Source organism: Gopherus evgoodei, chromosome 19 (genome assembly GCF_007399415.2).
Source record: "Gopherus evgoodei ecotype Sinaloan lineage chromosome 19, rGopEvg1_v1.p, whole genome shotgun sequence".
NCBI classification, from domain to species: Eukaryota; Metazoa; Chordata; order Testudines; family Testudinidae; genus Gopherus; species Gopherus evgoodei.
Window position 1 is genome coordinate 326,678 of NC_044340.1, and position 72,089 is coordinate 398,766.

Here is a 72,089-nt window from a genome sequence, read left to right on the forward strand (position 1 = left end):
CTAGAGCAGTGAGACCACCCTGTAACTACAGTTCAGATCATTTCCCTCTTTTTCTCTTGGGCTTACGAACCCTTGACAGGCTGCTCAGTGTGACCTCCTTGTAAGCAGGGCATAGGTCACTTCTTTCTCATTTATGTGGGATTAGGGGGCTGTCTTGGTCCCCCGAGAGCTCCCTGTAACTTAGGGTAGAGACCAAAACCCTTCTTAGCATCTTGTCATTATGCTGCTCTTTCAGGCTAGCCAGAGTGACCATTCTGTAATTTGGGCTCAGGTCACGTCCCTCTCGCTTATGGGGGGAATTCAGGTCTTAATCGCTTGGGCCTTTGAGAGAGACCTCCCTGTAATCAGGGTTATGAGCCTACTCTTTTTGCTGTTGTGGGATTCTGGCCCTGTAGGCTCAGCAGAGGGCCCTCCTCCATGGTTAGGGTGCAAGTCACGTCGGCCCCTCTGACGCTCCTGGGACAGTCCTGGCCCTCTGGAGTGCCTTTCAAGCTCGCCCTAGGTTCTGCAGTGACACCTTCTGGTTTCTGCCTCGCTTTTGATCGTCGGAGTCCAGAGAGTCTGCAACAACTGCTGGTGAATTCAAGGTGCCGTTCAAACCTTTACCTGTTTGTGTTCTGTCTGTAACAAATGTCTGTGATATGTCATTTGTGGAGACACAGATAGTACACGTTGTGTATTATAAAGCATAAATTATAGCAATTGAAGAATTTTGTGATTTTTTTTTTTGTTTATTTGCATCACTAGGTATATGGAACCAATTTTTAGGACTGTGTTAAGGCCTTTGTTTTGTATAGTTGTTTGTTTTGTTTTGTTTTTTTTTAATTACAAAGTAATCATTCCAAGCTACCTCTTAGAAGGAGGAATTTTTAAATACTTATAGCTTTTTGTTTTATTTGAATTGAAAGATAATACTTGAATTTCAGGGGATAGCTTGGTGGTTTGAGCTTTGGCCTGCTAAACCCAAGGTTGTGAGTTCAGTCCTTGAGGGGGCCATTAAGGGATGTGGGGCAAAATCAGTACTTGGTCCTGCTAGTGAAGGCAGTTGACTGGAGTCAATGACCTTTCAGGGTGTCTTCCAGTTTTATGAGATAGGTATATCTCCATATATTATATGGGGAGGGATTGCTTAGTGGTTTGAGCATTGGCCTGCTAAACCCAGGGTTGTGAGCTCAATCTTTGAGGGGGCCATTTAGGGGATGTTCTTCGACATTTGAAGTTCTTTATATACTAAAGAATGTGGAGGGTGTTTTTTAGGTCTCTTAGTTACCATTTTTATATTCCCAGGGGAATTCTTCTGATTGAATGGTTAAAATGTAAGTGTCTCAGCAGGTTCAATTCCATGGTGTAACACCTCCTTCATCGAACAGAGGAAGTTGGATGCTTACCCAGGTGATATGGGGTAATGTAGGTGAAGCAATCCAGCCTGAATTAGCTGAGCTCTTGAGCGTACAGTATTGCCAACTTCAAATGTTGAATAATCATGTCAGGCTCACTAAAAATCATGAGGTTTTGTAACCTTTGTAGCTACCTTCTGCTTTTTGAGCCTTTAGGGTGCACTTAAGGAGTCATTTTGAAGCTTTCTCCATAGTCATGAGGGCTAGAACGTTCTATTTTTCTTTAAGAATGAAGGCAGAAATCGTCATATATCCACTTGACTGCAGGAGCTGGGGCTTTATAGTCTGATAGTCAATATTCTGGAAACTAAGATGAGCAAGTTAGTTCAGTGTGCTCTATCCATTCTACCTGGATGAAGATAAAATAGCTTAAGGAAAAGAATAATGAAGACCTATGTTCATTATTCAAAATAACTTTTTTGTTTTGTTTTTTGTTCGGCTATCGTTTATTCATCCATGAGTCTGGGGGCTGCTTCACGGCATTCCTGCCTAACTGCTGTGAAGGAGGCACCTTTTTCAACATCCTGGAACTTTTCTGCTCCAAACTCCTCAGCTGAGCTGCATTTACTGAAGTCAGAAAGCTAGCTCTTTCCTTCTGCTCATTTCCCTCTCCTCTCCTCCTCCTCCTCTGTTTCCTAGCTCTCACTTACTACTTTTTCCATGGGACAGATCACAGAATAAATTAGCCAGCAAAATGACAAGTAAGTTTGTTATTATCCTGACTAATTTATTTCATGTTCTTGTTTCTGCCTTTTTCTTTCACTGGCTGCCAGCAAGTCCAGACTGTCAGGCTAGGCCTCCAGCTGTGCTTCCAGTACTGAGCACCTTGCATTCTTGTTTGTACTAATTGAACTTGACACAGTTCTATTTGTAAGCTCAGAATTCAGGGGCTCTATGCAAGAGTGTGGCTTTGTACCATGAAGCTCTATTTAGTTGAATGCTGCTGCTGCTGCCACCAGTAAAAGTGCTGCTTTGCAGACTCACATGGCATATGAGTGTTGTCATACAGGAGAGAGTGGGAGCAGTACTGAATTTCAGTGATGCTGCAGACAGTTTATGCCAAGTGGTGTGTATCCAGAGATTAAACACCTTTATGTTATGTAATTGTAGCTGTTTTTATCCCTGGATACTGGAGAGACCAAGGTGGGTGAGGTAATATCTTTTATTTGACCAAATACTGTTGGTGAGCTGAAGGAGAGCTCTGTATGGCTTGAAAGCTTGTCTTTCCAACAGAAGTTGGTCCAGTAAAAGATATTGCCTTATCCACCTTGTTTCTCCAAAAATGGTACTCTTAGTATGAAACTTTTAATCTTTTAGTTATAGAAAAATGGTCTCATCCCTGGATATATACAGGATATTCAAGTTCGTCTTTTAGTGCTTGTTTACATCAGTTCCCATCAGGGGAATTGTGTGCTGTGTGTGGGGTCGCTGGGGAAACTTTTTTCCCTGAGCAGCTCCCTTCGGGTTGGATAGGGACCCCTTGGACCGGCGCCTTCGTAGTGAGCAATATATGATCCTGCCGAACCGACCCGCTCCCCCCTTCAGTTCTTACTGTCTGTGGCAGCTGTTGGAACTGTGACTTGCTTGCTTTGCAAGTACTCCCTTAGCCTAGTTTCCTAGTCTAACAACTACAAAACAAGAAGAATTAGTATAGTTCTAGTTTGTGAGGTGGGATATTTCCCTGTCCCCCTCAAAACCTTGGGCTTGCAGCATGTCCCGGAGCCCAAGAAAGGATAAGTCCTGCAGCGCATGCCATAAGCCCATGCCAAATTGTGACCCCCCCCCGCCCCCCAACTCTTGCCTGAGGTGTCTGGGGAGGCGCATCAGACCCAGTGCTGAAAAATCTGCAGCGCTTTTAAACCTAGGACGAAAAAGAAGCGGGATTTCCATTTGAAGCAGCTGCTCATGGAATCCCAGTTTGTTGAGTGGCTTCAGATTGTCAAGGATCAGGCCTGAGCATTTCAGTGCGGAGTGCTCCGGCATTGGTTTGCGACTCGGGGCCAAGGAAGGGCTCTAGTGTGAGACCCTCAGCATTGGTGATCCTCCTGGCACTGCAACAAGGAGTAGAGTCCCAGCACTGTTCTTTTTCCCTGGTGCCTCACAAGCACCATAAGACAGAGGGCACTCTCCTCAGAAAGAGCTGTCCAAGTACACTGGGAGAATCTGCTTCAGTGCAGTAAAATCCCCACACTGACTGCACACCCTTAATTGTCACCTACCACCCCAGACTGGAACTCAAATGGGATATCATCAGTTGGTAGTTTCTGGTGGTGGTTACCCTCCATCCTGACTTTTCTTCTTTGGGGCTCCATGCCCAAATCTCTGAGATTCAAGCCCTGCAGGTCCTGCTCCAAACCCATGCCAATGGGGGACCCTTATGATTCTTGCCTAAAGTGTCATCTGGGGGAGGCTCACCAAGCCAAGAAGTGCAGGATCTGCAAGGTTTTTCATCCTCAGACTAAAAAGGAGCGGGACTTTTGCTTGAAGCCGCTCCTTATGGAGGCAGCACTTAATCCTCAGCCTCCTTTGGCGCAGCAGGACCCGGCACTGAGCTCTTCAGTGCTCAGGTCCCCGGTGGTGGTTGTGGAGGCAGCACCATGGTTGGACTCTGACAGAGACCCACACCACAATCAGCGACATGGACTCGGCACCACTCCCGCTCCCTGGGACTACAGCGGCACCTACACTGTGACCTGCTTCCCTGGAGTCAGCCACTGGGGTGTGTCCTGGAGGGGAGTGCCCAGGAGAAAAGATCATAGCCGTGGCACTGTCGACTCCAGTCCTGAGAGGGGAACTGTTGAGTTTAGTGCCGTTGGACTCCCCAACCCGCAGTGTGGTGGAAGTTGCCTTCTACCCTGGACACCTTTTGCCGCGGCGAGGGTCTGCCTCACCATGACAGCATCAGGGTCTCCTCTGCTCCATGCCAAAGCCCTGGTGCCCCAGTGGATGGTACTGTCTCAGGGCAAGCCGGTGCCGATCCACTCATTGGCACTAGAGGTTGAGTCTTGGCCCCGTTCCCATTCCTGGCACTGTTTGGAGTCCTGGTGCCACTCTCCATTGTGATGCCGGTCATATTTGCGATACCGTTCTAGTTTGCGTTGGTGCTCCCGATCGCGGCGCCAATGCTCTGCCCGCCAGTTGCAGAGCAGATCCTGGACCTGGCGCCGTTCCAGGTCTCGGCACCGCTCCCTAACTTCACAGCATGGCTCCGCTTCTCCTCCTTGCCACTCACCAGCGCAGGTTTGCTTGGTGCCACCCTGGCCTTCACAATCTGGTTCTCATTCCTCAGGGTCAGAAACAGGATTGAGGTTTTCAGACCGGGACCGCTGCCAGTTGGACCATGGCCACTCTGAAGCTGGGGGCAGGGCCATGGCAGACACATCCTATCTCTCCGGGCCTCCCCCCATAGATATCCATGCTCATCAGGCCTTCCTGCACACGGTTGCACACAACATGATCCTGGAGGAGGTGGTGGAATCGGAGGACCCGGTGGTGGACATTTGGGCCCCAGAAAGTACCTTGAGGGTGGTCCTGCCCCTCATTGGGACCATCCAGACTAATGCCAAGAGCATCTGGCAGACCCCAGCCTCCGTTCCTTCTACGGCCAAAGAGATGGAACACAAATACTTTGTCCACTTGAAGGGATACGATTACCTGTTTACACGTCCACAGCCCTGTTCACTCGTGGTTGCGGCTGTGAATGAAAAGGATCGGCAAGGACAGCTGGCCCCTGCGCCCAAATCGAAGGACGCCAAGCTCCTGGACTTGTTTGGCCGTAAGGTCTACTCTACGGGTGGGCTTCAACTCCGGATCGCCAATCAGTGGGTGCTCGTGGGCTGTTACAGTTGTAACTCCTGGAATTCTGTGCCGAAGTTCAAGGACCTTGTGCGTCCTGAGTCCAGAGGAGTTTGGGGCCCTCGCTGATGAGAACAAGACAGTGGCATGGACCTCTTTGCAGGCCTCACTGGATGCCGCAGACACGGCTGCATGTACCTTGTCCTCTGGGATTGCCATGAGGGGCATCTCCTGGCCGCAAGCCTCTGGCCTGCTCTTGGAGGTTCAGCAGATGCTGAAGGACCTACCCTTTGGCGGGGAGGTTCTGTTCGTGGAGCAGACCGACTCTAAGGCTATGCAGCCTAAAGACTTACAGGCGACCGTGAAGTCCCTGGGTACGCATATCCTGGCAACCCACCAGGAAAATTTCAAGCCGCAGCAGCGCTCCTACCCTCCTCGGCCAAGGCAGGAGTTTTACAGGCGGCAGGGGTGGAATGGCAGAAAGAAGCCTTCCAACCTCCCGTCTGGGCAAGGCCAGGGCCTCACCAAACCATTGTTGGCTTCCCAGCAGGCCTTTTGAAGGGACGCCTGAGGACGGCGTACTAGACTCCCCCAAGGATCCGTCCCCTCCGCTCTTGAATTGTTTTATCCCATTTCTGCCATGCTTGGTCTCAACCTTGGACTGCTGGGTCCTTCATGGTGGAAGTGGGATACTATCTCCAATTTTGTTCCTCCACGCTCTTGCACCCTCCTTCCCCTTCCCTCTTCAGGGACTCCTCTCACGAGGAAGTCCTTATTCAGGAGGTTCAGGTGCTCCTCGCCCTGGGGGTGGAGAGGAGGTTCTGTGGGAAGTAAGGGGCAAGGGGTTTTACTCCCGATTATTTCCTAATCTCCAAGGCCAAAGGGGGCCTCTGGCCCATTCTGACCTGCGTGGACTCAACAAGTTCATGGTCAAGTTGAAGTTCTGCACAGTCTCCCTGGGCACCGTGATTCCTTCTGTGGAGGGAGACTGGTACGCCACCCTTGACATGAAGAACGCGTACTTCCACATGGCGATTTATCTGGCGCACAGGCGCTTCCTACGCTTTGTGGTCATCCACGAACATTACCAGTTTACGGGCCTCCCATTCTGCCTTTCCACGGCCCCGTGGGTGTTCACCAAGCGTATGTCGGTCACGGCTCCCTTCCTCCGTCGATGGCGGGTGCAAGCGTAGCCTTATCTCGACAACTGTTGCTTCAGACCACACCAGAGACCAGGTGCAGTCCCACTTCTGCCTGGTCGTTTGTATGTTCCGATGGCTGGGTCTCCTCCTCAATGTAGTAAAGTCGACCCTCGAACCGACCCAGAGGATATAGTTCACCTGGGTGGTCCTGGATGCCATTCAGGTGTGGGCCCTCCTACCAGACTCTCGTTTCGAAGCTATCGCGGGCCTCATTCGGGGCCTTCACAGCTTCCCGACCTCAACAGCAAGAGGTTGCCCGAGTTTACTTGGCCACGTGGTTTCGTGTACATACGTGACCTGGCATGCCAGGTTCCAGCCGTTACAAGCGTGGCTTGTGTCAGCCTACCACCTGGGGCGCGACAGCCTGAATTCGGTGGTCACCGTCCCAGAGCGGGTCCTCGCCTCCTTCCTCTGGTGGCTAGATCCCTGGGTGGTGTGCGAGGGAGTCCCCTTTCACAGCCCCCAGACTTCCTTGTCCCTAGTCACTGATACATAGCTCTGGGAATGGGGCGCTCATCTGGGAAACCTTCCAACACAGGGCCTGTGGTCTCCATCCGAGCTCTTCCCTCCATATCAACGTCAGGGAGCCGATGGCGGTGCGCCTTGCTTGCTAAGCTTTTCAGCGCACCTGTGTGGTCATTGTGTGGTGGGTCTCATGGATGACACCACAACCATGCTCTATATCAACAAGTGGAGGGGGGCAGGGGCCCATTCCTCCCCCCTCTGCCAGGAAGCCATTTGATTGTGGGAGTTCTTCATAGCCCGCTCCAGTCATCTGGTAGTGTCCTTTCTTCCTGGGATCCAGAACCTCCTGGCGGACCACCTCAGCAGGTCATTCCCTCACATGAGTGGTCCCTGTGGCCGAATGTCGTCCACCCCATTTTCAAAGGTGGGGATTTCCCCAGATTGACTTGTTTGCCACCCGCAGAAACAGGAAGTGCCCAGCATTCTGCTCCTCCTGTAGCCTGATTTAGGGTGTAGTAATAGTACTAATGTTAATTGAATTAATATGATGATTAAATTAAATTGATTATTAGTATGGGTTTTAGGCTTGCCAATCTGTTTGATCAGAAGATAAAAGTTCTTGTCCCGGATCAGGCTCCACAGAATTTATAAAGGACCCTCTGGGGTATGACAGGAAGCTCACAGTGAGACAGATATAGTTGTAAAGACTTCTCATTAAAATCAGTGAAATGGTAAAACACCCAGAGTTACAATTGCATTATTGCTATTCCAAAGAGACATATGGTAATATAGTATTTTATATGCTACAAAGTTTGGTTAATATACTCACACCCTTCCTTGATACTCTGGTGGTAAGAGAGATAGGACTAGCCTTGCAGTTCAGGTTTCTCAATTCTTGAGTGCTTAGCTTTTAGCATTAGATTTTTTTCTGTCAAAATTAACTTTTTAAGTTTGTTAGTCAGGTAAAACTTAAAATCAAAACCTAATAAACAAACTAAGACTAAAACTTAGGGAAACCAAGCTTAGCCTAGTTCCCTTGAAACTTAAAGTTTAAGAAGAACAAGTATAGACTACTACTATTAGTAGGCTATACATCTTAGATAGAGAATAGAAATAGAATGTAAGTGAGAATACTCAGGCACATGCGTTTCCTTGTGATGTCCCTGTTAAGTCTGTGGGTACAAATTGAAAGCCCCCTCCCCCGCATGCTATTCTCCATTGTCTATTGGCCTAGATAAAGGTCGTAGACATAGGCGTGGGTACTCATCTGTTTAGGTAACGATATCGGTAACTGTGCTTTATGGGTAAAAGGTGTTAATACAGATATGCTAACTTTGCATTAGCTTAACATACAGGATACGGTCTATAGGTCTCCTGCATTACAGCCAAATTTACTTAGATTTATAGATTTATATTAAACCAATTACAATAAATACTTTATAATTAAGCAAGCAGGTTAGTCCTATAGGCTACACTTCCAAGGTCGCAGCCTGGGCTCCCTAACGGACGTTTTTCCAGCTTCCCTGGACAGGCTGCCTGTTTCATGCCTTTCCTCAATTTCCCCTCATGCTCAAGATCCGCAGGGACGGGGCGAGGAGGATTCTGGTAGCTCTAGCATGGCCTCGCCAGCATTGGGACACCAAGCTGTTAGAACCGTCGGTGGACGTTCCAGTCCCGTTGCTGCCTCTTCCCGACCTGCTCCCTCAGGACCACTGTCGCCTTTGTCATCCTGACCTGTGATCTCTCCACCTCATGGCTTGGAAGCCTCATGGGTGAACTGTACGGAGCTTCTGTGTTTGGACACCGTAAGGCAGGAAGCCCTCTACTCAGGCCACATATCTGGTAACGTGGAAATGGTTTTCATGTTGATGTGACCAGTGGTGTGCGCACATCTAATTGGAATTGATATAAGCAATGAATCTCGAAGAACAACACTTACAAAGGTAACTGTTTTTTTCCCTCTGATATTCACCCCTTCTTGTGAGCTGTAGGAAATGGGCCACATCCACCCTGATTGAATTGGCCTTGTTAGCACTGACTCCCCTTCCTCCTCCCCCACCCACAACTTGGTAAGGCAACTCCCATCTTTTCATGTGTTTGTATAAATATACCTGCTTACTATATTTTTCCGCTCCATGCATGTGATGAAGTGGGTTATGGCCCACGAAAGCTTTAACTAATTTATTTAGGCATGTCTCCAAGGTGCCACAAGGACTCCTCATTGTTGTTTTTACATAACGAGGTTCTTCATAAAATGCACTGAATGTCTTTCTGATTTAAGTTCATTAGCACAAACAGCTGTTCCAGTGAGAGAATGCAACGTGTGTGTGTGTGTGTGTGTGGCTGGCTGGCTGGCTGGCTGGCTGGCTGGCTGTCAAGGGAGCGTGAGTGAGTTGGAGTGTAAGAACTCTGAAAATGTACCCAGAGACATTTTAGCCTGGCAGAAGATGTGAAATCTCAGATGTGTAGGTTTAACGTTCGGCACCATAAAGAGCAGGGGGCACCCATCAAACTTACGGTGACGGAGGGCTGTTTTGGCCCTTCCTGTGGAGACGAGCGTGTCTCTATAGTAACCAGTGTACATAACTGAATCATCTCACTGCCTGAACACCACCTGCAGCATGTGGTCTTTTTGCACAATGGTGTGCATCAGTTTCGAACACCGCTGCTCTCACTGCCATGCTGGAGACCTTAATGGAAAATGGCTTAGAAAGCGCTCCCGCCTTTAGCAGCCAGCTGGTTTAGCTCCCATTGGGAGCTTGGTGTTGCTTAGACCAAAAAGCATATCTTATTTGGCATTTTATACAGGGAAAGGTCCCATTCTATTAAATTTCTTTGATATTTTTTACCAAACATAAACGAATCAACCACAAATAATAGGTATGGGAATCAATTTCAGTTTGACTATTTAGCATTAATTCCAGAGCCTGCCTTTTTCTAACACTCTTCAGGTAATTCCAGAACTGAAATGGGAGGGCACTAAAGTGAAACAAAAAGACTCCCTTCTATTTTCTTTTGAACTCTGGTTCGCACTATCTGCACGCATTATGCATAAGAAACCGGTATAGGCAATACTATGAGCACATTTGTATGTTTACACTTTTAAAACAAATGGCTAAACAAGCAAAAGGCAATGACTCCTTTTATCCTCCACTTGTCCCTGGCTCTAGCACATCCGGTGCCTTTAAATCTCATCCTCATGCGGCCTGAAACGGCAAATCCTAAATGATGGGCCTGGCACCGGGAAACAAACCACCTGTGTAAGGCCAGTGTTACGGCAGGGGGCGGAATGGGTCCCCAAAGGCAACCCAGGTTAGGATGTTAAACTACAGCAACCAGGAAATCAAACTCTTCCTCTACAAACAAGAATTCTCTATCTTGTATTACTTCCACAAGGGACAGTATGTCGAGCAAGTCTTGATGCACGTGATATCCCAGAATATTGCAATAGAATTTCAGCGTGGTGCCAAGAAGATGTTTCGTCATACACATGTATAACTATATAGTAATGGCCCTGGCTTTGGCATGGAGTTCCATCTCCCGTGATAAACACCCACACTGCGCAGCTCTCTTTTTTGCAAAGGCAAGAGTCGGTGTTCGTTAAACCAAATGTCGCAAAAATAACAGGTTTTGCCAGATACCGTGTCGGTCCTGTACCACTAACGCAATGCAGACGATGGTATTATTTCCTTTAAAGCTATCGTGTCTTATAGTTGCCTAGCATTATTATATAGCAGCTGTTTCCATTTTATGTACCATTTTTCATCGTGAAGGATCCCAAAGCCCTTTGCTCTTATGGATGTGAAATCTTAGGTAGGGATTTCCACATCCACTGCTGACATGCAGGTGCAGCTATATAATGACGTGCAGGATGGGGAAAGACTGATGATAGTGTCCTACAGAATCTGCCGGGGGAACGTAGACCAATGTCACATAAGTTTTTACTCCCTTAGAGCTGATGCCTCCGCTCTTACAAAAAAACATCATGGGGTCTTTAATGATCAGAAGCAGCTAAGAGCAGAGCATTGAGTCTCTTCAGGGAGGTCAGTATGGATTTTGAAAAGGGCAAAAATGGAGCACAGATTTCTGCCAGGACCCGAGTCAGGCCAGAGGGAGTGTTTGAAGGAAAGCGGGAGGTGGCTAAGGTTGTGTGTTTGTGTTTTTGTGGGTTTTTTTGTTTTGGTTTTGTTTTTTTTCCCCTACAGTTTACCCAAGCTCCTCTTGGCTTATACCGGTGTCAGTTAATCTGTACAGTAACAATGGGCACGTCTGTACCAAAATAGCGCCAGACAACCCTAGCCTCTGACAATTCCTCGCAGTTAGTAGAAATGACCGGCTGAATCGGCGTTCTGAATAATGCAATGGTTTGTCTCTCCTGCCACTTACCCTTTTGCTTTGCTCCCGCCAGGCACAAAAAGCAAACAGAGTTCCACAGAGACACGGACGCTCAAAGGGACCGATTTGGCAACCGCAGCATTACGTTTCTCGTATGCACGTCCGCTCTCCGTAAACTCAAGTAGGTTGCACATGTGAATTGATTGGCTCTACTGGAAGGCTGAAGAGCTACTTTGTATGTAAAGAGTGAATAATTATAGTCCTAGGAGAAGAGAATTGAACATATATAGTGGCCAGTAGCGAATTGAAGCTGTGAAACAGTGCTGGGTTGTAAGCAAATCAATTTATTTTTGGCAAGGTTGTGAATTTGTTTTGATAAGTATGGAAGTGAGGCTTACGTTCATGGTGAGAATCACGTATTCCTACCACTGTTAATGTTGTTCTTAATATCCTGTAACGAGAACAGGAAAGGCTACATGATCAGGGAGACTGAATATCATCAAACTTTTTTCAGATTCCAGACTCTGGACAGCTATTTGAAATTAGGTACAAACAATAACTCCTAGATGCAGTTTCTCTTAGCTTGACGTTCATGAGATTTAAAAGGATTAGGAGCCGGAAGGGCTTTTGTCGTCTGCAGCAGTTCTCCCTCAAACTCTGAAGCAGCCTGAGTTCAGGCCTCTGATAACAGAAAAGCATAGTAGGGGAAAACGCCATCATTTCCGGGCTGTAACTCTGAATTTCGACTGTGCTTTTAACAACCTCCATTACCAAGATGTTCATAACTATGAACCAAACATTATGGTTGTTCTTTGACACACATTGCAATGTTCACTTGTAAATCTTTGAAACTGTACTCTGCCGAAGAAAAACGCTGCTTACTCTTTACGGTACTGTGTTAAACCGACTACTTTTTAAAGTAGTGGCGGGGCGGCGTCGGGTCTCCGCTGCAGCCTGATTGCGTAACTCCAGCTCCAAATGAGGCGTGTTGTTGACGGGTCAGTTTGTAATTCTAGAACCTTGGAGTTATGAACATGGCTGTATTGAAAACTTGGTTACAGCTGGGGAAAAGAATGCGTTAGGTTACAGCACCCCAAAAAGGGTATAAATCTGTCTCCTAAAATTGGCTACATTCTCTCCTTTTACGTGTAAAGGAGGCCAATGTTCGTCCATTTAATTACATAATAGGAATGAAATGCGCGGTGCGGTCTTGACAGGGGGTGCTTGTGTGTCTTACTCAATCTTCTGTTGTCTTCTCTTCTACTAAACATGTTGTTGGAAAAGGTTTGAATAAAACCTGGATTTATTAGCAGAATTTAAAATAATTCAATAGCCTTTTACAAACATCCATCACTCAGGTTTTACTGCCTTGATGACTGACCTAAGCCATGGACAGCCGGTGAGCTTGTAGGATTATGACAAGTGGCGGGGCCGGGGGTGGGGAGAAGCTGGACGAAGGCTGAATTTCTAATGTAAAATAACCATAGTTCTACGGCCTGAGCTGAAGCACAAGTGTTTTCCAGTCAGAGGTCCTTTAGTCATTCAAAATAAAATAGCTTGTCAGAGTTTTTGAATCGGAGGGCAGGGAATACGTTGCACACGTCTTACTTCTGGCTGCCGGTAACTCCCCTTAGAATAAAACCCAAGCCATTCTGGAGTTAGGAACGGGCAGTCTAAACTTAGACATGTGTCTGCCTGTCAAGATTGGACTAAGAAGCAAAGTAGCTTGTTCAGTCTCCTGGCTTTACATGTGAGTACACGGGCCCAAATCTGCTGTACGATACCTAACTACTGTCTGTCTTACAGTTGTGTAACTAGGTACGTTTGACGTACTTACGCCAAAGTGCTTAGTTTGATTTTGAAATTAAGGAGAGAAAAAACCCTATAGAGATGACTCTCCTCTTAGTTCCTCCTTGTAAACAGCTGCCTATATGACATCAGCTGACTGTAGAGGGAAGAAGTCTACTAGTGACTGATATCTGAGCACCCTCCATGTAAAGTCAAGAGCAATAGCTGTGTGTGTGGACAAATCATGCTCACTCATAGCTATAGGTATCAACGCACTTGAAGATTGTGGGATTTGTCAGAACTAAAATATAGAAAGACACTCTCCTTGAATCGAAAGACAAATTGGTTATATTTGATTGTTATGCTTGATAGCTGGCAGCAGGGACAGTGAACTGTCTTAAAACTGTGGTGGAATGCAAATGTGCTACCTAGGAACAAAGGATGTTCTTGAAGAACCATGAGACTATAAGATGACTTTGTGTATGTCAAAGGGAAGGGTAACAACGCTCCTGTATACAATACTATAAAATCCCTCCTAGCCAGAGGCACCCAAATGCTTTTCCTATGAAGGGTTAAGAAGCTCGGGTAACCTGGCCGACACCCGACCCAAAGGACCAATAACGGGACAAGAGACTTTCAAATCTTGGGCGAGAGGCTTTTGTTTGCGTGCTCTTAGTTTTTGGGGGCGTTCGCTCTTGGGACTAAGAGGGACCGGACATCAATCCCTGGTCTCCAAATCTTTCGGCTCCAGTCTCGCATATGTCAAACTTGTAAGTAACAGCCAGGCAAGGCTTGATAGTTTTTCGCTGTGTTTTCTCAACTGGTAAGAGTCTATAAGGCGCCACAAGATTAGCTTTTTGCTAGAGGGTTAACCTCTGTTTGCTGTAACTTTGAACCTAAGGCTACAGAGGGGTCCTCTGGGCTCTTAGAAAATAACTTTACAGGGTAATCATATTCAATCCTGATTTTACAGAGAGAAAAGAAATTGTACCATTTCTTTTAATACAATTTTTAAGAACCTGATGGATCTTAAAATGACGAAAAATCAAAGGGTTTGGATCTGTGTTCACTAAGACTAATTGGTGAGGGGATTACCAAGCCTTCCCAGAGTAAGGGGTGTAGGAGCTTAGAAGGCTATTTCTCAAGCCTACCCAGGAAAAGGGGTGTAAGGGCTTGGGGGCGGGGGGGGGATAGCTTAGGGAAAGGACCACTTGGAGTTCCTCCTCCCTCATTTCTTGTTAAAGCACTTGGTGTGACAGAGTATTAAAACCTACCTTAAATTGGGAGAAATAAGCTTAGGGGGTCTTTCATGCAGGTCCGCACATCTGTACCCTAAAGTTAAGAGTTGGGAGGGAACCTTGACAGTGCAGTCTGCTATTCTTGGGCGGGATCTATGGACCCGATCCTCAGCTAGTGTACATCAGCAAAACTGCATTGATGTCCAGGGGCGTCTGTCGATAAATCTGAGCAGTGGTTCTAGCCTGACATTTGTAAAGCAAGTCTGTGAAACGGGCTGTGTGTAAGAGTAGCTGTTACAGGTGGCATGTTGTTGTACCAAAGAGAAATGATCCATGTGTGGCGGGAGAGGAGGTGATTCTACTTTTGAAAAAAACAAAAAAGTCGACGTTTTCTTTGTATTAATTTAATTTAGGAAAGTTTGTAAAATCACACAGTGTTACCTCATGGAGTGACTAGTAGGGATTTCTTTTCTAACACAAGCCTGCCTTTTACTGCTGGTTGGGGAGAAAATTTTCCTTTTTTCAAATACTTTATTTGCTTTGCACAAGTGCTAAGCTTTGTTTCAAGAGGCCTCAAGGATTTAGGGCACAGTATTTTTTTTTTCCATTCTCTCCATTTTGACACATGTATTTTTAGGGGTTCAATGGTGGAATTCACTGACTTTCTAATGGCTACACTTTTTTTTTTGGAATTTTTTTGTATATTAGTCTGCTAGTAATAGACTTCCATTTCAATTCATGTCAGCAATGCAGTTGCGGTTTTTGGTGTAGAACAAGGTAGTTCTTCACACCTGTTCCACCCCACAGAGTTCTGTGGGACTCACTCCTGTACTAGTCTCTTCTTATTAACAATCTCTTCTTTTTAAAAAGTTTGGATCGTTTTCTTCCAGAAAAGAGAAGGGAAGACAGTAATAGACCATTTTTTTTTATTATGAAAGAAGGAGCAAGGACAGGAAACTGTGTAGTAAATGCTGTCTGCTGCAATTTAATGTGAACTAACAGACTTGAGTTTCAATGGACGCGTCCAAGTTTTACTAACTCCCATAAATAAATTACAACGTCTCTGTGTCAAAAAAGCTTACTAAAGCACGACTGACTTAAAGCATTATGGAGTGCAACCTCAGGCAGTAAGTCACAATATAGAAATATGCCAAGTAAATAATTTATCATGTTCACACTCATAACCGTCGAATCATTTTTATGAATATATTATGCCTGGAATACCTAGCATAAAACAGTTACAGTCAGCTCTGTGCGTGTTTTGTTAGTTTATTGTACTTACATGCTTCCTACAGCATAGCGTGAATGGGTTAGTCAGGTAATTGTTGACCAAATCTGCCTTGTACGTACTCCCAAAGTAGTTAGGCATAACATATGAGCGTTATATCTAACTACAGTGGATTTTGAATGTTTCCAGGACACCTCAAATGTGGCTTGGCATCTCCCAAACTAACATGTAAACAATGGTGTTGTCTATGAATGATGCAGCTTTTTGCAGGCCATGCGACTTGCCCAGGTGGATAGAGACCATCGTGTGGCTGTGATGTTGCACAAAAGAGAATATAAAAGGCCCTAGAAACCCCTCCATTTGGTCTTCAGCCGACTCAGAAGATCAGCATCTCTTTGGGGTGCAGAGGCTGAAAGAAACTGGAACATGGGAGAGTAACTACAGGGGTTGCTAGACCCACACTAGGAAGGAGTCAATACTTATTAGTCAACATGTAAGTAATTAAAGCTAAGCGTTTGTTCTGAGGGTGAGATTTACAGTAGGAGACACGATAGTGAAGGCAAGTAAGCTTCTTTAAAAGCAAAATCAGTTACCAAGCTGTTGTAATAAGCTGTGTAGACAAACACACAATTTAACCCAGAGCGTGTAATTGTCTAGCCTCTATATCAACAGCTGTGCCTATTACTTTGATGGAACCAATTTTCTCTATAACACTGCTCCCCCAGGAATGTACACAAATACTCATATAAAAAGAATACTCGGCTTCTTTCAGAAAGATTTAATAGAGGGTTTTAGCTCCCATTGGGGTGTTTAGCTAAAACCCTCCATGGGAGCTAAAACCGAGTGCTAGAGCCAGGAGCACTTTAAGCTGTTTGTAGCTGGTACCCTATCTTGTTGCACCTAACACAGATCCAGGCCTGAACCACCCCTCCCCCCTGCCCAAAAACACAGACTTAATGGAAAACAAAGTCCCAAGCTTCCAAGGAAAATGGGCTCCAAGGTAGTCTCGGCACATGGGGTGGGGAAGGGGAGGTGTTAGTGCTGACAACTGCTTTCCCTTAGACTGTGCAGTTGCAACTGCACAGTCTAAGTAAAATACTGAGACTTGATAATCGTGAACAAAATGTACACACAAAGGTGTGAGTAGTGCAGAGTTGAAGGTATGTTAGATTTCATAGGACACACACAAGCCTATATAAACAATTTTTTTTCCTCTCTCTCCCCTCACTGTAGCCTCTTGGAATTTTCCTGTGGTGGGGGGTGGGGTGGGGAGAGGAGAGGAGCTTTGATCCTGCACAAGACAGTGAGCAAACTCTGTTTTAAGATTGGGGTAGGAAGGCAGGATAGTCTTGCCAGACAGGACTACTATGGAGGTCCACAGTGTGCAGAAAAACTTTGGCTGCTAGGATTACTGACCAACATCTGGTTTCAGTACTTGTATGCTGGTGTAAATAAGTAAAGTCACATGATATTTCTGAGCATTTTCCCTGGCGTGTAGGAGGCTGCCCCCCTTCCCCAACTTGATCATTCTGGTGTTTGTTAGGTAGATGAACTGGAAACCTGTGGGACTGAAGTTGTGAGTGAGTTAGCAGAAGACTCCTTTCCCCCTCCAGGGATGGGTAAGTTAGTTCAACCCTACAGTTGCCTCGTGCGATACTGAGCCAGGGGAACGTCTGGTGCACTTGTTATTGCTTAATGAAAAGTCATTGACCCGTCTGCTCCATGAAAACATGGCGTGTGAAAGAGAGAAATACACACACACCCCCCGCCCAAGACACATGCTTCAGTTATCCCCGCTGTAATCCATTTGTGCTTCCTTCCCCCTCCCGTATCCCGCCTGTATGCAACAGCCCATATCTCAAAGCTCCTTGGGTTGTGGGAGACATGGTTGTATACTAAGGAAGGGCAGAACAATTTGAAGACTGCCCGTCCCGCAAAGTTGTCTTGTAAATGCTAATGCTGTTTTTGGTTTTACGTGTTGAGGAAGACAGTATGTCACACTGAGTGATGTGCCTTCTTTTAATTTATTTTCTGCAAGGCTCAGCAAACCAGGTATGGAGGTGTTTCTTCAGGTGTCTTTTGAAACTCCAATTCAGTGCAACTAGGTCAAGTGCTTTAGCAAAGTCTGTGGAATTCCAATCGTAGACCACTATTTTACAGTCACATGTCACATCCTATCTGATTTAATAGGTGGACTCTAAAAGATTTTTAGATGGGAATAGCTGTAATGAGGCCAAGGTAGTAGATTAATTAACTGTCACGTTGCATTCCTTTAACACTGAAGAAGAGGCAGATTTCGGTGCATTGCTGCTGTTATGCATGCAATTTTCCTGGATCAGTATTCCAAATGTAGTCTGGATTAACAGAAAAAAGTTTCAGCATACTAACTGCCACTTGTACATGTTTCATGAGGTATGCTTGGCAAACACTTCCTTGGAGCAGCTTTGCAACCTTTCCCACGGGCTCCATCAGGCTGCTTTTTTGCTCAGATTTACTTGTACATTTTTCAGGGTAAACTGATATGTAGATTAGTTCATCTGTGTGTGTGTATGACTGACTTGTGCAAAACTAAGATTCCTGCCTCAAAGCTCATGTAAAGTTGGATGGTAAACATGTGAAATCTTACAATGATTAGGTACCTAAGGCCTAAAGATTGATTGATTGTTTAAGATATATGTAGATTATGGTAGACAAGTGTACATACTACATGGTAAATATAATATGTAAATCTATATAAAATGTTGGATAGTAATAGATACATAGCTGTCATGCCTGGATGAAGTAGATGTGTGCTTTTTCTGCATTTATATACTTTCCCTCTGCTTTTGAGAGGCTTAGAGTGGAGTCATACTTACAGAGGATAGCAAGTAAGTCAGTCTTAAATCTAAAGCTTAATATGTTTAAGCCAGTAACTTTAACAAGCTAGCATAGATGGGATTGGGATTGTTACCTACCTCATTGATATCTCGTGCTAATGATCAAAATATCTGACAGTGGATGATGGTAGATGTTGGCTATAACTGAAGTTGACCTGATAAACAGATCTCAGCTGTCACAAACCACAAAACAGTACAAGTCAACCACAGAGGTTTTTTTCCCCTAAACCAAAGAATCATCTTCAGTTTAGGAAGATTATGAACAACGTAGTCAAATATACTCATCCATTCTACAAACTTGGATCCAGTTTAGAAAATCAAGTAGTTAACTAATACAAGATGTAACTTTGACTTCTCAGTAATCTGTGTTTGTAAAATGTTCTTCAAGCAATGTAGCCACATCTATTAGTGTAAATTAATCCAAACAATACTAAATTAAACTCATTCACCTAATCTATACTAGTGTCTTTGATTGTGATTAAATAACTTTACGTTCCCTATTAAGTAGTTAGTTATGATCTTAAGCATAAAATGGTATTAAGATATTACATGATAGGCTTTTCCAACTCACCACCTTGCTTTAATCTAAAACTATTTACTCCACTGTTTGTTAGATGTCTAAACAACTGTGTAATCTATCAAGTTAATACACCCCTACATCTTGACGTTTTTGACTCTCTATTTGTAAAAATTTACTTTTACGACGTGGTTGATGGTAGAGTTGATCGACAGCAAGATACAAACTACACCATCACTTATTCGGTTATGCTGATCAAAGCATGTTTTTCAACAGTTCCAATATCAAGCAGTTGATTGGTGATTGTTTTGAACAATACAACCAATGACCATCTAAATCTTAGTTATCTGTCATTGATCCATAAGTGAACAACAAATGTAAGCAATACTTGTCAACTTCTCAGATTGGTCTGTGTAAAATTTAACAGCTTACACTGCATAATCATGTATTCAAGTTGGTAAGGTAACCATAGGCAAAGCTTTATCTAACTAAGTATATTAAGTTTACAGACATACTGAAGTGTTCACACAGTACTTGATAGCGATAGTCAAGGTCCTGTAACAATCATCTGATCTAGATTTACTATCAGTGTCGCTAAGTATACAGACTGTGTACCTAATTTACAGTTCATCCATTTTGTTACTTTATCAAGATTTTAGAGATACAAATTAACAAAAAGCTGACAGTTTGAGTGCATTATTGCCATCTTTACTTGTGCACTTCAATCAGTGCTGACATAAAGTTTGATTTGGAGTGTCAGTTTATCTATCAAGTAGAAATTTAACAAAATTTACCACTTAGAGGAAATTAGTACACATTCACTCTCTCATTTACTGATAAGGCAACTGAAACATAAATTTAAATTAGACTGCACCTATTTTACATTTACAATCTTTGATAGATTTATCTGAATTTGTTCAGGTCATAACTTGATTATATTTGATAGGATCTAATCTCCCTGAACAGACAAGAACGTTTGTAATCATAAGAATGGCCATACTGGGGCAGACCAAAGGTCCAGTATCGTGTCTGACAGGTCCACTCCCTCTGGGGCACCTGGCATTGGCCACTAATAGGCAATGATCTCTCTCCTGCCATCTATCTCCCTCCTCTGACAAACAGAGGTTAGGGACACCATTCCTTACCTATCCTGGCTAACAGCTGTTAATGGTCTTAACCTCCATGAATTTAACTGTGTTTAAAAGAGAACTCAATATAGTCCTAGCCTTCACAACCTCCTCAGGCAAGGAGTTCCTCAAGTTGACTGTGCTGCATGAAGAACTTCCTTGTAGTTGTGTAATAGGCAGCAGGTTTCAATGTCATTTGGTGACCCCTAGTTGTTTATTTACTTATTCCCATAATACAAGTCTGAGTGATGTGGAAAAAGTGTGTATATATAAGGGGAGATATGATAGAGGTATTCAGTCTCCTCTTTTCCAAGCTGAAGAGTCCTTGCCTCTTTAATCTCACCTCATATGACACCTGTTCCAAACCTCTAGTTGCCCTTTTCTGAACCTCTTCTAATGACAGTCAGTAAACCAAATAATCCAAATCTCCAGCAATATATATCAAATAGGTTATGGTGGTTAACTGACACTCAAACTTGTTCAGTAAAAAGGCACAGCTCTGCAAACAAACACACATCACAGTGAAATATAACATGCAACTTACCTGATCAAATTGACAGTAATCAGGTGTCAGGAAGGTTGTTTACACAGAAGGATACTCAAACCTACAGTAATACTTGGAGGGATAGTCTTTTGTAAGCCATTTGTTAACAATGGAAATTAAACAACCAAGTTCCCCTAGGTAAACTGTTGGCAGAACATAGTCACTAACCTGCTCTTGTCACTGTGATAGTCAAGATCTTTAAATGTCAATTAGGCAATTTTATTTAAACACTTAAGGTTCCTAGGAACCTTTCACAGAAAAGTATTACATAATGACTTATCTATCCATCTATGAACTGAATTTTCACTTGACAAGATGTCATTAATGACATCTATCCAAAAAGTAAATCTGTCCAAGTGTTCACTGATAATCCAACTGACTAGCTAGTAATCCCTGCAATGGAGTTTGGATACTATCTGATAGGTATGTAGTAGGTATCTCAGGTAACAAACAATTGCCTGAGGTATTTACCAACTGAGATTGCCTACCTATCCACTGCAATATTTTTACCCAGAAGTGATATGTACGTCTAGATATAGAGACTGCAACCTAGGTTGTTAAAAATCTCATTGTGACCAGGTTGCTATCTAAAATCTTTTAACTAACCCAACCTCAAAGGTTAGGTATTGCAGAGATTATAGCTCTCTACATAATTTGATTTTAGTATTATCCATTACTACTGTCTTGTAGGATTAAGAAAATACAGTGTTAGAAGCAATCCTACAAGACAGTAGTAATGGATAATACTAAAATCAGTGTTAGAAGCAATCTAAATTTAACCTTTAGGTAGTACACAAAGTTCAGTTTGGATTGCATCTCACTGACCTACCTAGACAAACAACTGAGAACTCAAGATTAATCTTAAGATAATCAACGTTATTCTTCAGTATTACTTGAATTGTGTTAACCTATCTAAACAGAATCCTTTACAATCTAACAAACCACTTTCATTAGATCCATAATCTATCTCGAATGAAACATTCTAGTCTTCAACATATGATTATCTACCTATGGTGTTAGGATGTTCTAAGGAAACAGTTTCTCTAGTCAAAAAGTTTGAAGATCTGTTAGAGTTAGTCAAATGTAGCACAATTTAACTTACTTACAGTCCAACTAACTAAGTAAGTGTTTATGTAGACAACCAAAGAATCCTAAAATCCTGTTCTAAGAAAATACAAGTAGATACTTGTATCAAAGAAAGATTCTAACTTAGCTGTCTCTGATACACCATCTGTTTGACTTAGTTAATAGATAAACTTAGATTATCTGCTTTGATTCTGTTTGATGTTAATCAATCAGAGTAATGATTCTAATCAAAGCAGATAATCTAACACAGAATCAAACACTAGTATCACTATCTAAATTGTTAGTTCGTGTTTACTCTCACTTAGATTTGTTCAGATTAGTCACAGATTGATGCATTAATCAAACAGTGTACACAGAAACAAAGATTAGATTATCCAAAGTAATCATCTGATTATAGCAAACTAGTTACAGTTTATCATAAAGTTGGTGGTTAACTGATCAGTTTGATAGAGTTTGATGCATTAATTACTTTGAGTTTAAGCTTGTAGATAAACAAATTTAGAACCTAACACACTTGGATAGATTGTGTTCAACTTTATCTACAAGCTTAAACTCAACCTCAGCTTAATGAATCTAGATTCATTAAGCTGAGTTTGAGTTAGTCTGAGTCTGATCATCTAAACTGTAGTTTGAGTGTAAACTGAGGTTAACTGTAGGTTAAACTAACCTACAGTTAATTGCTTAGAGTTAAAAGTTTGAACTCTAGTGTTTAGATTTTGTGTAAACCTAGAGTTTGATTAGATCGCAATTCCAAACAGATTACTTAATCCAATCCAAAAATAAGGCAAACTCTGTTTCCGTTTAAAACTCAGACTGTGTAATCTAATTAATCTGAAAAATTAGATTTTACCTTGATCTAATCTAACCAAATAGTTTTAATGAAGGTAAACTAGTTTTTACTTTCCATTTGTAAACTACTTTTCATTAATGAAAAGGTTTAATTCCATTAATGAAAAGTAAAGTTTACAAATGGAAAGTAATTTACACTATAATTAAACCTGTGTGAAAGTTTTAGTTTTTAGAGTTTAGTTGAGTTAGAATTTGTGTTAACTTTTACCTTTGAGTTAATACTTAACCTGATTTAGTTTCACACTCATTTCAACTGCTCTGTACTCAGAGTTAATCTCACTCATTGACTGACTGGGTTTTAGTTTAGTAAATGAATGTTTGGGTTTTAGTTTGGTTTGGTTTAGATTTAAACTAAAACCCATAGATATCTAATTGAACTCAGGTTTATGTACAATTTGTCATCAACTTGTCGAGTCAAATCAGTTAGAGTTTGCATTTAATTAGATTCAAACTCTATCAGAGTAAACATTGAATAAACTAAACTCAAACTCTAGATTTGGAACTAAACTTTGCACTAGGTTCAATTTACATAACCAATAATCAACCTTCACAATCTTTAGGTTAGAACTAGTTAGACATAAGGTTTTGAAGTTAAACAACCTGATTCTCTCAAACGTTTAATAAACCAGAGAGCAACTGAGAAACAGGTTAAGTTTAAATCTAGTCTACTTTAAAAATCAACCAACTAAACTTAATAATCCTAAAAACTCTACATTAGTTGACGACATAAGTTGTAAGTCAACTACTAGAGTTCCAAGGTTCTTAGTTCAAGTCAGACTTTTCAAAGTTCACAGGTAGTTAGTTTGATTCAGAGTTTGATAACAACTGGACACATTTGAGAATCTGTATCTTAAACTCAGGTTCAGGTCAGTGTGATAAAGTTGTTTGTGTTTGAGATTTTGTGGTTAGAGTTAATCCCAGAGTTAGTTTTAAGTTTGTAAGATAAATTACAGGGTTTGAGTTTGTCAGGTTACCTTCTGATTTAACAGATGATGTTTGAGAGTCAGTTGTTTGAGCGGTGAGTTCTCACCGCTCAGACTCTCAACGAGTTGAGAGTCTGAAACTATCAGTTACTGTGTGAGTCATCAGTTTAATGATCTCGGACCATCATTTATCAAACTTGGTCCGAGATCATTAGCAATACAAATTTACAGTAATGAACAAGTTAAACACTAACTCCAAGGTAACTGAAGTTAAATGTGAGGTTTAAATAGTGTTTAATAGATTTATATACCTGAAGTAAATCTGAGAAGTTCATCTCAAACTTTCAACCAACTCAGATGTAAACTTTCAGTTTTGAGTAAACTACTCAGATTCATCTTTAGTAACGAGATTCCAAGGTAACTAACAAAGGGTACAATTTATCAAGCCATCAAATTAATCCTAATCTCAATTAATGTAACCTATAACTGATAAATCGACCCAGTTTGAATAAGTAGTGAATGTAATTTTAAAACCACCTCTAATTGAGTTTAGTTCAGTTAGTTAGCATATGCTAACTGTTACTTTGGAATTGGTATGTAAACTCACCTAATCACCAATAACAACCTTCAGTGTTGTGGAATAGTTAGGTTACTCAAAACTTTCAAAACAAACTACTGTGACTCAAAACTGAAACAACCCTACAGTTGTTTCTAGATAAACAAATTTATACAAATTTGAGAGGGTTAAAATGTTTCCCTTGTAGAAACTCAAACTAACTAGATGTAGTGCATAGCATATGCTAACTACTACTTTGTAAAGATCTTAAGGTCTTATTACTTTGATGAAGATTACAAAGAGGAGAGTGACTCGAATCTAGTTTGATGAAGATAAAATACTGTAACAGAGAGTTTGACTGACTCACTTTCACCTCTTGTTTCATGGATTGAATGTCAGATTAGTTTAAATCTAATCTCTTTAGTGAGGAATATGTTTAAGATTTGGTGAGTAAAACTACTTTTCAGTTGATCTTTCAGGAATAGTAAACAGATCTTACCATCAATGTAACAGATCAACGAAAAACAGTTTTGGTTCTTAACTGAGGCCTTGCTGTTTTTGCTCTCTGTTTCTGAAGATCATTAAACACAGTTTCAATGAACTGATCTGACTTTGGTTTTAAAAACACATTTAACTCCAATTGAAAAAGTTACTCTGTTCCAATGAATCTAGGAGTTTAACTCAGTTACTTGATCTAGATGAGGTAGATGCCAAGGGTTAAATCAATCTAGACAGGCACAGGTTGAGAGGTTGTCATCTGAGTGATTGAGACTTTTTTAACGCTGATTGAGTTAACTAGTCAACCTAAATCTTGGATTAACTGATTAGTTAGGATTGTGTCCTAAACTCAAAACAGTGTTCATTTCCTTGCTTACTGTTGATAGAACTGTTGCACCAACTAACAAAGTCAAACACCATGTGTTTGGACCTCAAATCTTCGATGTTTGAATTAAACAGAGAGACTTACAGTTCTGTTTAACATTTCAGCTGAGTGATAATATCTGTAGTACAAGGTCACCAGAGGCAATGTCATCAGACTGTCAGGGAGCAGAACTGATTTTGACTTTGATTATGTCTAAAGGGAACAGTATCACTCAAGACTGACCCAGATTAAATTAAATATCTGTCTTGCATGGTGCTCACATTGATTGAGAGATTCAAAGCACCCAAACAGCAGAGATTATGTGAGTGATCTGTATAGCTAAACAAACAAACAGTTAAACAGTCCAGTTGTTTTTAGCTCTCTGGTTACACTGAAGATTGTACAGATTGTTAGAGTTCCGAGTGTGAAACTTGGAACAGCACTCTGTTGTCAAACAAGCTGAGTTCCACACTTTACTTTCAGTGTAACCAAAGCAATACTGAGTTACTCAGCTGAAAGCTTGTTTGTTTTTTGTTTGTTAGTCAAAATCTTCAATCTGAAGATTTTACAGATACTACATATACTTTCTATCAGACCACTCTCTGCTACTTACTCAGATTACTCTTGGATATAGAGATCCATGTAAGTTTGTTGTTTGCTATTTGTTTAGAGTTTCGTGTAAATTGTAGTTTTATGCCTTAATAAAAGGTACACACTGGTAATGTTCCTCTTCCTGACACCTGTATTTTGAGTTTACGCAAATCTTTTAAGAGCTTGTTTGGTAGAAAGATCCGTTTGGTAGAAAGATCCGTTGGTTTGAGCAACTGTTGCTCAAACCAACGGATCTTTCTACCAATCTGTTTCTACCAAATTGGGTTTCAAAATCCAGTCAGTTAGTGTATTCAACTTCTACCTAGACGTTCAAGACTAGTGAGTTTGAACAATCCGGATTAGTTGGGCTTTACTTGGAACTTTGTCACAAACAGATTTGTTTGTCTGAACAGTCTGAAACAAACAAATCTGTTTGTCAAACATCATAAACTGGGAATCTGACTGTGTGTTAAACACCAACCAGTTTTGACTTCACACACTTTTAGTTTTAACAAAAGTTCAGTCAGTCAAATTAATCTGAATGATCAATGTGGTTTAAAATTGTTCAAATTTAAGTGGTAATTGCAACTTTAAAACCAACTAGTTTGTGTTTAGATGAGATTTAGTTTGTGTAGTCAAAAGATTGTCCCTCTCTCTCTCTCTCAAGCTCACAGAAACATACCAAATAGTAAAGGTAAGGTAGATATAACCAAACACTCTGACAGATAGGTGTAGTTTAGTAGATGGAGTCATCTTGATCTTAAAACTAAATCACTGATGTAAACGTTTAGAAACAATGTTTGTTAGTTGAACTTGAGAGGTAAATCTTCAAACTGAGTCAACTGGTTAACCTAAAACATCTATTGTTGTTAAGTTTGTTGATTCTCAAATGAGTTCTTTTCTTAGAATTACTCACCTTTGAGTAATAACCCACCAACAGTTGTAAAATCTCAGATCACTCAGAAATCACAGTATCCTAAACTCTTGAAACCCTTTAAAAGGAGTTTCAACTCCAAATAAAACACAACAGCTAGATACCATTTTAGCGGATTTTTAAAAATCCATTACATAAAACACAACTCAAAACTTAAGTTTTCAGATACAGGTAGAAAGCTAAAGATGACTCACTGAGTGAGTCTGACAGGTCAACTGATCAAAGAGAGTCATTTAACCCACATAAAAATAGCTAAAGCTTTTGAATCAAAACAAAAAAGAAACTGCTAAAACCCACAAACTCGTAGAATACTAGATAGATGTTGTTGTTGTTTAGTAGTTTTGAAAACTAGTTTAGTATCCGGATACTAAACTCTCAATAGATGAACCAGACCCACAAACTCTGAAGGATGTTTAGATTAGTGTAATCTAACCCACACCTACTCACTCATGTTTTTAGTCACAATGTTCCTTGTGTTGAACTTCAACACAAAGTCACAAAGATAGCTTTCTTAGCTATGGGTGATACTCAATTTTCTGACAAAGAACATTAAGCTAGCTGAGAGTTTTAGTGGAACTCAGAAAATGTTTGAAGAAGTTTGCTCTACCACTCATTTTACTTTTAACCAGATTTGAGATGATTCCAGAAGAGAAAATTATAGATGCCATTGAACAGTGTCTCCCACTCGTTAGTAGTTCTTACTAATAAGATTACTACTACTACTAGCAGACTCTTTACTACTACCTACACAGCATTTGTTTAAAAGAGAGAGAAAATTAGTAAACACTACTGTCAGACAACTGTTCTTGAGAATCTAAAATCTGTTGACTCTTAGTTGTCTATGTAGAAGTGTCTGTGGGTGTTTTAGTAGTAAACTGGTTACTAATTCACTACTAAAACTACTACTGACATGAGGTAAACACACACAGTAAAGAGAACCACACACACGGACTACCACTCAGTTTGTAATTGAGTGGTAGTTTAGTAGTTTCTGATAAACTAAGGCCATGTCTACATCTAAAATTTTGCAGCGCCGGTTGTTACAGCTGTACTAATACAGCTGTATAGGGCCAGCGCTGCAGAGTGGCCACACTTACAGCAACCAGCGCTGCAAGTGGTGTTAGATGTGGCCACACTGCAGCGCTGTTGGGCGGCTTCAAGGGGGGTTCGGGGAACGCGAGAGCAAACTGGGAAAGGAGACCAGCTTCGCCGCGGTTTGCTCTTGCGTTCCCCGAACCACCCTGCAAACTGCAGGGAAGGAGACCTGCTTGCTCGGAGTTCGGGGAACGCGAGAGCAAGCTGGGGAAGGAGACCAGCTTGATTACCAGAGGCTTCCTCAGGTATGCTGGGATACCTGCTTATTCCACGGAGGTCAAGAAAAGCGCTGGTAAGTGTCTATACTTGATTACCAGCGCTGGATCACCAGCGCTGGATCCTCTACACCCGAGACAAAACGGGAGTACGGCCAGCGCTGCAAACAGGGAGTTGCAGCGGTGGTGGTGCCCTGCAGATGTGTACACATCCTAAGTTGCAGCGCTGTAACTCCCTCACCAGCGCTGCAACTTTCTGATGTAGACAAGCCCTGAGTTTGTAGTTCTCAAACGGTGTTGGTAGATCACAAACTAACACATGGACTACCACTCCAAAACTCACAGTAGATCAGTTCTAATGGTACTGAGATACTTAAACACTAACCAACAAACAGTGTAAAACTGTGTGTAACCTGTGGTGTCCCTTTGACAACTTATACATCTGGTAAAAGAGGTTTGTGGTAAGTTAGAATCTGACATAAAACAGTTTGTTAGTTAGTAGTTGTAAACTAACTAGTAACGGTGTTTGATTTTCTGACAGGTTTATTCACTCCAACTACTGTCTAAACAGTTTGTCTCCAATCTGAACACACCTACGTGACAAAGTGATTAACAGTGTCAACAGGGAGATCAAGACTAAAAGTGAGTGGTTTGATTTGATTTTAAGGTCTAATGTAGATTAAAGACAAACTTAGTAGTTTGAGAAATGTGATTTTATTCTGTATTTACAGATTCTCTCACCACGGGTAATCAGATAGTGTTTACAGTTGTTTGTCAACACCAACAGTGTTGACAGAGTTTGTTCAACGTTGTCAAATGAGAACTTAACACTCTTTGTCATTAATTGTTTTACTTTATTAAACACAGTGTTTGTCATTAATTGTTTTACTTTAGTTAACACTCTTTGTCATTAATTGTTTTACTTTATTAAACACAGTGTTTGTCATTAATTGTTTTACTTTAGTTAACACTCTTTGTCATTAATTGTTTCACTTTAAGTCAGAATCTGTTTGGTGTTTGTTTACTGCTATATTAAAGTGAAACAAACCTCTGAGTGTTACTAACATATACTAGATAGACAGATGACTAAAGTAAACATTCTGACTTGATCTGACTGCAGTGTTTAGTGAATCTGACTAATTTTACAGTATCCAATACCCACTCAACCAAGTTATCACAGAAAATCGTGTGTGTTTTAAGATTTGTTAATGGTAATTACTGTTAATGTTAATCTAAGACCCTACTTTGAAGTTAAAACGCAGTAAAACTAGATTGAGGGTGAGGTGACAAAGAAGTTAGAGTGCAAGCAAACTAACTAAATTACTGTTTCAGACTTAGTTTCTGTTTCAGACAACAGTTGTCTCTGATAGATAATCACTCTGATAATCACTCAGATTGATAGTTTGATTGATTGATTGATTGATAGATAATCAAACTGTTAGATAATCAAACTATCAATCAAACATCTTGATTGATAGTTTGATTATCTATCAGAGTGATTATCAAACAGGTTTGCTCAGTTTGATTGAGTGATTGAATTACTGTTAGATTATCTACCCTCAAACTGTTTGATTAACAGTTTTAAACTGTTTGAGTGATTAGTTTGAATTACTGTTGTTTAGTTTGATAAACTGATAGTGTGCTTAAAATCAGAGCAAACTAACATCTTGATTGATTATCAAACAAAAGTGAGAAGATTTGTTGGATTCTTTCTAAACTTTTTCAGAACAAACCTGGGGTCCAGAAAATCTCAGTAAAACTCAGATGTGTCTTGGAGTTGAGTTTACATTACGCTAAACTACTACCTGAATCTTTTAGAACACATTTAAATTAAAGTGTCAAACACTGAAAAAGAGTTCAAAACATCTGTCACTTCTCACTTTACCAAACTGTTGGATTAGATAACAACACCAGTTTTGTTCTAATAGAAGTTGAGATTTGTTCTAGTGGTAAAGGTTCAACTAGAACAAATCTCAACTTCTAACACAATACGCTAAACTCTAGTACTCAAAGATAACACCCCATCTCAAACTTTAAGTGAGATCTGTTCGAGAGTTTAGAGGTCCCATTTGATCAGTGTAAAACCTTGCAAACACCCCCCCCCCCATCTCAGGCCTTGGCTACACTGGCACTTTACAGCGCTGCAACCTTCTCACTTGAGGTGTGAAAAAACACCCCCCTGAGCACTGCAAGATACGGCACTGTTTACAGTGCCGCAGCGCTGGGAGCATGGCTCTCAGCACTGCAAGCTACACCTCATGAAGAGGTGGAGTACGTGATGCACTGCAAGAGCTCTCTCCCAGCGCTGGCGCTGCGACCACACTTGAAACTTCAAAGCGCTGCCACGGCAGCGCTTTCTAAGGGTATGGATACACTTGCACTTCAGACTGTTGTGTTGCACAGATGTTAGTAAAACAGAAACAAAATCTAAAAGTATTCACTTGGAACCACTGAATAAAATTGTTTACCCCTAGTCCGGAACTGGTGAGGATCTTATGTCTATTTTGCTTGGTGACTTTAGAACAGTCTGCTCCCTTTTACAGAAATATAAATCCTACTACTACGAAAAAGATAAAGGGGTGTGAGTGATTGCTGGACCCAGGCTAAAAGGAGATCACCCCCTATGTTCTGGTTTCTTCCAAGTATCTGGGGGACTGGGGTGGGGGTGCAGAGGCTCTCTTTAGCCAGCTGAAGACAAAATGGAGGGGTTGCTCATGGGTTTAAATTGCATAGGAGTGGGGGTCTGTCTCCAGAACTCCATCTTGGAGCTGGACTTTCTCTTGTGGGTGGAGTTATGTGGGTTATGCATGGACATATGACTTGCCAAGGTGAGGACAATGAATGCTCCAATTCACAGTCTTTACAGGCAGAAGCCAAAGATTCCAGGAAGACTTCACATGGTGATGGGGAACAACGTGTCTTGTACAAGTGCTTCCTGATCGGGTACTTTAGATCTAAAGTACCCGATCTTGGTCAGAACATGTATTGTAGCTTCAGATCAACCAGAATAAACAGATTCTACCTGTCAAAAAATACGGTACTTTACATCCTCCCATAAGGCCTTGAGTATGGCACAGGCAGCACAAAACATGACAGGAGGTTGTACACAAATATCTGAGAAAAGTTGACTATTTAAGTACTTATTTGAACTTAGGATATCATATCCTGAGAAGCTGACCAAATGTGTGTCGAAGCGAGGATAATTCCTTTCTAGAGATGTAATAAAGCTTAGTCTTTTCTTTAGTCTAATTAACCTTGCAAATTGTATTCTGATGGAGTGCATCCTGTTGGGTCAGCAACCTATGGCACACGTGCCAAATGTGGCACACAAGCCAATTTTTAATGGCACGCAGGGCAGGCTGAGCAGCTCAGCCCGCTGCCGCTCTGGTGCTTTCTGCTGCCGCCTCCTGCCAGCTGGGGACCCTCTGCCAGTCCCACTCAGCCCCCTGCCAGCCTGGGATTCCTTCCCCCAGGCTGGCAGGGGGCTGAGACCCCAGCTGGCAGGAGCCCATGGCTGAAACCCCAGAGCGGCAGCAGGCTGAGGTGCTCAGCCTGCAGCTGCTCTGGGAATCGCACTGCTGGCTCCTTGCAGGGTCTCCCCTGCGGCAGCCCCACTTACCTTGCACAGGCACCCTTCCAGACACAGTCCAGGCCTGTGGTCCTGCTCAGCCCTACCGGGGCCAGCTCACTCACCTCAGCTGGCAATCAGGAGGTCAGCAACTGGAACCCCAGTCTGCCTGGTCTAGATCTCCAGCCCTGCTGAGCCTGCTTTCTGGCCTGGAGTCCCTGCAGGCCACTTTGGGCTCTTCTCCTAGCCTTGGATCGCTGCTCTGCAGCCTCACCGCTGTTGCCCACTGTTCCCAGCCTGGGACAGTGAGGGTTGCACACGAAGGAAGAGGGGATGCAGCTCAGCACCCCCGTCTTAAAATTGCTTATCTCAGACCACACTGCGTTAGAAGGCAGGCACAAGGTCAATCGCCATTTTTTTTCCCCCACTGAGAGTTGAAGGGAACATTTGACAAAATGACAGCTCCTAAGAAAGTGAAGCTAGATGTCCGCTCATTTCAGCCTGCTTGGACAGATGCATTTGGGTTTATTGAAAAGAAGGACCATGCTATTTGTGCTGTCTGTTATGAAAGTGGTGGTGTCGCACGTCAAGTGTTCGACATTTTGAAACGAAGCATGAGAACTTTTCTTGATGAAGCAGACAAGACTGCTTCTCATAGGCTGCGACTGCCGTTTAAAAACACTACTTTGAAATCAATCACTTAAAAAGTGAAGTAAAAATCAAGCTACAGAAGGAAGTTACAAGATTGCACAGTGCATTGCAAAAAACGGAAAGCCGTTTACAGATGGAGTTCTTTTTTTATATAAAAAGAAAGCTTTATCTGGCAAATCATTGAACAGTTTCTCAGCAGTTCGGAGATTTATTCTAGATATGATTTTGTATCTTTAAGACCGGTTGAATTTTGTTTTAGTGGGGGCTCAAGGGGATTGAGTCTGCAGCTCACCAGGGAATTGGTGGGAGGAAGAAGACAGGGGGGAAGAGAGAATCTCTTTGTGTTAGATTTACTAAGCCTGAATTTGCATAACCTCTGGGTGAGGGGAGAGAAATATTTGATTTCTCGGTGTGGTGTTTCCCTGCTTCAAGTCTTTGAATTTCCTAGAGACCCCAGGGTGGGGAAATCTGGGAGGAGGTAAAGAGGGGGAAGGAAAGTGGGTTATTTCCCTTTGTGGTGAGACTCAGGGCATCTGAGTCTTGGGGTCCCCCCAGGGAAGGTTTTAAGTTTGGAAGTTTCATGCTAGCTTCTCATGTTCTGAACTCTAAGGTTCAGATCTGAGTAGGAAAGTTATGACAGATACAGTGAAATTTGACTGTCGGATGGCCAATTTGATCTTCAAGCAACTTTACAAATCCCTTCTGTTTTCTGACCATGGCAGGAGCACCATCTGTTGTCACACACAATATTTTTCTGATATCAACTCCTCATTCTTCAAAATGGTTTACAAAACTTTCCAGTGTATCTTCCCCCTTTGTTGCCTAAAACCCCTGCATGGCACAACAAAGTTCCTCTTGGATTTCATTGGAAGCACAGTTTCTTGCAACAACTGCCAAACGTGGATTGTCGTTTAGTGTTGCAGTTAATGAGAGTGTGGATATAAACACTGCTGTGTCTTTCAATGCAGTCGTCTGCCTTTCCTTAATGTTTTCTGCCATTTCACTTATGCATCTCTCAACTGTTCTGGCAGAGATGAGGAATATATAAAAAGACATAAGAAATGAACAGAGACCAATTTTCTTTCAAGCAATTGTCCCTGTATATTGTCACCTTGATACAAACACAATACAATTTAAACACATTCCAGCAACTACACACATGTAAATACAAGGATAGTAAGACAATAGGTTTATATTGTTTTTTTGTACTTACAACTTGGAAACAGAAGATTAGAAAGCTTGGAGATAGAGAGATCACTCTCAGAGCCGAGAAAGAGAACAGAGCAAGAACAAAGGACTCACACCCAAAACTTCCCTCCACCCAGATTTGAAAAAGTCTTGTTTTCTGATTGTTAACCCTTTTATAGGTGAAACACCTGACCAAACAGTGACCTGAAAGAGACATTAACCCTTAGCTATCTGTTTATGACAGTATCATCCATCAAGAAAACCTGTGCGCTAAAATGTCTAATTCAGAACTTAATATGATAATACAGTGGTGCGAATTGTGAATTTCCTTGTTGCTCGATCTGCTTTGACTCTCAGACAATTTCAAGCACTGCTAGAAGAGATGGACAGTGCTTACGACATCTCACTTCACAGCAACATTCGGTGGCTAAGTCGTGGCAAGGTTTTGGTGCGCTTTGTTCTTTTTCCAACAAAAAGGCCTCGATTGTAAACTGTTTTGATGCAAACTATCCTGAACTGGATGATGACAAATGGCTGTGTAAGCTCATGTTTCTAACTGATATCACCGCTCACCTAAACGAACTCAACCTCTGTCTCCAGGGTGCAGGGCAAATGGTTCTGGATCTTTATGAAGCCTGGAAAGCATTTTGTTGTGAAACTAGCAGTTTTTTCCAGGGATGTTCAAACTTCTAGTTTCTGCTATTTCCAACTCATAAAAGAGCTATCGACACATTGCACTGTCAGTGTCGATAAGATTGGAAAGTACATGCAAGAACTGGAATCGGCATTGGGCCAAATTGCTGGAAATCCGTCAGAAAATTCTCTTTTCAGCTTTAATTAGAAAAGTTCAACGAAAGCGACTTGCATTTCGAAATCTTCAACACCTATCCACTGAAATACAGACAAATCCAACTCATTCAGTTAAAAAGCTCAGAATTGTGGACATCAAAATTCATGGATCTGTGGAACGCACTTGAAGCCACTGAGAGAGATCCTGGGGCCTCTGTTCTGACCTGCTGGACATCTCTGCCAGTGAAATTTAACTGTTTGAAGAAAATTGCGTTTGCAATGCTTTCAGCATTTGGATCCACATACCTGTGTGAACAGGTATTTTCACACATGAAATCTGTCCTGTGTCCCTCTCAGAGCCGGTTAACAAGTGATCACTCAGAAGCCTGTGTGCAGCTTAAAGTATCCAAATACGCGCCAGACATTGGAAAACTCAGCAAGGAAAAGCAAGGGCAAGGATCACACTAAACTGAAAGCTTCTGAAACATTTAAGTTAATTTTAAATAAAAATGCAGACTTAAACAAGGTTTTCATGTAAACTACTGTTATATACTATAACTAAAGTAGACTTATAGGGAGACCTTCTAAAAACGTTACAATGTATTGTTGGCATGCAAAGCCTTAAATTAGAGTGTATAAATGAAGACTCGGCACACCACTGCTGAAAGGTTGCTGACCCCTGATCTAGATAAAGTACACACAAAAGATTGATTCATGAGTTGCCTGTCTCAAAACAGCTTTAGTCACCTCAGAACAGAGCAATCTTTACTTCTCTGATACTATCTAATGTAAATCTTTGTTTGATTTACATTAGTATCTTTGTCACTTGTTGACCACTACCAGGCAAATTAACATTTATGTTATCACTCAGATTTAACTCAACTCTGACTGGCATAAACAGTGTACCTTGATCTTTGTAATTGAGATTTATAGTTGATGTATTACCATGTCTTATAGAATTGATCAAAAAACTCTGGACAACAGTGTTGACCACTAATCCATTTTCAACACAAATTAAATATTAAATAAGCTTGTGTTACTGATGTATTTGAAAACTTACCAAGATTTGATATCTAATGGAATGTTTCTCAACATCTCAAAAGAACTAAACATGTTTCAAAGCTGGATAGTATCTGTACATCACTTCACTAATTGATGGAATAACATACTAAACTTGTGATGACTGTTTACATACCAGAGCAATTAAAGTTAATTACATGTTACGATGATTATGAAATGTAAGTTATTCCATATTTCATTTACAGTTATTTTGACACATTTCTAAATCAATTACATCAAATTGTACTGTTAAACAACCTACAAATGAATCAGTTTACACTTAGTAGTAGTATCCAAGTCTGCTAAAAAAAGTACAGGTAGATGGCATTACAAAGATTTATCAGGTGATCTATTTTGTGTCAAGAGCACAGGCAAAAGATTTTGTCATAACCACTTTTTTCCCCAACATACAGATTGCTAACTAAATTTCAAACTGATCAACAAATCAGATATTCAACCATATCTTACTCTAGCATAATTAAAGTTTAAGTTTCTCTAAAACAACATTAAAGATGAATTTGAAGTAATAGTAGTTTTAATCTTCTGATCTTCAAATTTTAGTATCCAGAATCTACATTCAAATTTGATCCAACCTCACTTCGAATTTTAACAAACAAGTGCACTTTAAGCATAAACTTTCTAGACTTTAATAAAGTTGCTTTGAATAGATATCATAAGCAGTAAAATCTTTATTTCTTATGAAGTCTAAGATACTTTAAATGGTATCAGTTTCACGAAGTTACAAAGTCAGTCACTAACATTTATGCTTGGTATCAATTATGACAGATTGCTAGTGAAAGAATCATCTACTATGGATAAATTATAATTGTGAAAGTTTTAGTAACTCTTAATTAATAACTAGTAGTTTACAGGATTGACATAGCCAAAATTGTCCATGAGGAATCAAACATATGCTGATCTTAACAAGTGCACTTAGAGATCTAAGATGATCTTGAGAGGATGATAAAACATGAAGCATAAGCTAGCAGTGAAACAGTAAACTTACCAGATTGTTAACATGTTAAATCAAGTTAATCTGGTAACAAAGTGCCCTTTGAGAACATGGTCAGATTGTTACCTAAGTATGTTCTGTCTTATTTTAAAATTACCATGAAGTTGATCAAATTTGTTAGTGAAGACACCTAAATCTTGTTAGTAAAATATTTAGGCGTCTTCACTATTTATTGAAAGGAAAGATTATTGTCTTATGAACAATGATGTACATTCATCCAATTTGTATAGTTGGAGTCAATTTCTCACCAGAGGAGTGTTTGTCATGGACAGTTCAACAACAACCAGATAGGGTAGGTTACAATTACAGAAAAATCTGGTTTGCTGTCTGACAAATGTTGAGTTTGTAACTAATACAAATCGATAATAACCAATTATCTGGTGAATTGTCTGTTGGAGAATCTTAAATTGTGATTTGTTTGTTAATCTACAAGTCATATGGACAAATTTTTTAACCATCCGTTAGTTTTCAACTTGCGGAAGGATTGTTTTTAAGTATCTGCTCAGGTTTGCATGTTACTGTCATATACTGACATGATTATATCATCACATTCCAAAGAATGTATCCCTTTCTGTTACATCTCCATAACATATCGATGAAGGCTGGCATCTGGAAATCACATTCAGTAAAAAATTGGCTCATAATCCAATCTCACACAGGAATCATTAATTGTTACTCTGGGTGATGCCCCTGCTATTTCTGTATCAGTCAAACACTTCACATACAACTAGGGTGACCAGACAGCAAATGTGAAAAATCAGGACAGGGGTGGGGGAGTAATAGGGTGACCAGATTTCCTATAAAATCAGGACCACTCCCAATTTGGGGGTCTTTGTCTGTAAGTACAAAAATAGGACCCTATATAACAGATGTATCTGAAGTTTGTCTGGCTTTTACAGTCCATTGGTGATAGTCAAAATACATATGTTGATGGCCCTTTTCATGAAGGTCTGGGTTCACAGGAAGACTGTGTGTGGGTAAGCATGGGAAGAATGGTCACCTGCCTGTGTAGGGCCCCCATAGCCATGTCACCTGATACTGGAACCCATCTTGCATTCTGTACTTTGACACTCTTCTCCCACACCTCTTGTGGAAAACTAGGAAACAAAAGGACTCCCACCTTATGTAAATCCTATTTCAGGGTGGGGAATGAGGTAATCCAGGTCATCAGTCAGTTCTCCGCTGCGACTCCACTGAAGATGACAGTTTGTTTCCAGCAAAGACTGAACTAGGGGGAAAGAACTGAAACCAGGCTGGAAGGGCATCTGGCCTGTAAAGAAGATCACATTCAGGTTGAGAACTTGCATGTAGTTTTAAAAACCAGTTTCTTAGAGCGAGCAAATTTTGAATAAAACTTAATAGAAGACAATGATAATAGGAGATAGGAGGAGATACTTACTTACTTACTTAATAGTGTTTTACAATATAACCCAGGTTATATTGTAAAACACTATTAAGTAAGTATCTCCTCCTATCTCCTGTTATAGATCAGAATAGTAAGCACACTAATCGGGGGGGGGGGGGGGGAGGGGGGGGGAAGTGAGAAGTTGTGCATATCCTCCTCCACATTGAAGGAAGAGGCAAATTTCATAGACATTTTGGGTTTGTACTCAAGGGACTTGCCACAGCACCCAGGTGCTGCTCCCCCCCCCCCGCCTTGAAGCTGAGCCTTCCCAGAGCAGATGTCCGTGTCTCTGTGCAGCTGGGTGTGGCCCTGCCCACATGCTTGGCTGGAAAAGGGTGGGGAGCCTAGCCCAGCAACACCAGGTAAAAGACTAGTCTGCGAGCCTGGGCCCCGCCTTAGTGGCCTCCTAGCACACCAGGTAACATCTAAGGGGGTCCAACCTGTCACAATCTTTTGGTACTGTTTGTTTGCCTAAAGAAATGTTAAAGCATGTGGTAAGCACGCAGTCTAAAAGAACATATAGGCACGCAAAAGAGGCAAAATCTAGATAAGCATAGTTTACAGTCTAACTGAGAGTTTAAACTCAATGGTAGTCAATTAAGTGAGACAGTTTACAGGGGCAAATTTGTGTATTAAGGACTGCAATATCCAGGAAGGTGAGAAAAAGTAACTTTTTGACAGGGTTAAACTGAGCCAATCTAATAGATTACTGCCCAAACGACTGACTGCTCCGAGCGTCTGTGTTGCTTGCAGCAGAGAGGGGCAGGAGAAAGGTCCAGCATGTGGCCACTGTGTTGTGTTCTCCAAGCACATGGACCGAGGGTATAAAACTAAAGTCCAGGCACGTCTCGGGAGAATTGCATTGAGCAATTCACCTGGTACGGCCTGACGCAGGTGAGTCATTCAATTGTTGCTCCCTTGCTGGATAGTGGCTGGGAATTTCTGTTCAGTACCCACCTGGGCGCTGATTACTAGTCTCTAGAAACAATGACAAGGGGAGATATCTGGGTGCCTCCTAAACCCACAGCATTTTTAATGACAACCATACAACACATTTCTACTTTGTGATATGACAAAACTTCATATACATTATATCTAAAATCTCATATTGCATGTTTCAGCAGATTATAAAAGCATGCCACGTGAGGGGTGTGACATTCTTCCCCATGGTCTAATTATATATCGATAGTGGACAGCATCCTGTAGCCCCCATAGTCCTCAACATCTGAAGCGTGGGATTTGCAGCTCAATTTCTCATGCCAGCAAGCACATAGGTACCAATGGTATTGTGAGCTTGTGCTCTGAAGCCATCCTCTGAGCACAGCAGAGCTGTTGAGGAGCATGAGCACACCTGAGCCTCCACCCTTGCTCCAGACACTCAGGACTCAGCCACCTCTCCTGTGGCACAAGCACAATCTGCTCCCTTCTAGAGTTCCTGCTGGCGTCCCCGATGCTGATGGACCACAGTGTCCATGCAAGACATTGAAAACACCATCCAGTCACCAATACTACTCCCTTATTCGCAGCTCTAGCAGAGCTCTGACAGGCTGACCCCTAGCCACTTCCAGCCATGCCACACACCCCTGCCAGTGGGTGGTTGCCTGTGATTAGGGCTCCTAGAAGGATCAAGATGTCTGTGCACTAACCAACCTATGGGAGAGAGAAGAAAGTTTACACTCCAGGTACTTCAACCCCACCCCTCCATCCTCTTGTCCGGAGCTCCAGGAGTGGCCTCCAGAACTAACATCTAGGATGGTTCTCTGGCTGCCGTTATCCTGCCACTGAACGATCGTGACTGGTTGCTTTTGCCTTTGGGAAAATAGGCTGCAATCTGTGCTCGCCGTACAGGGAATCTGCTGTGAGCCACGTGCATCTGAAAGATGTATGAACTGCAGACTAGACTGCTGGAAGCAGTGTTACAACTTTTGTGAATAGCCCCGATCGCCCCTAGGGCAACTAACATGTTTTTCTCCTACTTTGACAACTGGCTCCTCGAGGGCCAGTCCCACCAAGAACAGATAGCAACGAGCACCCCGCTGACCCTGTGCCGGTCCTCCGGGCCTCAGTGTCACTCTAACGTGCGTCAGGTGAAGCTGGCGGAGTGTTCTTTGGAGCGGCTCTGGACTCAACCGTGGACAAACCATACTTACCGTAAGACAGGCTTCTACCCTTGAGGAACCTCACTGTCCAAATCCACCTCGGCCCTCAAGCAATAGTTTGTTCCTTCCTGATGCTGTTGAGTGAAGTGGTGACATGCACCCTGTCACGGAGTCCCCGGGAGATGCTCTGGAACTGCTCCCCACAAAGCCAGTCAGGACTTTGGGGAGCCTCCTCTCCCTTGGAGCAGACTTGTTCAGGGCAAGAAGCTCACACAGCTTCACCTCCTGGGTCTCTCCTTGGAGCATTCAGCATCCTCTGCCCCTCCGTGTGCTTTCCACAGCAAGTCCACCCCAGCAGGGTCCTGGGGAAGCCACCGGGTTCTGCACCCCCACTTTGCAGTCAGACGTGACTCTCAGCCAGCCAGTAAAACAGAGGTCTATTCGATGACAGGAACAGGGTCTAAAACAGAGCTTGTAGATACAGCGAACTGGACCCCTCGGCTGGATCCATTCTGGGGGGCAGTGAGCCAGACCCCCAGGTCTGCCCTCCACCCTTAACCCCAGCCAGCTCCAGACTAACAATCCCTCCCTCCCAGCCCCTCCTCTCTCCTCAGCCCCTTTCCCGGGCCAGGAGGTCACCTGATCCCTTTGTCACCAACACCTTCAGCTGGCACCTTTGCAGGGGAGGGGCCCAGGCCATCAGTTGCTAGGAGACAGAGTGTCAGGCATTTAGGTGCACTGGCCCTTTGCTCTGCCAGATACTTAAGAACTGCCATGGGGACACTGAGGCACCAATACAGTATTCAGAGAAAACATTAAGAACATTCCCAGTTCGTCACACACCCATGTGACCCCATTTGCCAGACTGATCTTAACCAAGGCTGCACGCATCGCAGGTCCAGTCTCTACCCCAGACAGGGACTCCGTAGAGAAGAAAGCCTCCGTTTCAGTTTGGCACAGCTTCCTCCTCCACGCCGGGCAAGGGCTCTGTACCCTTGTAGACTAACTGCCTCGGTGGCATCACTTTCAGAGGTCACTGCCTTGCAAATAGCAAGCAAATGTGGAGTTCTAGCCACACGTTCACAAGACATTACGCCGTGGGTCAGATTTCTCTGCCGAGGCATCCTGTGGAGCAGTGGTTCTACAAGCAGCAATCCCATCTTCATCCTTACTGAGGAAGAGGAAGGGAGTACTGCTTGTCACCCACACTGGAATATATAATAGGGACCAGCATTGAAACAACTCCAGTTATTTCCTTGTGTAAAAGTTCCTCTTTCTTTGAGTGCCGGTCGCTCTGCATATTCCAGCATGGGTATGCATGTGCTCCATGTGCCTGAGACAAGAATGCTTGCAAGCAGTGTCCATTGGTCCATGTTTGCCCCCTGTTCAGTCCATGCCTCCTCATTGCTCTGTACTGAGAGACAGGGCTTAAAAGGGGTGGGGTGGATCAACTCTGGCCAAGATCTGAAGCAGAAGGGAAGGAGGGCAGCTCGTGAAATACCAAGAGGGACCATACATCTCAAGAACTCCAGTTACAATAAGATAGGGAAGTTATTCAAAGGGTTTATGAATCGGAAAAATGAAAAAAAAGGAAATTTATTTTTATTATTTTAGCACTACAGCATTGCTGCTAGCAGAACCTGCACGTGTAGAGAAGCAGGCAACAGTTAAAAGATATCAGCTGACCTTTGAGGAGAGGGGGGAAAACAATTGTTGAATCAGACCTAAAAGAGATGGGCAGGAATTATTAATGAGTAGCGAAGGACTGAAATAACGCAAGTCCCCACATCCCTCTGCAACCACAAAGCCAGTTCTTATAAGGAACGTTACGTCCTGGATGTTTTTAGACAAAGCATACTGCGGCTGCTTTAACAAGAAGCAGTTCCTAAAAGGAAAAGCCATTAACATCTACAAATGCAAAAGATAGCACAGCAAATACTTCTTGGATTTAGTTCCGGTACATAGGTGGGGCATGCAGACTCCCAACTGGAAAGGCCTGTTCAGTGGGGGCAGCAAGTTAAACTTTAACAGTCAATGACAAATCCCTTTGCTGATGTCAAAGAAGTGCAGGCACCCCCCAGGCTAGACGAAGCTGGTCTGATAAGGCTGAACAACTCAGGAGGAGACATTCGGCACAATATACATAGCTACATCTGCACATATGGCTCACTTTAATGATAAAGACACTACCAAAGAACAAAGCGATAACCCTACTGCTCACCTTCACCTAACTGAAGAGAAAAAGAACAAGTGGGGAGAGAACTCGGTAAAATCTGGGTCACTATAACGAACAACAAAGGTATGGAAACCGCAGCTCTTCCTCTCCCCCCTACCCTTCCGAACAGGTATGTTACATTCTCTGTACCTGGAGCAAAGTGCCTTGGAGCTGTGGTTTTGTCCCTGGAACGTTCTGCTACTTGGTTATCTGCAGAATTTTCACAGCAAGCCAGGCAGGGACCTACGTAATCAGAGAGGTCTGCTTTTAACCTGCATCTCCGGTACTATTGTCCAGCAGCGCATGCTCATTCCTGCAGTAACTGTAGGAGCAAGAGACTCTTTGAGAGACTGAGAGGGGAGGACAGACGCACATGGATGTGCGTAATTCATAGATTCCAAGGCCAGAAGGGACCGTTGTGATCATCTAGTCTTACCTCCTGCATAACATGTTTGGGCACATTCTAGAGCATAAGGAATTAGGCTGTAGATGGATTTTGAGATTGAAGATTGGACTTTTTAAAAACTTGCCAGTGAAGGATTCTCCATCACAACACTGGGTATTGTTCCACTGGTGAATTACCCGCACTCACTGTTACAAATTTACACCTTATTTCCAGGCTGCATTTGTCTCAATTCAGCTTCCAGCCATTGATAAATATTTGTCTGAAGAGCCCATTGGGCCCATATATTCCATCTATCTAGCAAAGTTAGAACACCATACTAAGGTGTTATGAACCCAACTGCTGGTGTTTGTTACTCAGAGAGTCAAACTTTAGTATTGGACAAACTGTATATCGCTGAAACCTCAGTCTAATGGTGTGTTTATATACTGACCCCCAGTTTATTATTGTTAACCTTTTTAAATGCTTGAGTGTCTTAAGAAGGGAAAACAAAGGGTAATCTTCTCTAACAATGCTTAGTTTCCTTAGTCCAGGTAGTTTTTAGTTGGTTTTCCTTGAAATTTATAGAAATAAGTAAGTTTTTAACTCTCACCCTTGACAGGCTAAAAAACAGTTGTTACTTTGTTGGGACAAAAGACTAACAACTAACTTCTCTTTCACTTGGTATTAGAGCTGTTGGAACTGGACTTTGGCTTGTCTACACTTAGCAGCAGCAGCAGCAGCAGCAACATTTCATACCGTATTTTCTTTATGTTCAGCTGATTATCCACCACAACTCCCACCATTTTTTCTGTCACTGGCTTACATTCTTAGGCATGGTAAGCTGAGCTCAAGCATACTGACAGAATGGGGGACTTTATCTCAGGAAGCAAACAAACACTTTGGCCATATTAGAAGTGATCTAGGTCATTCAGATTGATGTACACATGTCAATGACCTGCTCTGAGGCCATGTCTACATTTAAAATTTTGCAGCGCTGGTTGTTACAGCTGTATTAGTACAGCTGTATAGGGCCAGCGCTGCAGAGTGGCCACACTTACAGCAACCAGCGCTGCAAGTGGTGTTAGATGTGGCCACACTGCAGCGCTGTTGGGCGGCTTCAAGGGGGGTTCCGGGAACGCGAGAGCAAACCGGGAAAGGAGACCAGCTTCGCCGCGGTTTGCTCTCGCGTTCCCCGATCCACCCTGCAAACCGCAGGGAAGGAGACCTGCTTGCTCAGGGTTCCGGGAACGCGAGAGCAAGCCGGGGAAGGAGACCAGCTTGATTACCAGAGGCTTCCTCCTTCCACGGAGGTCAAGAAAAGCGCTGGTAAGTGTCTACATTGGATTACCAGCGCTGGATCACCAGCGCTGGATCCTCTACACCCGAGACAAAACGGGAGTACGGCCAGCGCTGCAAACAGGGAGTTGCAGCGCTGGTGATGCCCTGCAGATGTGTACACCTTCAAAGTTGCAGCGCTGTAACGCCCTCACCAGCGCCCTCACCAACTTTCTGATGTAGACAAGCCCTGAGATTTGTTTTATTCGAGGCCACTGACGCACTTAAATTGAGGGAGTGGTACATAGTTTCTTTTTGTGATGTAAAAAATATTTTTTACATCATTGATATCTGCAGCATGGGGCCAAAACCCAATTCCCCCCGCTAGAAAAAAAACCTCACTGGCTGATGACTTCCCATTTCAAAATAGGTCTACAATTATATGATTTTACGGTAACCCTTTGGGCACAGAGGGCACAATTCTGCAGATCTGGAACATACCCATGCACATAAGGTCGCGTTTCTAAGACTTGTAAGCCTCAGTGAGAGAGATGGGAATGGAGCATTGGAGTTCCTGGTTCCCAGACCTGCATTTGAACCAACAGGCCATGCCAGCAGACTGAGCCCTGGCCTACACCCTACGAACGTATGTCGGTGTAACTGTGTTGCTCGGGGTGTGGAAAACCGACACACTGAGCAATGACGTAAGCGCTATCTATACCGGGAGGTTGATCAGGATTTGTTGATGCAAGGACTTCTCCCCAAGAGGCGGTAGCTACGTCGACAGGAGATGAAGTACCTGTGCCGGCGGGAGAAGCTCTCCTGTGGCCAGGGCCGGCTTTAGCCATTTCGCCGCCCCAAGCACAGCGGCACACCACGAGGAGCGCTCTGCTGCTCGCCGGTCCCGCTGGTCCGGTGGACCTCCCACAGGCGTGCCTGCGGATGCTCCAACGGAGCCACGGGACCAGCAGACCCTCTGCAGGCACGCCTGCAGGAGGTCCACCGGAGCCGCCTGCCGCCCTCCCGGCAACCGGCAGAGCGCTCCCCATGGCATGCCGCCCCAAGCACACGCTTGGCACGCTGGGGCCTGGAGCCAGCCCTGCCCCTGGCTGTAGGTTGCATCTCCACCAAGTGCTACAGCGGCACAGCTGTACTGCTGCAAGGGTAGACAAGCCTGGAGACAGGGCTGGCTCCAGGCACAAGCGTATCAAGCAGGTGCTTGGGGCGTCAACTCGGGAGTGGGGCAGCACTTTCAGGGATTCGGCACAGGGTGCCTCACTCTCGCTCGGAGTGAAGGACCTCCTGCTGAATTGTCGCAGATCGCCATCGTGGCTTTTCTTTTTTTTTGGCTGCTTGGGGCGGCAAAAGCCCTGGAGCCGGCCCTGCCTGGAGATAAACCAGCTCTCTGTCCGCAGTCCTAGTACGGCCCACACCTCGGGACTGGTGGGAGCGAGACTTGCAGTCGGGATAAGTGCTTTCAGCTTTAACCCTTACAGGGCATTTCCATGCAACTTCCCTAGCTATAGACATCAAAGAGAGAGTGTGGTGAGAACCGTTTTCCTCCAGGGAATGGCTGGAATTGGTTCCCTCTGGAACGCAACGCAATGTGACGTTCCTCCCCACGCTGAGATCCTCGGTTCATTTTTGCACGCAGCACTGCCACCCTCTGGCCAAAACTAGCACTGTATTGAATTACTTTCTTTACAGCAGTGGCTCTCAAATATATAAAAGACTGCAGTTTGGAAGTGTATTTTTAATTTATAAGGGGGGGCGGAGTCGCACACAGAGGCTTGCTATGTGAAAGGAGTCACCAGTACTAAAGTTTACCACCATCATAAATGCTGGAGGCAAAGCGGAGTTTGGAGTGGAGGTTGACAGCTCACGGCCCCCCATGTAATAACCTCACAACCCTCTGAGGGGTCCCGACCCCCAGTTTGAGACACAGAAATTGTCAAGCACTTCGTGTAAAGCAGGGGTTTTCAAATCAGATAAGATTTGCCCAAAGACAACATCCACACTTGGAAGCACTGTGCTGCTGTAGCATTGTGTGCACATTGCTGTAGTGAACGTGTGAGCAATTCTCTGGTTGCTGCAGTTAGCAACCTCCTCTTGGGGGATGGATTAAGTCCACAAAGAAAAATCTTCCGTTGAGCTAATGCTGCCTACAGCAGGGGTCAGATCAGCATAGGGCTACACTATTCTTAGGAGTGTTGATTTTTTGTACCCTTAGAAGTCTGCAACAGAGCTGCTTTTCAAAGCCTTACATAAAATGACCTGTTCACACAGGCAGAGGTGAAAAATAGCTCAGAGAGATCTGCTAATCGAGACAGATTTGGTCTGGGTCAGAATTCATATTTAAATCCCGAGAGGAGCATCACCTGAAAGGTGCTTGCCCTCCTAATTGTGGGGTAGCTCCTTTACTTGGAAGTAATTCTGCTGAAGTCCCAGGGTGCTGGAGGTAAAACCAGAGGCTGGATCACTTGCCCATTAACATGGCTTCTCTTACAAGCCCATTGGGCCCATATAGGTGTTATGAACCCAACTGCAAACATTTTCAACCGTCCTTGAACAAACTTGCTGTGCCTGCCAGTTGCCAGCCAAATTGAACCCACATTGTCCAAAAGGAATTTGTGCAGGAATTCTGCCTTCCTAATTCTCCCCCCGGCCCCCCCTCACACTTCCTGCCCAATCTTTTTTTTAATATTGCTGCACCCTATTTAATAGCTGCCATATCCCATCTCAGAAATGACTGCTCTTCAGAGATGGGGACTTCACAGTGAAATCCCCAACACTGTGTGATCCTTCAGGATGAAAGGCACCAAGGCACAACTATTGTTGGGAAAGTGTGTCTGGGTGCTATCAAGTTGTTCTGTAATTTATAGCCCCCTGGAGAGAAAAAACAAACAAACAAACTGACTTTAACCCTGACCTAAGGAACAATTGCTGTGTGCTCAGGACAATTTGCATCAAAAGACTATTACACACTACATTTGGTAAGGGATCGATTCAGCTCTGTAACTTCCCAAACCTCATGAAAGCATTAAGAGGAAGAAGCGATACTATTTTCAGTTTGCTGGTACGCAACAGATAATAGAAAATAAGCCATCAGGTGATTTTGACTGGGCAACAAAAAAATCCCCATACATTACAACCTATTGAAACTGCCTTGTCTTTCCATTTACTTACCTACTCTTTTGGAGTTTAAACTCCTGATGTAGTGATAACTTCTCATTGCTCAGGAGCTGATGGGCAGGGAAATTAAGCAGCTACATCACAGGCATGGAACATGAAGACAAAAGTGAGAGTCTGCAGAACCTGGAGGAGTTTCACATTTCAGAAGAATACGGCTTTATTCTCCCAGACCCACTGGTAAGAGTTTTAGTATTACAGTAGCAAGTTAAAATTTTACGCAGCACATTTGCCTGGTCTGCTACAACAATGTACAGAAAATTAGAGCAAATAGAGCAGATATTATTTCATATTGCAATATGAAATAATCTGCTCTATTATATATAGCAAAAATATAACACTGCTGCTTACTAATTAGTAATTATTGCAATTTTATATGCAAAGTGCTTGTTAGTGTATGTGTAATAGCATTAAATAACTAATAGTGTATCTGTTTTACACACACCATTCCTTAGCATACATACAAATTACTAAAATATACATATAACAAACAAGTTTTGTAATAATAGACATTTAAGGCTTCAGAGTGACTTGCCTGAGAGAGTTTGTATGTAGAGTCACACTGTGAAGCACTGGAAACAGCTCCAACATAGTCTGAGCAAAAAGAGCTCATAGCCATCTCCAGGTTGAATAAGCAATGGGTTTTGCTGTCTGCTATTGTCCAATTTTTAAGTTATCAGAAATTAGAGTCATACCTGACCATAGCTACAAACTGCATACATGTCACTCCAAGAGTCCTAGACCATTGTGATCACAGAAGTAACAAACACATTACCACCCTTACTCTTCAGCTACTTTGCACAAAGCAATTTCGTTATTTGTACGAGGGAGACTGCATTGATGGTGGATTTCTTGGTCCAGCTGCCAAATCCATGTGACAAATATCCCAAATGCACAGAGCCCCTCACCGCAGCACCTCCTCCTCATTCACCACCCACGTAACACCACAGCTAGCACGTGCAGTATCCCCAAACATCACCCCGAAGCCAAAAATGTCTCAGAGTCAGTGTGAAGTGATGGAAACAGCGTCAAGCATGGCTGAGAGCTCTTTTCTTTAGAATGGCCCCAGGTTCCATCTTTAAAACAGATGGTGAATCCCAGTAAAGATTATCCAAAAAACGGTTGAGAACTTAAAAAAAAAAAAAACTCTAAACACACCTGACTTTCACATTATACCTTAAACCAGTAGCTGAAAGCCCGTCCTGTCATATGGGTGTAATTTGCCATTAGCTACACATTTGCAGTTGGTTTGAGAGACTCAGTGGATGAATTAAAACTATGAAACTCAAATGATTTAGGCGCCTGCTACCCTGAATGTATAATTTTCAAAATGCACCTTTGACTTCAATGGGACCTAAGCGCTCAACCATTTCATGTTTCTTGGTCCCTTATACTCTGTAAACTAATGATCATCTCACTTGACCTTCTGTATATCCATTCTGTATAGGTCATTATTTTTTAGCCCGATAACCCTATATTTACCCAAAAATTTTAGTCTCCTGAGGACAGAAATGCTGTGGTCTAAGTAAACTGTGGATCCCAGGGAGAGACCAAGGTACCACAAGTGTCTGAGGGCCCACAATGGCAGGGAATTGTCTAGATATGCCCAGATAATTGGAGGAAGTGATCTGCACAGTAACACATGGTCAGAGACCTTGGAAAGCACAAAACTCTCTGCCATCTGACCTGGGAAAAAATTCCTTCCTGAGCCCCAAATCGCAAGGGGCGTGGGGAAGGAGAGAATCGGTGGTTAGAACCTGAGCCTCTGAGCACGACCCATCAGCCCCCATCTGGAAAGAATTCTCTAACACTTCAGACCACCCGTCCCCCTTCTCCAGCTAATCTGGTGCTGTTTTTCCCTCCTCCTTTCTGTGAAGCATCAATCTGGCCAACTGGGGTGCGTGTTCCCACCTGACCCCTGCAGGGAACCAGCTGAACCCTGAAACATAAGCCAGTGATTGTAATAAAATCTCAGTGCAGAGCTATAAGCGTTATGAACCCATTGATAGCAATGCAGGCAATCCTGTTCTCCCCATGGCCAATGAGGAAAGGAGATGTCTGAATCCCCCAGTTCATTCACAGATTCCAAGGCCAGAATGGACCAGCCTGATCCCCTGCATACAGATGCTTTATTCCAGCTGCTGGGAGAAATTCTATGGTCGATCTTTTTAAAAGATAGATAGATACATTCAACCTTGAAGTAAGATGTAATTTCCTGGCTGTGAGGATGATTAAATGAAAGATCTTAGCAGGGGAGGAGATGGAATCACCAGCACTGGAAGTTGAAGGTATTTAAAATAAAATTATCTACTTCCTGCCACTGAATCTTGTTATGCCTTTGTCAGAGAGGTTGACAAGCCCCTGCTATCACATTGGCGATCATTGTGTATAGGTAATTGATTACCTTCTCTTCGATAAACTAAAAGTGAGAGAGGACTTGAGCTCCTTAAGCCTCATTGCAAGGCTGGTTTTCCAGCCCCAAAGTAAAGCAGACTGACTGATACGCTACAAATATGTTCACATGGTCATAACAGGCCAGATTCTGATTTCACTCCAGAGAAAGTAGTTACAGCGTAAAATCAGGAGGCGGCCCAACGTCTTGCACAAAATTAGATCTGGCCTTGGAATCTAGCAATGGACGAGGGGAGATTACATACAATCTAGATATGGGAATTTGACATGACAGAACAGATTATTTAATACTTAATTTTTAATGTACACAAATTTGTTTTTAAATCAAGAGAAATGACTTACATGGACTGAAATTTTTGACTTAAAATATCCATAGTGAATACATATTGTACCTCAGAGCATCCCTAGATCCTTATTGTGATTATACAGTGAAGTTTCTACATGATCAAAATGTCCAGCAAGCAGAGCAGAAACTTTGATGTCACTTGCTCATGAGCTTTCCACCTATTACTGACACTTAAGGATCATTTCTTCCTGGGCTATACGAGGAATATAATCGACCTCTTTTATTTTCCGGTGCAACACCATCTTTGTTCTCTCTGCACTTCCTTTTTATTTGTGCCTGTATCAATTTCAAACCACTGTAGAAAGGGTTTTCATCATGTCAGTGAGGGGGAAAAAAGTCACCAAACTATTTATCCTAAAATTATATATTTGAGCATAAGGAGTGCAAACATTCAGGAGAAATAGTGCCTTGCTGTAGTATGACATCAGGCCACATTTTGGCCTCCACAAACATACAGTCAGACCCCAATAAATAGGAAGAAGTGCATTTAAGCCTCAGATCTACATGTGCAGCGTGCTGAAAAGCACCATCAGGCCATGGTGGTTTTAAAATGGGAGTTTCCCCATCAGTAAGTGAATAAAACCAAAAAACATTTCTTTCTCGCATGATGCTTACGTAGTGTCTGAGTGATCCCAAATTAGATGTCTCTGTCAAGCCTGACTGGTTATTCTCTCTGTTCTCATTACACTGGCCAAACCACATCGCCCATGACCAGGGAGCACGGTTGGACAAGTGAATGTGTTGTCTGCCACTCGGTTAAATGGAATATTGATTTGTAAAAACAAAACCAAGAACAATTTCTTCACAACCATGTGTGTTTTACTCTGAGAATATTCTGCCTCTGTAGCCTCTTCCCTCTTTCAGCTACTGATGAATAACTACCGTATTTCAAGGCATGCTATTATTCCCTGCTGCACCCAACATGCCCACTGCATGCTCGCTGGGCTCCAAGGGGATACGCTGGAGCTAGGGATTAATGGCCAGACATGAAGAGTGTGCCTACACTGCAATTAAAAACCTCACGGCTGGCCCATGCCCGCTGACTCAGGCTTGGCCTAAGAGGCTGTTTAATGCAGTGTAGATGGCTAGGCTCAGGCTAGAGCCCTGGCTCTAGGATCCTGCAAAGTGGGAGGATACCAGACCTTGGGCTAAGCCCGAACATCTCTACTGCAATTCAACAAACCCTTAGATGCGTGTGCCTGGCCCTTGCCAGCTGTCTTGGGCTTGGGCTAATTGCAGCATAGACATACCCTCAGTCTTTAACAAAGCTGAGTCTTGCTGTAGCAAAGACAGAAGCAGGAAGAACTAGCTGCCCATCCAATATTCAGGCTCTAGGCCTCATGAGGGTCTTTCCTGTTGTTCTTCCCTTGGCGAGAGAACGAGCAGCACTGCCAGATTTTGTGACCAAGTCTCTTCAGATCGCAGCTCCCACTGAGTTGCTGAGTAGGGAGAATTGGGAATGGGGTGGGACCAAGAGGGAAGCGATCGCTGTTTCCAGCTCTCCGCTACATTCGGGTTCTCTTGGTCAGGACCTCCCCAGAGGAACATTCTGATCTCCGAAGGGCCGGAATTTCCAGAGGGCTCCTGGCCACAGCCAAGTGCCCAGCCCCCACAACTGGGACCAGATTTACAGCAGTGCTCTGCACCCAGCACATATCCAGGACGCTGAGCTCTTTTGAAAACCTGGCCTTTAACGGCCTGCAGCTGAACTCGTAAGTCTTCTGCTGGAGTTGCAGAGGAGAGTCAGTGGGAGTTCTGTACTAATATGGGAAGGCCGATGAGCGGGCAGGCGGGATTCTGCTCGGTTCAGACCCAGAAGGGGGCTGGGTCGCAGCAGGGAAAACATTCCGTCGTTAAAAGGAACACCTTCATTTAGATTTCTTTTTAATACAGACAGAACTGCCAGATTATTATGCTCCCTGGATGAATGTCGCAGCCAACCTGCCCCACCTGATAGAGGGACATCAGCTCCGCCGGGAAGTAGCAAAGGTTAGCTAACCAGTGCTGCACACAGCAGGTTATCAGTCGATAGCTAACTCTTCCCCGGGGCTGAGCTAATGCCTTTTTGCCCTTGCAGATGCCACTGCTCAGCACACAGTACCTGCGAGGACACAGGCAGCTGCGCCTGGCTCGCCTGGCTCTCGGCTTCATCACAATGGGATACGTATGGCAAGGAGGCGGCAGACAGACAGTGAAGGTCAGCACCTTTGTTACCCTCTACTATCCTACATCCTGATCTTCCAGCATCAACGATGCCAACACCCAGTGGCTGGCTTGGCTCCCATTTCACTAGGGCAGGTCAGAGACTGAGGAGCAAGTACTGGGGAATGTTACTAGCCCACCTACCTGTACGGCATGCAGTGTTCGGTAACATGACCATTCTTTTCCCCTGTGCTGCATGAAGAGCAAGCAGCAGGAAGCCCAGCTAACCAGCCAGCCTCTGTCCCTGAAGACACAAACTGCAGCAAAAAGCATGATCTCTGAGCCTGGGTGCCACTCTCTTGAGCCGGTGTGTCGACGTAAGGCGGTGGATGAAAGGCAGGAACTGACAATGCCCTGGGTTCATAGTGCCCTGCTCGGCACTGATCTGCAAAACTGCCTTTGTTTCCATCCCAACAGGGTGAATCTCCCCAGGTTCTCCTGTTTCGCTGCCCAGTACAGTAGCCATCTGCCGTTACTGTAACACTCTTGTCTAACCTAGATCCTTCCCAGAGTGCTCGCGGTGCCTTACTGCACGATCTCAGAGCTTCTCGACCTGCCGCCCATCCTCGTCTATGCAGACTGTGTTTTGGCAAACTGGAAGAAGAGAGACCCCTGTGGGTATGTAGAGCTCCAGGACCAACTCTGTCAGACACCACAGCATTTTGTATACAGTAGCAACACCACCACCCTGCGCCTCTTGGAGGTGTAGGCACGCAGCTCTCACCTGTAGGTCATGCCCAGATCAGGTCACCTGAATGCACTGACTAGGTTCACTGTAATATGTTTATATGCAATCATACAGGTGCGGTCCAGACGCTTTCACCTGCTGGTGCCACATTAACCGATCCAGGCATCCTCCCATCTGGTACAAACATTCTCATAGGACATTTCAGCTACCGACTGCTTCAAGACTAGGGGTCACACAGCTCTGGCAGTGCCAGGGTGAGACACTAGGGGCTGCTCCTTTCAAAACAGCTGAACCCAGATAGGTCAGTTCCCGCCCTGAGCCCCTCATCTGTGACTGGGTGCTGGAAACCCCACGGTCTATGCAGCCCCAATTAGGGTTCCCTGGAAACCCATGTCATGGCCACTCAACAGCACTGGGTTGTCCTCACTTAAAACAGCTTTACAATCTTTCCTTCTCCTCACGGCTTTCTTTTTTCTTCCTCAATTGCGGCTCCGCCCCGGCTGTGCCTGGAGACCCCTGAACGCAGAGTAAGTAGATCTGGTTTGTCTTGGCGAATGACAGGACTGTAGAGCGCTGTGCCAGAGTGACCCCAGGGGCGCAATTCCCACCTCAAGGAGACATGCCCAGCATGCTCAAAGTAGTGTGTAGCCACAGCGGGTGGGAGGGACTAGCCACACTGAGTACATGCCTAGCTTCTTGGGCACATGCGTACTCAGGTGCAGCTCCACCCGCCCCCCACCCTGGCTACATTCAGTTCTTAGCGTGCTAATGCCCATCAAGCTAGGGCAGGTATGTCTCCACGTGCTGGAATCACGCCTCCAGCTGGAGATGCAGGCACACCCCTACAGGCATGGGGAGAGCAAGGAAAGGCAGGGCAGCTTGGTCTTACGGCTACAGCAGCATCCCCAACTCAACCTGGGCAGACTAACAAGTGCACCACCGACCCCAAAACAGGATGGGGGGGGTCGTCTTCACTGCTGCGTTACAGCTTCTCCATCATAAAACTAGGATAAAACTACTTTTGATGGGGAGAGAGGGAGGCAGGGATTGATTAGTTTATGCTCCTGGAGTGACTTGTATGAAAGAGTACCAGCATAGCATACACACATATGGGAAAGGAACAAACCATTCAGTTCTGCAAGGTAGTTTAGAGAGCACATGCAAACGTGCACGCAGCACCTTACACAAACTGATTTCACAGCCATTTTGTATAGGTCAGCCTCAATGGGTGTTATGGGACCTAATTCAGGTTTTCAAAAGGTTTTGCTTTTCTACATGCATTTTCCTCTGAAAAGCGGGCAGTCTAGCTGCATACAAAAGCCACTGCATGTTTTCCTTTGGGTTCCACACTAGCTTCTAGTTAATGATATTTTTATACTGCAGGGTTCTCCTTGGATACAGTTTCTCAGCATCAGCTACAAATTGCTATTTCTTTGAGGTCATTTTACTAACCTAGCCCTGGGGAATGCATCTTTCTTTCCTTAGGAATCTTGACATCCTGTTTTCATTCCCTGGAGGCGACAGCAACAAAGGTTTCTTCCTAGTCTCTCTCCTTGTTGAAGCAGCAGCTGCAGCTGGAATCAAGGTACCGAGTCCTAATGAAATAGCAAGGGGGCTTGCTCACTGGGCTCGCTGGATTAAGTACTGCTTACGAACTCCATTAAGTTTACCTCACAGGAACGTAGCATTCTGCCCAGTAGATTCTATGGCAGTTTAAAGTGATCAAACGCACCTAGGACATGGTGACCAAGTACAAGCACAGGTTTTTCCACCATCCATCTAAACTCTTGTGCTGTAGAAATCACTCTGCATCCTCCACCCAGCAGAGTCTGAGATCTGTTTTTTCCTTATTTGCCCACAGATGGGAGACTCCTATCATAAACAGCTCTGCTGTTAGCTCTGTTCTTTTCCACCCTTCCCTGCTGTTGCTGACCACTGGAGTCGCCTCAGCATCTCTCTGCAGGTTCTAGCTGCAGAGCTGTGGAGAAGGAGTTTGGACACCATCCCTTTAAGAGGGTGGCATCTTTATGACCCCACTGTAAGTGAATTCCTGCTAAGGAGGCACCAGGGATGGAAGCCCAGTTTCATTCCCCACCAATCCCTGTGGTGGCTCCTGCTGGAGAACCCGACAGTATCACAGCTGGGAGTGACCTGGGACACACTGCAGTCTCTTTCCTCAGAAAGTCTGACCCTTGTGTTCTGGATACCAAGAGTGTTTTTCCTCTGTTCCCTCCAAGGCAATCCCCATTATTGTCAATGCCATATTGCATCATGGTCTGTGCTCCTTGGAAACAGCACTGCAGGATGTGGCCTTGTCTATATGCAAGATGCGTGAAGCTTTCAAACTGATTCACGGTAAGTGCTTAGACTTGATAGCTGTGCTTGCAAATTCTGACCAAAAAATCCCACAACAAAATTGACATTCATGCAACAATCAATCCCTATTTTATTACTTCCAGGTAGAGAGACCCCCTCCCCACCCCTACACACACAACAGCTTGTAGTTAGCTCCCTGAGTCTGTTGCAGAGTCTCCTTTGTGGTCAGATAGGCAATTAGAACAAGTGTGTAATGATTCACAGGGATGTATTGAGTTTGATGCTGATTGAGGAAGCTCCTGAACCCTTCCCACATGTCTGTGGATGCCCAGTTTTGGACGTTATTTCAGCCAAAGAACTAATTTCCTGTCCCTAAAGACATCTCACGGTCAGTGCTCTGCTGAAATGAGATGCATTTTATTCTAAGCTTGTCTCACCAAATACACGTTTCAGCACGTATGCCAGTCAGCATGCCCGTGAGAGGGATCGCAGAGACAAACAGACAGCAGCACTGTTACACACTGAAATGAGCAGGAGACTGAAGTTCAGAACTGAATCCACATCACGAGTTACCATCTCTGGTGCTAAAGCCATAGCACGATGCCGGGTCTGGGAACTGTTATGGAAACCACTTTGGCTCACTAAATGAAGCGAACTGCAAGTACCACTAACTGCCAATAGCATTACTTCCCTCAAGTTGCCCAAGTATTCATGGGCAAGGGATGTCTGCAGACCACTGCCTGTGCATGGCTGGGGAAGAGCCCTGCCTGGCACCACAGAGCAATGCGCCAATCCTCTGTGCCAGCAGCAGAGCCAGTTTCCAGTTGGCTGCCACAAATTGTACTTTATCCTGCGGAGAGGCCAAGCAAGCAAGGGGCTCCCCTGAATGTGATCACCCAGTTTGTGCAGTGCTGGGTTCAGGAATAGGCTAATGTGACATTTTAGAAATGTATCCATTAAACAGATTAAATACTTTAAACCAAATCAGGAAGGGGCATGGAATCTCTCCAAATCAAATAATATCTGACAGCACTCACATTGCTGGCAAAAGGCGATATCTGATAAGCCAGGGCTCTAAGGGTTAGTTTCACATGTTGCTCATGGCTCCAATGCACTCATTAACCCGAATGAATGTTCCGTGTCTCCACAGAGTGTGTAAATCCAGAAGTGTTTTTCAGATCCCTTCGCATCTACCTCTCAGGGTATGTACCATCTTTGGGTCACTCTCTCTTATTAGGAACAAACGAGTCACTAGACTGCATCAGACCAATACCCTGCCTCCCACAGGGACCTGCACCGGATGGTGTAAGAAAACAGCAGTTACAGTATAATCTGCCTACTACAGAAAAAATTCTTCCAGCCCGCTCAGTTAGGGGTTGATCCTACCCCAAAGCAGGAGGTGTGCAATTTCCAATTAGGTATAAGGAGAGAGAATGTACCCACTTAAAATGGGGGGAAAAAATCATCATTAAGCAATATCTATAATATTTGCTCCATCGTTTTATAAATGCACACTGAGTTCTCACCTCCCAGCAAGAGCGGGTATTTAGCCTTCTGCTTCCCCTTCCTGACACCAGCTCCATTCCCCTCCCCTTTTCCTTGTCTATGTCTCGCCCTCTCCGGCGAGCGGTGGCCACTTTACAAAAAACTGGACTAGTGAGCCGAAAAGTAGGGTGACCAGATGTGCCAATAGTAGGGACTTCATTTTCTATAGGACCCTATTTCCCCCCCCACACACACACACACCCTGATTTTTCACACTTGCTATCTGGTCACCCTACCGTGATGTTACCTGAGAAACTTTGCCTATCCCATGCTGGATAAAGAGCTAAGACGTTCCCAGCTCAGTCCAACAGGCACTGCCTGGAAGCCTGCATCACAGCCCCGAGTTCCCCTTCCTGCAGGTAGCACAGTGCTTCCATGATGGGGATAACTAGGGGGCGGCTTAGACCTTGGTGGTGCTAAAGTCACTCCGAGTTAACAGAACACAGATCTTGCATTGGGCTGCGTTAAGGCAGAACCACTGTTTCCAGGAACGATTGTCTGATGAGAAGTTGCCTGTGCTGCAAGTCACTAGTGTCTATCACCATGGCGGGTCAAGCCACACGGAAACCCCAACAGGCAGTTAGCACATTCAGTATGGGAAAGGCCATGCAATTGCTTCTCGCTTCATGTTTTTGGAACCAGCTGGAAGGACAATTTCCTGATGCCAGAGGGGCTGGTGTACGAGGGGGTGTGGGACAGCCCCAAGCAGTTTTTCGGCGGCAGTGCGGCGCAGAGCTCGACATTACAGTGCTTTGACGTACTGCTAGGAATCCAGCACAGTGCAGCCCAAGGTAAGTGGAAATAGCTGAGGGTGGAAGCTGCAGTTATTGTGGGACTAGTACACGAGCCTTTCACCAAGAACTTCCGGTTCTGGTGCACCAGCCACTAGAATATTATTCAGCGGGTTAGTCCAGAAGACTCCTGCCAGACACGTGTGGGCAAGAGACCGGGGTCTCCCCAGAAAGGGATTTTCCCTCAGAACAGAACAAAAACAAACCTCCTGTGGGCCCGAGCCAGAACAAACAGTGGGGCCACTAGCCTCAGCTTAGCAACAGGTTATTAGAAACCGTGTGCGCACACACACCGCCAAGGCCATCCAGAGGATTCAGGGGACCTGGGGTCTTCAGTGGTGGGGGACCCCCCGCTGCTGAATTGCCACCGAAGACCAGGCACTTTGGCAGTGGGTCCCGGGGCAGAAGGACCCCCCCGCCGTGGGTCGAAGACCCGGAGCGGAAGAAGCTCTGGGGGCCCAGGCCCCATGAGAGTTTTCCAGGGCCCCTAGAGCAAGTGAAGGACCTTGCTCCAGGGGACCCGAAAGACTCTCGTGGGGGCTTCTCCGGGGCACAGGGCCTGGGGCAAATTGCCCCACTTCTTCTCACCCCTGGGCAGCTCTGCACCCCGCTTGCCAGCTGCCTGGCCCACACTACTCAGTAAAGAAGCAATGGGCTCGGATAGTTTTCAGAGGGAATCACTACTTCAGCAATAGAGCAGTCGTGGGGTAAGAGTTTAGAGCAGGGCAGTGGAGTTGGGAGAGAGAATCAGTCACCAAGGGGGCCAATGATTTAAATGTGTTTTTGTAACGCACTCACTCCAAGGAGTGATATTTGTCACATAGCGCGGAGCAAAGCAGGGCTGAGCTAGGTAACCACCACCACCGTTTTGGCCCAGCACTTTTTCTTTAGTGGCGGCGAGTGCCGAGCTCTCTCACTGCATTTCCCAAACTAATGCTCTTGCCTTGCTGTTGCAGGGTTCTCAGCAGAGTACCTTGGTTGCATGAGGGATTACATGCCAGCAGCTCACAGGGCCTTCATTCAGACCCTAGCTTCTGGCCCCTCCCTCCGGCAGTTTGTCCTGGAAACAGGAGACGCAGGCCTGCATGCAGCTTTCAACAAGTGCGTGTCGGCGCTGGCGGACCTACGGAGCTATCACATACAGATCGCCACCAAGTACATCACCATCCCGGCCGTGAGGTGCCGAGTGGAGCAGCAGCAGCCGCAGCTCGGGGGCTGTGTCCACAAGGACACGGCAGTGCTCTTAGAAAGGGGAACCGGCGGGACAGGGTTTATGCGCTTTCTCAAAGCCATCAGAGACACCACCCGAAAGGCACAGCTCACGGAGCAGGAGGCAACGGTGCCAACACACTGACCAGCCCACGGTGATGGCACATTCGGATGGGCCCCTCTCCTGTTGCCGTCAGCCCTGTGTTAGCCATAACCCTGAGATGGGATGGGACAGCGAAGGCATGGGGAAGGATTGGGCCTTCTCCTTCACAGTCCAGGGGAGCAGGAAGGGAGCACCCCGCCTGATCTGTGGACTATTGCAAGTGGGTGCATCCACTGAAGCCACAAGGACTGGCTGTGGCCCCTGGCCCATTGAATGGCGCCTGTGCACACTTTGCAGCATGGGAAAGGGCAACCCAGCCATTACAGCCAGCAAATCTGTTGCTTTCTAGATTGTATTTATATCTATGGTGTAAAGAGCCAGGCATACTGTCATCAATATAAAGGGAAGAGTAACAACCTTTATATATGCAAGAACATCAAATCCCTCCTGGCCAGAGGTACAGAATCACTTACCTGTAAGCAGTTAATCCAGGGGTTGGCAACCTTTCAGAAGTGATGTGCCGAGTCTTATTTATTCACTCTGATTTAAGGTTTCGCATGCCTGTGATACATTTTAATGTTTTTAAGAAGGTCTCTTTCTATAAGTCTCTAATATAACTGAATGATTGTTGTATGTGAAGTAAAGAAGGTTTTAAACATGTTTAAGAAGCTTCATTTAAACATTAAATTAAAATGCAGAGCCCCCCAGACCAATGGCCAGTACCCAGGCAGTGTGAGTGCCACTGAAAATCAGCTCGCATGCTGACTTCGGCACCCGTGCCATAGGTTGCTTACCCCTGGGTTAATCAGTTCAATTAACTTTGTTGGCACCTGACCAGACGGACCAATGGGGAAAGATGATACTTTCAAATCAGGGGCTGAGGGGAGGGAGAGGAGAGGTTTTGTTTGTTCCTTCTGCTTAGGGGGAGAGAGAGAGAGAGAGAGAGAGCAGGTAACCCAGCTCCTACTGAAATGATAGCAAGAAAATTTCTGTAATTTTAGATGTATTACTTACAATGTGTTAGCACAGGGAAAATTCACAAGCTAAAACAAAAAAGATAATCTATGAGGGAGGTTTATTCCTGTTTTTGTAACTTTGAAGTTGAGCCTAGGAGGGGAATCCTCTGTTTTAAATCTTTTTATTACCCTGTAAAATTACCTTCCATCTGGATTTACTTTTTCCTTTATAATAAAGAAGCACCTCTAAAAAACCATCTTCTAAGAACCTGATGGGTTTTTAGGACACTAAAAACCAAAGGGTCTGGTCTGTGCTCTCTTTGTTAACCTATTTGTTGGTAGATTATTCTCAAGCCTCCCTAGGAAAGGGGGTGAAGGGGCTTGGGAGGATATTTTGAGGAAACAGGAACTCCAAGTGGTCATTTTCCTGAATCTTTGTCTAAATCACTTGGTAGTGGCAGCAATACCGTCCAAGGACAAGGAAGGATTTGTGCCTTGGGAAAGTTTTAACCTAAGCTGGTAGAAATAAATTTAGAGGGTCTTTCCACATCTGTACCCCAGATTTCAGAGTGGGTAGGAACCCTGACACACACACACATACACTGCACTGGGGAGTGGCAGGAAAGTGAACTGCTTTGTACCTCTGTCCATATGGTATCTGCGGTAATAGCACATTTCTGTCCCCTTCCCACCTAGGGCCGGCACTTCCACTAGGCGACAGTGCCTAGGGCAGCAGGATTTGGGGGGCGGCATTTTGCTGTCCATGGTGAAAATTCAGTGGCGGGTCCTTCACTTGCTCTGAGACCCGCCGCCAAAGTGCCCCGAAGACGCAGAGCGGAAGGACCCCTGCCACCGAATGCTCAGAGGAGCAGCGTTGCTGCCTAGGATGGCAAAAACAAACAAAAAAAATTCTACAGGCCACTTCCCTCAGATCCCACTGAGGAATACACTAAGAAACTACAGCATCTACTCAGGACACTCCCTACACTAACACCAGAAGAAATCAACATACCCCTAGAGCCCCGACCAGGGTTATTCTATCTACTACCCAAGATCCACAAACCCGGAAATCCTGGACGCCCCATCATCTCGGGCATTGGCACTCTCACTGAAGGACTATCTGGATATATGGACTCTCTACTCAGACCCTATGCCACCAGCACTCCCAGCTATCTCCGCGACACCACTGATTTCCTGAGGAAACTACAATGCATTGGTGACCTCCCAGAAAACACCATCCTAGCCACCATGGATGTAGAGGCTCTCTACACAAACATCCCACACACAGATGGAATACAAGCTGTCAGGAACACTATCCCTGATGATGCCACAGCACAACTGGCTGCTGAGCTCTGTGCCTTTATACTTACACACAACTATTTCAAATTTGATGACAATATATATCTCCAGATCAGTGGCACTGCTATGGGCACCCGCATGGCCCCACAATATGCCAATATCTTCATGGCCGACCTAGAACAACGCTTCCTCAGCTCTCGTCCACTCACACCCCTTCTCTATCTACGCTACATTGATGACATCTTCATCATCTGGACCCATGGGAAGGAGACTCTGGAAAAATTCCACCATGATTTCAACAGCTTCCACCCCACCATCAACCTCAGCCTGGACCAATCTACACGGGAGGTCCACTTTCTTGACACCACGGTGCAAATCAGTGATGGTCACATTAACACCACTCTATATCGAAAACCCACCGACCGCTATGCCTACCTTCATGCCTCCAGCTTCCATCCCGGGCACATCACACGATCCATTGTCTACAGCCAAGCATTGAGGTACAACCGCATCTGCTCTAACCCCTCAGACAGAGACCAACACCTACAAAATCTCCACCAAGCATTCTCAAAACTACAATACCCGCACGAGGAAATAAAGAAACAGATCAACAGAGCCAGACGTGTACCCAGAAGCCTCCTACAGCAAGACAAACCCAAGAGAGAAACCAACAGGACTCCACTGGCCATCACATACAGCCCCCAGCTAAAACCCCTCCAACGCATCATCAAGGATCTACAACCCATCCTGGACAATGATCCCACACTTTCACAGGCCTTGGGTGGCAGGCCAATCCTTGCCCACAGACAACCTGCCAACCTGAAACATATTCTCACCAGTAACTGCACACCACACCATAATAACTCTTGCTCAGGAACCAATCCATGCAACAAACCTCGATGCCAACTCTGCCCACATATCTACACCAGCGACACCATCACAGGACCTAACCAGATCAGCCACACCATCACTGGTTCATTCACCTGCACATCCACCAATGTAATATACGCCATCATATGCCAGCAATGCCCCTCTGCTATGTACATCGGCCAAACTGGACAGTCTCTACGGAAAAGGATAAATGGACACAAATCAGACATTAGGAATGGCAATATACAAAAACCTGTAGGAGAGCACTTCAACCTCCCTGGCCACACTATAGCAGACCTTAAGGTGGCCATCCTGCAGCAAAAAAACTTCAGGACCAGACTTCAAAGAGAAACTGCTGAGCTTCAGTTCATCTGCAAATTTGACACCATCAGCTCAGGATTGAACAAAGACTGTGAATGGCTTGCCAATTACAGAACCAGTTTCTCCTCTCTTGGTTTTCACACCTCAACTGCTAGAACAGGGCCTCATCCTCCCTGATTGAACTGACCTCGTTATCTCTAGCTTGCTTGCTAGCACACATATATATACACCTGCCCCTGGATATTTCCATTACATGCATCTGAGGAAGTGGGTATTCACCCACGAAAGCTCATGCTCCAAAACGTCTGTTAGTCTATAAGGTGCCACAGGATTCTTTGCTGCTTTTACAGATCCAGACTAACACGGCTACCCTCTGATACTAAAAACCCTAGTGCCGCTCCTGTTCCCACCTGGCAGTTATTAGAGCTCTGCCCCTAGCTGGGGTTGCTGAGAGAGACACGCTGCTTCCAGCTCTAACTTCCCCTGCACTCAGGTGATATTTGTGAATCCCCCAGAAGGAGGAAGTGCAAATAGACTGCAAAGCCACAGGGGGAAGAAAGTTATAATGCAACTTGCTAAATGCTTGAGTCTGTATCTGGCCTCCAGTTACACTGGCTTCTAGAGGAGCAGGATGCCCACAACCCCAGGCGCCTGCTGCTAGCCCATCAGCCCCTGGAGAGGCTAGTTCAGCATAGCTCCTAGGAAGCTGCCTAGGAACTGAGCCCTGCTAGGAAATTAAAGCTGTCCTTCCTCTCCTGGGTGAAGACCCCTCCTCTGCCTGCTTGCTCTCTCCAGGGGGCGTATGATCCCTCAGGATCAGTGCAAGGTGAACCCAGACCATTATTTATGAACCATAGAAGCAGGGAGGGGATAGGAAAAAGCCATTTCCTAGCTGTGAAACTACTGGATGTTTAGAACTTACTGAAGAGGCGGTCAGAGGTGGCCTGGGGCAAGGAGACCTGCCCCCGACGTCCCCCATCATTCAGCCAGAGCTGAGAAACCAACCCTGCCTGGAACATGAGCCAAGGGCGAGCATGAGGAGAAGATGGACGCAGTCAAGGCAACGCCACACGCCAGGGCATTGCATGACAGGAAAGCCTGTTCACAGCCCTGGGATATGGACCGACGTTCCCTCAGCAACACCCAAGCAGCTTCTGCAAACAGCGTTTCAAATTCGTCTGCCAGGAACCCGAAGCAGCAGCCGCAGGTGCAGCTCACCCTGTTGAGAGCCCATCAGTTGGGGATGCAGCTGCAACTTCGAAAAATCCAGGCAACCAAAAAACACTGCAGATGCAGCAAGCTGAACAGGCCAAACATGAAAAGCTACCACCAGCAGCTCTGGCCACTGCACGGCAAAGCCTGATGAACCTCCGGTTGGGGGCAGACCAGAAGAGATCAGCTGACCTAACCCCCATATTGCCTGTCCAGGCTGCAGAGGCTCAGACCTTCCCCATTTAGCCCAAGTTCAGATTTCAGATCAATGCACTTGTACACCTTGTGGCTGTGGGAGCGCGGGCAGCCGCTGGCTGGGGTATGACAAGAGGAAGTCTGATTCATAAAGGCAGGAACCACTTGAAGAAATCCCCTCCCGCCCCACCAAAACCCCAACCAGGTACTGACTCATGGCCAGAGTCAGGATGGTCTTGTGGTTCAGAGCCAGGTGTGGAGTCACGACCCCCACTCCCCACCCCAATTCCAGTTTTACTGCCAGCCTCCTGCAGGACCCTGGACAAGCCATGTAAGGTCAGATTTCCAGAGAGCTCAGCATTTGGTGTGTACCCCAAGCCCTAAGGCCCCCTTTCCAAGGGCAAATGGATTCAGTAAGCTGTGCTGAGAGAAGAACCCCGACCATACCTTGGACTAGTCAGGAGACCCCATTCTAAGCCAGAGATGGAAGTTACACTTCCCCTGTGTTTGCTGCATTATCTTTCACCCGAGGATCTTACTTTGCCGCCTGAGAAAATGACATTAGGTCTGATGTACTGAGCACTGTGTTGGAATCGCAAGCTGTCACTTTGGGGGAGAGAGAGAAAGAGAGGGGTGTGTGGGGCAGGAGGGGCAGAGTTTCCTGGCCATGCTTGCAGGCTGCAGGACAGGGGCTCTGTGGGAAAGTGCCCTCAGTCAGTCCACAGGAGGCGTATGTAATAGTCTCATTTTGCAGAGGCAGATGGCCAAAATTTTTTAAACTAGCGGCATAAGGATCTGAATAGTCAAACTTGGATAACCAGTTTTAGGGTCCAAATTGACTTGCCCTAGGTTGTCATGCACAGAGCCTTTGGTGGCTTTTCATGGAACGTTTATAGAAATGAGCCCAGTAATGCTGACAACCTCAAGGAGACAGTGTTCCCAGCAGAGAAGCTCTGGCAAGAGAGCTGGGCTGAACTGAGAAGGAAGAGCAGGGACTGAGAACAGTGATGGATTTTAAAATGTTTTTGCTCTGAGCTTTCACGTTCAGTTAGGACAACTCAGTCACCTTCCTTTAGGGCTGGTATCCGTGCACAAAACGTTGAGCAGGGCTGCACTTCAGCAGAGTTTGCTAGTGCTCTTTACAGTTTGCTCAGTCGTCTCTCATTTGCTTAGTCAGACAGCAGCCTTAGCCTTGCCTGCATTAGCCACCCAGTGGGCAGGGAGTTTTGTTCCCATGTATCACTGAAACGATTAGCTTGGCAATCAACATAGCCGTATTCTAATGACCCTCCCATAAATAGCTGTTTGTTACACTCCATTAGCTGGGTGCATGCAGTAGGTACAGACAAGCACATTAGCAGCATATAATTTACTAATGCAAATTAAAACAGGCATTAGTATCTTATGCTCTATTTCGCATTGGCAAATTCATAACAACATTAGCATACATTTAATCATTAGGAAGTTAGCTGGAACCTCAAAGAAATCCTCAAGTGACATGAAACGTGTATTAGGAAATTATTTTATGCCCTGCTGTGATGTGCTTATTTTTGTGACAGCAGCTTCAGTTTTGGTTTCCATTAACGTTATGTGCTAATATCATCCTTGGCACAGCCAAGGTAAATCAGCAGCACCTTATCCAAGCACAGAGATGAAGATACAGCCTGTGCTTAGTATAGCATGCATTGTTCCCTTTGGGGAGAGAACAAAATACTTTAGCACTCGTCTTGCCTGGCTGGTGTCCAGGACTGCTTGAAGGGAACTGTGGACCTTGCTGGAACAATAGCCAACAGGAATCAGCACTGACAGGTTCTGTACCTAGCATCATGGTTTTTCATTCCAGTGCAGTGTCTGAGCTTGATTAAAAGCTCCTGCAACCAGAGGAAAGGCAGCTTGGGTCAGTAGATGGGGGCACCAGGCTAGGAGTCAGGAAACCTAGGTTCACTGATTTCAAATCCAGAAGGATCTATTATGATCATGGATCATCTGACCTATATAAAACCCAGACCAGAGAACCTCACCTGGTGATTTCTGCTTCAAGCCCATAACTTCTTGTCACGGAGTGTGGGGAGTCCAGCCCTGCACCCCTCTTCCTGGGACCCACAGTGACTCTTAGCCAGCCAGTAAAACAGAAGGTTTATTGGACAACAGGAACACCGGTCACAGCAGAGCTTGCAGGCACAGTCAGGACCCCTCCACCGAGTCCCTCTGGGCTTTCAGGGTGCTTGGATCCTAGCTAGGATACCCTGAATTCCGCCCACACAGGCCCAAGCCCAAACTCAAACTGCTTCCCTCCTGCCACTCCCTTCCTTTGTTCCCCTTCCCGGGCAAAGGTGTTGACCTTTCCCCTCCCTTACCTAGCTCAGGTTACAGGCCCCGGCATCGTCCATCCCCTAAAGTCCTCCCCTGCTCTCCCACTCCCCACACAGACAGTCCCTACTGCATCACATCTCTCCCCCCTTCGAGACTGAACTGAGCGGGGTCATTCTGCCCAGTGACCTGGGGAAGTTCAGGGCCCCCTCTCTGGGACAACGCGTCCGCTGTCAGGTTGGCACTTCCCTTCACATGGACCACGTCCATGTCATAGTCCTGCAGGAGCAGGCTCCACCTCAGGAGCTTGGCATTGGCTCCTTTCATCTGGTGCAGCCAGGTCAGGGGAGAGTGGTCGGTGTACACGGTGAAGTGTCGCCCAAAGAGATATGGCTCTAGCTTCTTAAGGGCCCACACCATGGCCAGGCATTCCTTCTCGATGGCCGCGTAGCTTTGTTCCTGGGGTAGCAGCTTCTTACTCAGGTACACGATGGGGTGTCTTTCCCCCTTTTCATCCTCCTGCATTAACACTGCCCCCAGTCCCGTGTCTGAGGCACCAGTGAACACCATAAAGGGTTTGTCAAAATCTGGGTTTGCCAGAACTGGGCCACTAACCAGAGCCTCCTTCAGCGCCCGGAAAGCCTCCTGGCACTGCTCAGTCCAGATCACCTTGTCTGGCTTCCCCTTTTTGCACAGTTCAGTGATGGGGCCGGCTATGGCACTAAAGTGGGGCACGAACCTTCGATAGTACCCCGCCATCCCAATAAAGGCCTGGACCTGCTTTTTGGTTTGGGGAGCAGGCCAGTCTCTGATCACCTCCACCTTGGCTGGTTCCGGCTTCAGGCAGCTGCTCCCCACCCGATGGCCCAGGTAAGATACTTCAGCCATCCCCACCTTGCACTTCTCAGCCTTTACTGTTAACCCAGCCTTTCGGAGGCGGTCTAGGACTTGTTTAACCTGGGACATGTGGTCCTCCCAGGTCTGGCTGAAGACGCAGATGTCGTCAATATACGCCATGGCAAAACTCTCCATCCCCCTCAGTAGCTGATCCACCAGGCACTGGAAGGTGGCCGGCGCTCCCTTGAGGCCGAAGGGCAGGGTCAGAAACTCATAGAGCCCCAGAGGGGTGATAAAGGCCGATTTTAGCCTGGCATCTGCGTCCAGCGGCACTTGCCAGTAGCCTTGGTAAGATCCATAGTGGTGAGGTACCGAGTACCTCCCAGCTTGTCTAGGAGCTCGTCAGGCCTGGGCATAGGGTAGGCATCAGATACGGTGATGGCATTGAGCTTTCGATAGTCCACACAGAACCGGATGGACCCATCCTTCTTGGGGACTAGCACCACTGGTGAGGCCCAAGGGCTGGAAGACGGCTGGATCACCCCCAAAGCCAGCATGTCCCTGACCTCTCTTTCAAGATCCTGGGCAGTTTTACCAGTGACCCGAAAAGGGGAGCATCTTATAGGGGCATGTGTCCCGGTCTCCACCCGGTGGACAGTCAAATTAGTGCGTCCAGGCTGGTTGGAAAACAGCTGTCGGTATAGATGCAGCACCCCTCTGATCTCAGCATGCTGGCCCGGGGTCAGTTGATCAGAGAGGGGAAACCAGCTTTTGTCCCAGGGAATAGATCTACTAAGGGGTCATCTCCCTGCCCCTCCCAATGTCCACACACGGCCAACACCACATTCCCCCTGTCATAGTATGGTTTCATCATGTTCACATGGTACACCTGACGGTGATGTGCCCGGTTTGACAGCTCCACCACATAGTTTACCTCATTCAGTTGCTTGATCACCTTGAAGGGCCCTTCCCAGGGGGCCTGGAGTTTGTTTCTCCTCACGGGGATGAGAACCATCACCTGATCCCCGGTGGCGAAGGCACGGGCTCGTGCTGTGCGGTCATACCAGACCTTCTGCCTCCTCTGGGCTCGGGCCAGATTCTCCCTGGCCAGGCCCATGAGCTCGGCCAGTCTTTCCCGGAAGGTCAGGACATACTCCACCACTGACTCTCCCTCGGGAGCGGCCTTCCCCTCCCATTCGTCCCTCATTAGGTCTAGGGGCCCCCTCACCCGCCTTCCATACAACAGTTCGAAAGGTGAAAACCCGGTAGATTCCTGGGGTACCTCCCTGTACGCAAACAGCAGGTGAGGTAAGTACTTGTCCCAATCTTGCGGGTGCTGGCTCATAAATGTTTTTAGCATCATCTTCAGCATCCCGTTGAACCTTTCTACCAGCCCGTTGGACTGGGGGTGATACGCTGAGGCCCAGTTGTGCTGGACCCCACATTTCTGCCATAAGGACCGGAGCAGAGCCGACATGAAGTTGGACCCCTGGTCCGTTAAGACCTCCTTGGGGAACCCCACCCGGCTGAAAATTGTCAGCAGCGCATCTGCCACTGCGTCTGCTTCAACAGAGAACAAGGCCACCGCCTCGAGGTAGCGAGTGGCAAAATCCACCACCACCAGGATGTATTTCTTCCCTGACCGGGTCGTCTTGCTGAGGGGTCCCACTATGTTTATGGCCACCTTCTGGAAAGGTTCTTCTATGATGGGTAAAGGCCTCAAAGCCGCTTTCCCCTTGTCCCGGGCCTTCCCCACCCTCTGGCAGGGGTCACAGGATTGGCAGTACTGTTGGACATGGGTAAAGACCCCAGGCCAATAAAAGTTCTGTAGCAGCCTCTGCCTGGTGCGCTGGATTCCCTGGTGCCCTGCGAGAGGGATGTCATGGGCCAGGTACAACAGCTTGTGACGGAACTTCTGGGGAACCAACAGCTGCCTCCTGATCCCCCATGACTCTACTTCCCCTGGGGGAGCCCATTCTCGGTACAGGAACCCCTTCTCCCACAGGAACCTCTCTTTGCAACCTCTCCTCATGGTCTGTACCGCACTAAGGTCAGCCCGGTCCCTGTGCTTCCACAAGGAGGGACCTTTCTGCAACTCGGCCTGGAACTCAGCAGCTGGGACAGGGATGGGGACCGGCTCTCTCTTGCTGGCTGGGTCTGAGGCCGCAGCCTCTCTGAACTGTGCCCCTGGGCGTTCCCCGCTCCCTGGGTTAGGGTCCTGCACCTCGGGTCAAGTACCTTCCCCGTTGTCGGGGAGCAGTGCCCTTTGCCGACTCTGACTTCGAGTCACGACCAGGGCAGTCTGGGTGTTACTAGGCCAGTCCTCAAGGTCCCCTCCCATTAACACGTCAGTGGGCAAATATTGGTGTACCCCCACATCCTTGGGGCCCTCCTTGGCCCCCCATTTCAGGTGTACCCTTGCCACGGGTACCTTGAATGGGGTCCCACCCACGCCCATAAGGGTCAGGTAGGTGTCGGGCACCATCCGATCTGAGGCCACCACCTCGGGCCGGACCAGCGTCACTTCTGCGCCCATGTCCCAGTACCCAGTGACCTTCCTCCCATCCACTTCCAGGGAAACAATGCACTCTTTCCGGAGGGGCAGCCCCGCGCCCACCCGGTAAACCAAAAACCCGGAGCCTGGAGCATCCACAGGTGGTATGTTGCCAGCCCCCCTTTCCTGGGAATGTAGCCCCTTCTCCGATTGGGTTTTTACCCAGTCCACCCTCTGCGGGTTGGGTCTGCTTGGTCTGTCCCTGAGCTTGGGGCACTGGGCCCGTATGTGACCTCGTTGGCCACAGCGATAGCAGCCCATATCTCGTGGGTCCCCTTGAGTGGGTCGGAGGGACCTGCCGCTGGATGTTCCCCTTTTGGGGGGGTTCTCCATAGGCCCCCTTTGGGAGGTCCCATGATGACTCTCTCTCTGCGTTGAGGCAGGCCTGCTCCTTCGAGACTCCTCCCTGCCCGCCCCTGCCCTACTGTCCACAAATTGGTCGGCCAGCTGGCCTGCATGCTGCGGGTTCTCCGGCTTCTGGTCCATCAACCACAGCCTCAGGTCAGACGGGCACTGCTCGTCCAAGTGCTCCAGTATGAATAGGTCAAGCAGGTCCTCTTTAATTTGGGCCCCAGCCGTCCACTTGCGGGCATACCCCTGCGCCCGGTTGACCAGTTGTAGGTATGTGACCTCAGGGGTTTTACGCTGGCTCCGGAACTTTTTCCGGTACATCTCAGGAGTCAGCCCAAACTCACGGAGCAGGGCCTGTTTGAACAGTTCGTAGTCCCCTGCCTCCGCCCCTTTCAGTCGGCTGTACACCTCCACGGCTGTGGAGTCCAGTAAGGGGGTGAGAACTGCAATCCTGTCTGCAGGGTCAACCCTGTGCAGCTCGCAGGCATTCTCAAAGGCCGTCAGGAAGGTATCTATGTCCTCCCCCTCCTTACGCCGGGGCAGCAAGTGCTTATCAAAGCTCTTTGTAGGCTTGGGCCCCCCCTCACTCACCGCAGCCGGGGCCTCACTGCTCCTCAGCCGGGCCAGGTCCAGCTCATGTTTACGCTGTTTCTCCTTCTCCTCCCGCTCATGTTTACGCTGTTTCTCCTTCTCCTCCAGCTCTCGCCTCTTTAACTCGAGCTCCTCCCGTCTCAGCTCCCTTTCATATTCCAGCCGCATCTGCTCCACGGATGCCGAGCGTTGCCAGGAGGATCCCCTGCTGGGGGGTGAGCTTCGCCGTGAGGCTCCCCTGCTGGCTGGGGGTGTCACGGTGCCCTCGGTATACACTGGGCTCCTCCCCGCCCTTCCCCTAGGCCTAGGAAGGGGGGGTCTCGGGAAGCCCTCGTCCGCCGGCTGACCACTCCCAGCGGGGACAGACATTGGTGCCTGCGCTGCATCTGCCCGGTTGCTTCCCTCAGAGACAGGGCTCCGTTCATTCGTGCGGTCTCCCTGTTCCAGCTGGGCAATCAGCTGGTCCTTGCTGAGCCTCCCTGGGTGCAGCCCCCTCTGCTTGCACAGCTCCACCAGGTCACACTTGCGCCGCTTGGCATACATCTTCCTGCTGGCCACTCACAGGCCGGGGTGCTCTCCGCTCCCCACGGTTTCCAGGGGGACCCCTAGTGCACCAGCCCTTCGTGAGGTCACCACCTCTCTGCCAGGGTCGAGCTGCCGACTCCTTCGCCCCTGGGACCGCTCGCTGCAATCCCCCGGGGGACCCTGTTACTGCAAAGTCCTTCTCGCTGGGCACACACTCCCAGGGGTTAATCACCCCTTCGTTTTACTGCTCCCCAGTCACTTACTGCAGGAAGCGCTGTCCACGGGGTGCAGTATCTCCCGCCGCTGCCACCAGTTGTCACGGAGTGTGGGGAGTCCGGCCCTGCACCCCTCTTCCTGGGACCCACAGTGACTCTTAGCCAGCCAGTAAAACAGAAGGTTTATTGGACAACAGGAACACCGGTCACAGCAGAGCTTGCAGGCACAGTCAGGACCCCCCCACCGAGTCCCTCTGGGCTTTCAGGGTGCTTGGATCCTAGCTAGGATACATCACACTTCTGTTTTAGTTATTGCAGTGGCTCTGCTTTGGACCTGTTCCGTGACCTCAGACAAGTCACTTCCTCTCTGTGCCTCTGTTTCCTCTCCCACCTTTTGTCTGGTTTCTGTATTTACAGAGTGTGAGCTGGGATTTTCTCACTATGCATCTGGAGGCTGCACAATCTCAGTCAGGGCTTCTAGGTGCTACCGCACTACAAATAATAGAACCCCCCCACACCCACGTGGGGTGTAGATCTCCCTACCAAAGCAACAGTTACCAGTGGGACCTGTCACATTCTAGACAGCAAGAGGAAGCTTGAAGGTAAATGTGTCTTCTTAAAAAAAAGTTGTAGGACTAAGGACCACAGAACCTGCTCTCCCTTTTCCTGTGGGAGATGAACATGCTGTGATGCTAGTTTAGTGTCCTCATGAGTCCATGTAACTCCAATAGCCCACCGCATGCTTAGAGCCCCTGTGGGGTAATTCTTTGGGAGTTCAATGGAGATACCAAAGGCTAGACCCTCAGCTTGTGTAAATCCAGCTAAGTCCATGGAGCTTGGCCGATTTTCACTCACCAAGGATAGATTCTTCATGACCCCTACAGGTGCTGCACAGCCAGAGGAAGAGTGTCCTGCTCTTTGGAGTTTGAGCCAAGACCAGTAATAGGACAAATTTGAATATCTAAGGTGCCCAGTTGCAGAGCCACAAGCAAGCTATGCCAAGAAGCCATGTGCAACGGAGAGGTGTGCACAACTTCTCTCACTGGGACCTCACCTTCAGCATAGAGGGCGGAGATAAACTGGTTCACTGGAGTTGCGGCTACAGGCAGGGGAAGTCCTGCTCTGGCCACAGCAAGCACAAGCATAGGTTTGCTGTGCAGCAGAGGGAAGGCAGGGTTCCCAGATCCTTTACAGGGTGCTGGAGCTCATCCGCACTGGGATGTGGGGGAAGAAATTGAAGGCAGGGCTGCTGGCCATTCCACTGGCGTGTGTGTGTATGGGCAACAGCAGCTGTGTTGACTACTGTGTGGGAGGAGAGGAAATATTTGAAACCCCTCCTAGGCTATTATCAGAAAGAGCACCCAGGAGACACAGGAAAGGCCGCGCTACGGAGCCAGGTTTTGCAGAGCAGACAGCGGGAGCCACATGGGTCAGATTTTCAGGACAACAGCACTACAGTGGGGACTGTAACTGACACAAGTGAACATAACAGAGGCCTTAGGGCACTTGGCATTGGCAACAAGGGCGGCTTCCCTACAAGGCGGGGGTAGGGTCTAAGCTATCAGAGAGGAGCGAGAAGCTGACTGATGTTAGGTCAGCCAACTATTGCGCTCCTTTCCCAGGTAGTTCCTTGGGCGCGCGCACGCACACACACACACACACACACACTCTCTCTCTCTCTCTGCAGCTGCTGCACATCTCAGACCTGCATGACAGCCATTCCGAGAGTCCTCTCCCCTCCTTTGATCCAAGGCTGGAATGCAGGAGCATGGCTAGGGAGGAG

At 45.8% G+C, this 72,089-nt stretch overlaps 1 protein-coding gene across 1 annotated transcript; it reads left to right on the forward strand.

Annotated features, from left to right (window-relative positions):
* The first annotated feature begins 11,307 nt into the window (after window positions 1-11,307).
* On the forward strand, window positions 11,308-58,137 carry LOC115637222 (indoleamine 2,3-dioxygenase 1-like). Its single transcript, XM_030538259.1, has 11 exons — window positions 11,308-11,375; window positions 46,509-46,638; window positions 51,110-51,205; window positions 51,294-51,413; window positions 51,918-52,036; window positions 52,619-52,633; window positions 53,592-53,691; window positions 54,344-54,461; window positions 55,573-55,624; window positions 56,610-56,758; window positions 57,715-58,137. The coding sequence occupies exons 2-11, from the start codon at window positions 46,549-46,551 to the stop codon at window positions 58,110-58,112; spliced, it is 1,257 nt and encodes a 418-aa protein (XP_030394119.1). The 5' UTR covers window positions 11,308-11,375; window positions 46,509-46,548; the 3' UTR covers window positions 58,113-58,137.
* Window positions 58,138-72,089: the final 13,952 nt, after the last annotated feature.

Bases quoted from the DNA above. Each gene is read 5' to 3' on its own strand.
- LOC115637222 (XM_030538259.1), top strand. From the start codon at position 46,549: ATGGAACATGAAGACAAAAGTGAGAGTCTGCAGAACCTGGAGGAGTTT. The intron at 51,206-51,293 runs GTTAGCTAACCA...TTGCCCTTGCAG, and splicing joins TCCGCCGGGAAGTAGCAAAG to ATGCCACTGCTCAGCACACA. The intron at 51,414-51,917 runs GTCAGCACCTTT...TGTCTAACCTAG, and splicing joins GCGGCAGACAGACAGTGAAG to ATCCTTCCCAGAGTGCTCGC.